The following is a 72,089-nucleotide window of genomic DNA, read 5'->3' on the forward strand; positions in this document are numbered from 1 at the left end:
ATGTAAAAGTAGTATTTTCCTGATCTTCAGGGTAAATCGGAATTTTGAAGAATCCCGAATACCCATCCAAATAGCAAAAGAATTTATGATTGGCTAACCTCTCAAGCATTTGATCTATAAAGGGAAAAGGGAAGTGGTCCTTTTTTGTGGCGATATTTAATCTACGATAATCGATGCACATACGCCACCCTGTTACAGTTCTAGTGGGAATTAATTCATTTTTTTCATTGGTTATCACAGTCATCCCACCTTTCTTTGGCACTACCTGCACAGGACTTATCCATTTGGAGTCAGAAATTGGATAGATAATACCTGCATCAAGTAATTTCATAACCTCCTTCTTGACTACTTCCTGCATGTTGGGATTTAATCTTCGTTGGAGTTGAATGCAGGGCTTGTAATTTTCCTCTAGATGTATCCTGTGCATACAAAAGTCAGGGCTAATACCCTTGAGATCATCAATACTGTACCCAATAGCCTTCTTATGGGTTTTGAGAACCCCTATAAGTTGGGAAGTTTGTAGGTCAGTAAGTGCCTTACTGATGATCACGGGGTGTAGTTCCTGCTCATCCAGAAAAATATATTTTAAATGAGAAGGAAGAGGTTTTAGCTCAGGTTTCTTGACCTCTGCAGGTTTTGATTCCTGAACTAAATTTACTACCTTCAATGTTTCCTTGGGGCTTAACACTTCTAAGGAAAGAGCCTTTTCAATATCTTGTACCTCATTACCCCAAACGCTTGCATTGTCTATAGATAAATTCCCGCAGAGAAATTCCTCTAGGGGATCCTTTGCAAGAACCTGTGGCAAGCTATCATCACAAATATCATCCATTATATCAATTACATCAATATAGCAACAATTTTCCTCTAGCATAGGCCCTTTCAAAACCTTCCCTAAATTAAAAGTAACATTGTTGTCACCTACAGAAAGGGTTAGTTTACCATTTTTAACATCAATAATCGCTCCTGCAGTATGGAGAAAAGGCCTACCTAATATAATGGGTATTTGTGTATCCTCTGCCATGTCTAGAACAATAAAATCAACAGGAATAAAAAATTTACCAACTCTGACAGGTACGTCCTCTAAAATACCTAAGAGGTATTTTACCGAACGATCTGCCATTTGCAAAGTTATATTAGTAACTTTTAATTCTCCCATATTAAGTTTAACGCAGACAGACGATGGCATGACACTGACTCTAGCACCCAAATCACACAAAGCTTTATCAATAAAAACATTCCCAATGTGACAAGGGATAGAAAAACTACCGGGGTCCTTTAATTTAGGAGGGGATTTGTTTTGCAATAGAGCGCTACACTCCTCTGTGAAAGCTACAGTTTCTACTTCATTACAGGCCCTTTTCCTAGTCAGAATGTCTTTCATAAATTTAGCATAAGCAGAAACTTGAGTGATTAAGTCAGTAAAAGGAACTGTTACCTGCAGGTTTTTCACAACCTCTAAAAACTTACCGAATTTTTTATCAAGCTTAATCTTTAGATGTCTATTAGGGAATGGAAGCTTGATAACTGGGCTCTGCACATCTCCTCCCTTGTCCTGCGATTTACCCTGCACAGAAACATTAGTAGGGTTAGTATCTATTTGTAGCTCTGCAGGGCTAGCAGGATTAGCGTTTGGTATAGAGGAATCTAGATCAGGAACTGGTCTATCTTCCTTTGGCATAGGAGGTCCATCATAATGTGAACCACTCCTTAGAGTGATTGCATTGGCATGATCTGTAGGATGGATAGGTTGTGATGGTAGAGCTCCCTGCTGACGGGACTGTAGGGTAGATGAAAGTTGTGCAATTTGATTGTCCATGATTTTATTATGGGCTAGGATAGAATCAATTTGCGCATCCCTACTCTCCATATGCTTTTGCATATTGGTAAGCATTGCTCTAATTTCTGTCATGGCAGGGTCAGAAGGTGATGAGGGTGATGCCTGGCTTTTCTGGCCGGAATTAGGATGATAATATTTTTGCTGTGGTGGGGTTTGCTGTTGTGGTTGTTGTGGAGGTGGAGGATTTTGTACATTGGTGCTCCGGTGCGAAAGATAAGGATGATTTTTATAACCGGCATTGTAGGAATTGGAATAGGGGTTATTCTGCCTATAGGTTTGAAAGGCATTAACTTGTTCCATAGAGCTCCTACAATCTTGCTCCCAATGACCTACAATTCCACAATTTTCACAAAAAGCTTCATTGTTAGCAACAGCAGGAACATTAGCTACAGAGTTAGGAGCAGCAGTAAGATTATCTAATTTTTAACAAATAGACGTTAATTGAGCTTGCAAAAAGGATACGGAATCGACATTATGTTTTCCTTTATTTGCAAACCCTCTCGGATTCCCATATTGGGAATTGCGTATTTCCATGTCTTCGATAACCTGTCCTGCGTCGTCCACATTTAAATTCATGAACCTCCCACTAGCTGCAGAATCTAGCACTGATCTAGAAGAATTTCCAAGTCCATTCACTACAACATAAACGAGCAAAAGCAACGGTCAAATGCAACGGTTAAATCTTACGCAACGATCTAATGCAACGGATAAATCTAATGCAACGAAATATTTTCCTATCATAACGATTTTAAAATAACCTATGCAACGTATTTTCGGCCTATTGCAACGGCTTTATAATGAACGTTTGCATTAGTTACTCCGTATAACTCATTAGCATGTGCCACGTCTTTGTATTCTCTCTCTCCTTTCTCATATCTCCTCTCTCATCTAATCTATCTCCTTCAGTCTTGCCTTCTCTTTCTCACATATAGATCTCTATATCATTCTTTACTATACCGTCGCCGCATCCGCCTCCGCCCCACTCTCTCTTTCCATTCTTCTCTAGATCTTTCTTTAATTTTTTTTAACTCTCTCATCGCAGCAGTACATGGGGAATCTACAACGACAACAATCATCGCTACCCTCCTACAACCAGCATCAATTTGAACTGAGGACAACCATCATCGTCGCCGCCGTATATGTCTTTAATCTACAATAATGAAGTTAGGGTTTCTGGGTGCGTTTAATCGATTCATTTCGATGTGTGTGCGTCTTCAACAACAACAAATTCAAAACTATTTGAACCAAAAATAAGAAATTTGAGGTTAGGTATCTGATTTATTTAGCTTTGCGTCAATTACTTCTAGAATTTTATTGCTTAATTACTTCTAGAATTGGTTAATTTTACACGAGAATCGTTTTTCAATTAATTCAAGTTTTTGTAGGGTTTTGGATTTCACTTTTTGATGGTTAATTTTTTGGTTGTATAATAATAGGTATAAAATTGAATTTTCTGAATAACATGAAGTTGGTATTTGGGAATTTCCATAGAGCTATTTTGATTGAGATTGAAAAATCCTAGAATTTGCACTAGCTACAAGAAATTAGGGTAAAGTTATACTTATGCAGTTTAATTTGTGTTGTATGCTTGAATTTGGATTCTTTTTTGCATGCTAGTATTTTGCTTAACTTTTAATTTTCACGGAATCTGTGTAAGACATTATGATGGGTTTTAAAAGGAATGTGATTGAATCATTGAGTAATTTTAATTTTTAAGGTTTCTATCTTTCAGTTACTTTTCTGATTTTTAAGGTTTTGTGATGGTTTCTAGTTGGGTGTACGTGCTTGAATTTTTTCTTTCAATCTTTAATTGTTTGTGTGCACCATTGTCAAATCTTTATGACGAGTTACTATTTTAGAGACTTAGAGTTAGACAATAGTTAATCTTCCTTGTTCTACATCTGTTTTTTCAAATATCTCTACATATCACGTTGTATTTTTAGTCAAGGGTACGTTGCAACAGCTTACTGGAACCAATTGGCCTAAGTTTATTGGCTTTAAACTTTTCTTATTTCTATTTAATTTAATATTTGTAAGGTGAAAAGAACAGAAATGCTTCTAATTTTATCTAAACTTATCAAAACTTATTTGAACTTATTGTAGTTGTGATTTGAATTTATAGATTTCTTATTTTCATGTTAGCCGACCCCACTTTTGGGATTAAGGCTTTGATTGATTGATTATTTTTTAATAAGGTACTTATTGGAACTAATTAGCCCTTATATAAATTTATTAGTTATTACTTATTAGTGGCTTTGATCTTTTCTTTTTTTAGATTTTTATAAGGTGACTAAACAGAATTGTATGGTTTGATGAGCGATGTTCCATATCCATTCTATTTAATGTACACCTTACATACCTTTCTTTGGCTGGTGTTCATACTTGATGACTTGTTTGGGTTGGAATGAGAATGAACACTAGTAGAAAAATCATGGTTTCATTTTCTTCTTTCTCTAGTGTCAGCAGGTACCTGGCTCTAGAGTATGCTAATTCAATTAAGTTATCCTACAATCTGTCTCCCATTTGGCTCTAGGGAGATTTTTGAGTAATGGAGTGTGTTGGAACAGAAGAATTATTGATATATACTACATACATGGTTTAGTCATATTCTGGAAATTATGGAATTTGTTTGAGCTAAATGGGGGGGGGGGGGCATTATGTAAGCACTGTTAGTAGTTTCTTTCTTTGCTCCACTTTGTAGACTGTTTCATGCATCTTTATGCACCTTGCCTATTCTGTCTTAGTTGTTGTTTTGGATGGTTTGATGAAATTAAATTATGCAAATTTGCTGTTTTTTTTTTTACTCTTTTAATGATCATGCATGCATAATTTTTTTTTCCTGATTTAATAATAGATCTCACATTAAAAATTGGTGATAATGTATTGTAGTATATAGTGATTTGTCCTTTTTGAGTTTTGATTAAAGGTTCACTTTTGTTATAATTGTTGACGTTATTTCTCAAAAAAAAAAAAAATAATAAATTGTGATTTCTATTTTGGTATAGAAGGTCTTTATATTTCTAATTACTTCTTATTTTGTGCTAATACCTTTAGTTGTGATTTTTTTGGTAAAATTTGGTTTCTGGATTTGTTGATCATTTGATATGCTGTCTAATAACTCGTTAACTCATTAAATGTCTCAATGTATGAACTTTTGTACCATGAAATCTTCATCTGAATTCATTTTTTTGGTAGTTTCCGATACTTAAAGTAACATTTGAGTGACATGTATATGCAGCCAAGAAGACTGACACACCAACATTCTCGGCAGGATCAACTACAGATCAACTCAAGCCACGATCCTCCCCTTTGCGAACATCCCAAATTTCCTGTCCCTTAACCAGCAGGAAAGGCAAGCATTTGAGACTATCCAATTCAACTGCTGCAGTTAAAACTAGGTGAACAAGAAGCACACCAATTCATGAGCTCCTCAATATTCTACCTTTCCTTGGGCACGGATGACTACATCAACTTCCTCTTTGGGTACTCATCGTTTTCCTCAAGTTACAATAATGGTGACGTGTTGACCAATGCCTTGAGAAACATGTATGATGTAGTGATGAGGAAGATTGTTACCATGGAAATTTACCCTCATTGATGCTGCTGCTCGTGCTTCTATGTTGCTGTTGGTCAGCTTCGATGCTGCTACTGTTCTGTAATTGAGATGCTCCTACTTTACTCATTGACTCATTGTAATAATGTTTTTTTGGATAAAAATGTAATATAACAAGCATTTATTAATATAAATATCTAAGTTTGTATTTATATATTGGTTTCTTATCAATTTTAGCGAAAAACAACAAATAAAATAATAATAATAATAATGATAATGATGATGCAACGGTTCTATAGGATGTTATGGGTGTTGCACTAGAACTAAAAGACCATTGCATTAGATCTGTTGCAACGGTCTATAGGAGTTTGAAAGAGCCATTGTATTAGGTTACATGGACCGTTGCATTAGGTTCTGATGCAACGGTTCATGGTTGATGGTATAGGACCGTTGCATTAGGTTAAATGAACCGTTGCATTACACCTAGTGCAATGGCTGCAAATGTAACGGTCCTCTAACCGTTGCAGTAGGTCTATTTCAACGGTTTTTGGCCCTATTGTAACGGTTTTTAGGGGTTGCATTTTCTCGTTTATGTAGTAGTGATTATAGAATGCTTGGATTAATTGCCATTGTGCTAGATTGTGGTGGGGGCATTCTCTCTATAGATCCTTGAACCTCTCCCAAGCCTCATATAACGTTTCGTTGGCCTCTTGAGCGAAGTTCTGAATAGCACTCCTTAGGACCGTTGTTCTCTCTTCAGGATAGTATTTATTATAGAAATTCAAAGCAAGAGTTTCCCAGTCAGTAATACCAAGTGCAGTTCTATTCAAGCCATTAAACCATAATTTAGCTTTGCCACATAATGAAAAAGAAAAAAGAATCTCCCTGATTTGGTCTTGCGTGACCCCGGCTTGTCTAATGGTATTACAATATTGACAGAAGTCTGCGATGTGAAGATTAGGATCTTCACCCTTAGCTCCACTGAATTGCTTCCTCTCTATCATAGTGATAAATTGGGGCTTGATCTCAAATTGAACTCCATCTAGAGCCGAAGTGGGAGTAAGGTGCGGGAAATCTGTGAGCTTCGGTTGTGAGTAGTCACTGAGTTTCTTCTGGGCCGTCATCTGAAGGAATATCTGTGTCACTAGAATCAGAGAGAGGATATCTTCGACTGTTGTCCTCAAAACCCGCCAGAATTTGTCTGTAGAGTTTCCTTTGCCTATGAAAAGAGCGCTCGATCTCAGGGTCGAATGGGATGTAACCTGATCTGGAACACCTGGGCATAAACAAAGAACTAAAGACAAATATGAGAATTGCCTCAAAGAACTAACGTTCTCTGAGGCAAAAAAGGGATAATCTAGACTACAAAAATATAATCAAAAAACAAAAATAAAATCGTTTCCCCGGCAACGGCGCCAAATTTTGACAGGAAAAAACGCTCGGACCAATGCCTTGTCGCGCCCGATCGTGCTAGAGGTTTCCCGATCGTGCCCTTGCTTCACTTTGAGGCTCGGACTTTGATTGGGCTTGATTTCTCGGCCCAATTCGGATTTCCTCTTCGGGTCTTGAATACTCGGTCCAAATCCTCGGGATCCCAATTACCGAGCCCTTAATCATCGACTCTCACCGCTCCTGGGCTTCAAAAGTGGTCGTGTCCTTCTAGCTTCCGTAGTTGATCCATAAAGCCCGGGAAAATGCTCCAAGAGTGCACTTTCCTGTAAAATACAACTAAAACTACGAAAACACTAGAAAACACAAATTAGAATAAAAGTGGCCCGAAAGAGCCAAAAACACTACTAATAACGACCAAGAGACGGGGGTAAAACATTATATAAAATGGACATATTATCCTTACTCCATGCTGTCAAATCATTCGCCACCTGCAGCAATTTGTTAGGCATACTTAAGTGACCCGAATCCTCCCAAGCCTTCCTGATGACATCCTCAACTCCATCCGCAAGCATCCAGCAAGTTTCAAATCGAAATCTCTTCTTCTTCCTATGAACATGAAGCCAAACTCATCCTTCCAATACACCACCTAATTTTATAATGGAGAAAGCCATAATCAGAACATATTATTTATTTTAATGCCCACATTAATTATCTTTAATCAAAATATAAAATAGCAAAAATCCTACAAAATCAGAAAAGCATAAGCAAATAAAGTAGCAGATCAAAATCCTCGGATATTGTTTGAAGCCACATGTACCCACACTGGAATTAACCTAAAAAATTAGTGTTGAGACTTGAGAGTAATAAATCATCTTAAAATACTTCTTATTACTACCATTTCCCTTAAAGAAACTCAAGACTAATCACATTTGCTCTTTGTCCTATTCCAGACAGTCACATCACCATGAAGATCACAATGTCAAAGCAATAGAAGATAAAAGCACTCAGTAGTACATTACAAGTATCCTTTAAGCTCTTTAATGATTAAAATCATTTGAAAATCCAGCAGATTATTCATGGAAATGAAGATTATTTCAATCAGCAAAAAGGCCTTTCTACATACTACACACAAAGACCAAGTCTGACCTTCTTGACAACATTCAGTACGCAAGGCCGGAGTTCTTCGGTTCGATAGGCTCCAACACCAAGATTGAGCTTCTTTTCATTCATATTCGCTTTAAAAGTTTCTGAAACACCTAAAATAGGGACTGCAGAAGCCATTGGTATACCATCAAAACGATAAACATTGACAATGGCAACCATGCTAACCCGACTGAAAGACTGCAATAGGAGGACCAAACACATAAAAACAATAAGCATACACTGAAGATTAAAACATTGTTTTAGGTAAAGCTCAACCAATAAAACCTTCCAATCCACCCATCTTCTTCCCCTAACCTAAAATGATTAGATTTATTGTTTATGGTAAAGTTCAGAATCATCCATGAACTTTGGCCATTGCTAACCAGTATCATTACACTCAAAGAAACAATTTCAGCATGAAATTAAGATAACGTGGTCCAATATGCATCATGATTCCCCCCCCCCCCTCTCTCTCTCTCTCTCTCTCTCTCTCCTCCTAAGAATTAAGTAAAGGATTCCCAGTGATTCAAATCCTAATTGTTGTGATAATGAGTCAACACTAACATGCTAAAGCTATATACAGATTACTGACCTCTATTCACACCTGATCAAATTTTTAACACAATGGAAGCCAGAGAAGTATCAAATGAACAAAGTAAACATCCCTTAGCTCATAAATCAGAGAGTAGAAGTCTTTCCACTTTCCTGTACTTATTTAAATTACCCCACTTCATCCTGAATAAAGAACCCTTCTCGTTGTTATTCTCACTACTTATAGTACCTCAATCGATATACAATAACGATTCGATAACTTCACATTCATTCTATTCATATTGAATTGCTCAACGCTTCCCCCAATAATCCCCATGCCTACCACAATTTATGTTGCTCGTCAAGATATTACTGATTAACTAATCTTTATATATACTACTTGCATCACAGTTAAAGAGGAAACATACAAAGTGCATAGATGAGTGATTATCAGAAGAATATTCGATTTCAACTGATCAAATAGAAGCCAAACCTGAAAATATACAAAATAAATCATTTTCACTTATTTGAATAATCTAAAGACCACGTATAATGGTAGAAGATATAGGAGTCTGCAGTATCACACTATCACATGCTCATATTCTTAAGCCTTAATAGTCACTTAGATGAGAACTCTCTAATATCAATTGACCACCAGAGATAAAACAGACAATCAAAACCTACATTTAGAACAATGCACCTAAGGTTCCAATGTAGCTAAATATAAAAAACTAACATCTCATTCAAATCAAGATATCAATCAAGTAAATGTTTCAGCAAAGGCAAAAGAGGATTCGTCCAGCTTGAGTATATTATTAACTAATTACCAAGATAGAGAAGTCATGCCTTGACATAGCTCACCAAGGGGAGAATGGCTAACATTGCTCTTGACAAAGGTCAGTTCTTCCTGTGTGCATCCAAAGACTGATGCTAGGTGATCCTCACTCTCAGACCAAATTCAATAATATCAACTTTGATATTATTCTAGTGTTCATGCTAGGTGATCCTCACAGCATATATTTGTTGGGTGGTCCAGTCTTGCTGAATTTGAGGTCAGTGACGGCAGCATTTTAAGGTTAGCACACGCATTTATAACTCTATGCTAGGTTAGTTTGATAATACTTTCAAATTTCAAATTTTGAAGCAACACAACTATATAAGTTTCCTCAACAGTGTACAAGAATTTGTTTTCTGTAGATTGTATGGTTTAGGGTGTACGTCTGAACTATGAAGTATGAGCAGTGCTGTCTATTTATCAAATGAAAATCAAATCCTATGAATAATTCCAATTAATTAAACTAAATAAAAAAACAATCAATTTAATTGCAAAAAATACAGAAAATCTCACCCATATCCATGCTCATAATAAGGTAAATTAAAGAGAAGGGTTTCAACACCATCGAAAACCCAAGCATCCTTTTCTTCGCCAGAAACATTAGCGGACTTTGCGGATTCCAACTCATCTTCGGAGACAACTTCCAAATTTGAAAAGTAACGGTCACTGGTTAAAAAAAACAACAATAGATTAGAGAATCATCTAAAAAAACACAACAAAAATCTAAAGAGAAAGAACCTAGACAATCGAGTTTCGGGTTATAATGAGAGAAATATACACACACGCTGAATTTTACTATGCAACCCATCAATACATACTGACCCAAGTAGATATGAGGTGGTGGGCGATTGCAAAAGGCCCCGGAATAAACATGGACGCAAGCTCTCCGCTTTCAGTGTTGAAGTCCGAGGAGAGGTTCTGACTCTGCGTGACCCTCTTGCAAATCTGCTCTACCTTGGCAGCAGCTGTTTTTTGTGCCTTCTCATATTCAGCAAATGTATGAGCTTTCTTGATATCTTCTCTGCTATGCCACTGGGCATCTAAACAACCGCATACATACATTAGAGACGTAAAATAGATTAGATATAAGCTGATATTTGGCTAGTCGCAATCCATTAATCAGGTATAGAACAGTTAATTGTAAGTTCTTACCTAAATAATACTTCCTCTATTTCTCAATACATGAATCGTTATGACTTTCATGATTACCAACGAATAACTTTGACTCTTAATACCTAATTTATTTAAAAAAAGATATATATAAAGTTAATATATTAAAATTATACTGAGATTAACCAAAAAGTTATAATAGTTTTATTTATTTTTACTTATTAGTAATAAAATGAGGTCCTATAAGTAGTCTAAAAAATCATCAAGTAATAAAGGAAGTATTGAGATCCTACTTTAAGTTTCATGTCCAAATGAGGAAGGCAAAAGAAAGATAATATAATAATAGGAGAAAATGTGGCAAACCATACCTTCCAATTCATCCTTATCCACAGTTATTTCAAGAGATCTCGCATAAGCAAAGAAGCCTACCATCAACTGGCAGGGCATGCTGCTTGGCCCAACTGGAAAAGGTCAAAAGTTAAAGTTTGTTAAGCTAAGACAAGAAACTGATTGCAGAAATTTATCTGCTATGATCATTAATTCATTACAGACTTACAGTATGACAACAACAACCAAAAAAAAAGTTAAATAGGAGATGACTTTTACTCAAACATCAGAGCTCCAAATGAACTTACCAGGCCATAGCTGAGAACTATGATATACAACTTCTCCTATCTCAATCCTAGTTTCCTCCGATGTTTCTCTTCTCACTGCTTCTTCCAAACTCTCTCCGGGCTAAGACAAATGTATCACAAATGAGGTATGGAGTCATCATATTTCTGCAGAGTACTAACCTCTAAAAAAATAGCTAAACAACTCCACATTCTAGGTACGAATCTCGGCTGTCTGCTTAAAAGTGCACGGTCATTTTCCTTGTCGATCACGAGCATAATGACTACCTGGTAACAGGACACACAACAGGAAGAATTTAATTCCATTTGTTCAAACAGTGCTTCTGCATTGCATAATGAATGAGAGACTGGCATCAACATACTGGATCAACACGAGGATATATCCTCCTTTTGCACAATTCATTTGAGCACTGCACTCTTTTACCAACTTCCCTGGGAGTTGTTTTACTTCCACAATGCCCGCAAAATCGCGATGTTCAATGCCATTCAAGCAATGCTCTAGCCTAACAAACACCAGATGCAGAAAATACAAGACCATAGTTAGACGGAATTTGAACAAGAGAACAAACTAAGAAGCTAAAGAATCAAGACAACTGATTAGAACTAAAGCGTTGAATTCGTCAGTACTGGATAATTGATTTTGAGCTTATGCACTGAATAAAATGAGGAACAATATCAAATACGTAGTATAAAAGCTAAAGAATTAGAATCGCCAACAGTCACACAAAGTAACTGGACAACTATTTTGGCAAAGCAAAGCTGTAGAACTGCCACTACAATAGAAACTCAAGCACAGTTGAAAGGAACAAACTTGGTCATTGAATGTTTAGATAACAGATTCAATCCCAAGTTTCCAACCCCATAATAAAACAGAGTTGAGAAAGATAACCTTGCATATCTATTTACTTTAAGTCTACATAATTACAACTTCTTGTTTAAATATGAAAGTTAAAGAACTGAATAGCTTCCCGTTTTTTAAAATAAAAAATAAATAAATAAATAAATAAAAAAAATAAATGAATAGCTTATTACATCTTCCCATATAATACTCATGAAATTAATACTTCCCAAATGAGATGTCATTAAATAGAAACCAAGATACATATCTAACTTTAAGATTCAAAATCAACAATACAAATGCTTCATACATGTTTCTCTGTCATTTTTGTGTCCCATTCACCACAATCATGTTAACCAAACCCACCTATGGTACCCGCATAAACAAATTTTACATTTTTAAGCCCCTCTTCTTTAACAATCATTAACATTCCTGGCACAAATCAAACTTATTTCTTCCATCTCCGTTTATAAGAAGATGCTCAAGCTCAACTACGTCTGCCATTCTACCACCAAATAAACAAGAAACCCTAATTAAAACAAAAAATTCAAGAATCAAATCAACAAACCTTCTCAAATTCCCGAGTCTTCTGAAAATCAACAACAGAAGGTCCCGCCATAGAAATCGGCTTCGTCACTCCAAGTTGCTTCTTACAAATATAACTAAATTTAAAATGTCTAGATACAAGTTAGGAATACCATGTACACCCTTCAAGCTCAATGGATTTTGGGTAAGGAGATGATTTAAGAGTAAAAACGTTTCATCAGACATCCAGATTCCAACAAAAAGCCCAAGTAAAAGATAATTTGGTTCAGACTTCAAAACAAAGAGTGTGAAAACCATAATTCTATGCTAGGTTAGTTTGATAATACTTTCAGATTTCAAATTCTGAAGCAGCACAACTATATAAGTTTCCCCAACAGTGTACAAGAATTTGTTTTCTGTAGATTGTATAGTTTAGGGTGTACGTCTGAACTATGAAGTATGAGCAGTGTTGTCTATTTATCAAATGAAAATCAAATCCTATGAATAATTCCAATTAATTAAACTAAAATAAAACAAACGATCAATTTAATTGCAAAAAATACAGAAAATCTCACCCATATCCATGCTCATAATAAGGTAAATTAAATAGAAGGGTTTCAACACCATCGAAAACCCAAGCATCCTTTTCTTCGCTGGAAACATTAGTGGACTTCGCAGATTCCAAATCATCTCCGGCGACAACTTCCGAATTCGAAAAGTAACGGTCACTGGTTAAAAAAAACAACAATAAATTAGAGAATCATCTAAAAAACACAACAAAAATCTAAAGAGAAAGAACCTAGACAATCGAGTTTTGGGTTATAATGAGAGAAATATACACACACGCTTAATTTTACTATGCAACCCATCAATACATACTCCCACATGTATAATACCAAGCATTTGATTTCACATGACCAGTAGCTATTTATACAAATACACATGGCCTGAAACTTCAACCCATAAGCTGTACACTTGAAATTAAACAGGAGAAATGTAGTAGCAGACAATAAATTGAAATATATGAGAGGTCTGCAATATCAAAATTCATGGTTTTATCATCCATTGCTGTACAAACATGTAGACCACACGATGCTATCAGCATCACATTGGAAAGAAGAGTCAACAATCTAGTTCTGCTTGTTGGCTAGTTCAAGGCATTCGTTTCAAATTTAAAGTTCGTTATAATCATAAATAAAAATAGTTATCTTCATATTTGGTAAAAAATCAAATTTAATTATGAACAATCAGTTTTCATCAGTAATAATCAACAAAACTCATAAACACAAGAGGAAGGATTGCAAAGTAAAGTGAACACAACCTCAGAAACATTCTAGTTCGATTCAAAATCCATAGAAACTTGGGTTTTCGGGCTAAGAATACACTGTGAGCCTTGCTTGAGCTATCACAAGCCTCGATCTGCAGCAAAAAAGAAAAAAGCAGCACAATGACACACCACACAAACCCACAGAAATCAAATTATATCAATCTAAATGCTACCTGATAAATTATTCTGATCTGAAATCAAACAAATGAGGGAAGGCTACCTGAAGACCAGCTGTAGGAACAGCAAGAAATGTGGGTCTTGCGAATTAGCGACCCACCGAAAACTGAAGGACAACCCGATCCCGATCAATAATTGTCTCTAATATTAGATTAGCACCATTAATTAATCTGAAGAAAATAACAAAAATTAGAAATACTGGATGAAGAATGAACAAGAAACAACTAAAATCAACATGAATTATTTAAAAATTAAGGATTTAAACAAATAAAAAAGCAATTACCTTCCCTAAATCAGCATTCCACCTGGGTTCATCCTCGGTGGGGCTTGCAAGTAAAATCGACTTAGAAAAAACATTATACCTCAGAGAAGTGAAAACTCAAAGTAGGCTTCAATGGAGAACTCAAAGTGCGTTTCAATGGAGAACTCAGAGTGCGCTTCAATGATGGTGGAGAGAGAGAGAAATTTGAGGATGCTTAGGAGAAGAGTGAGGATGAGAGGAGCAAAAGCAGGAGAGAGAAATAGGGAACCCGAAAAGACCAAAATAGCCCTGTCAATCAAGGAAGGGTACTAAGGGCAGGGGAGGGCAGAAATGTCAATTTTTTGTTCATAAGGAACAGTAAAATTGCTACAGCCTTGGTGCTTGGGGCTTTTAGAAGGGTTATAGATAAATGTTATGTTTGGGTAAAAAACAAGCATTTTAAACTTCCGTCGGAAGTTATTAAATTCAACCTAAATTACAATTATACAACTAATCTAAAAACACAAAGTAATCAACTTGTACACTTATACTTTAAAATAAAAATTATAAACAACGGAAAAAAATACGTTATTACAAATGAGCAAGTGAAAAAAAAAACAACGATGATGTATTCGATATGAGCATCCAAAATTCATCTCTTGAAAGGGCTAATATTTATCACTACTAACATCATTAACATTTTAAATAAAAAATACAAACAATTTAGGGCTTGTTTGGCATCGGTTTTGATTTTTAGTTTCCTATTTTTTTTGAAAACCAAAAACCAAAAACAGGAAACAAGAAAAAGGTGTTTCCACTTTTCTGTTGTCAATTTTCAAAATTATTATAATTTTAATAAGTTTATATAATTTTTGATTAATTATGAGATTCATATCATATACTTTTAGAAAACAAAAAACCAAAAAACAGAAAACCACAGCAATGTCAAACGAACCCTTAGTTTTTTTTAATAGGAAAATTAAAAAACGGGTAAACGTATATATTGGGCGGTGTACCCAAGATATAAAGTATTACTAAATAATTTTATAATGAACCCTTTTGAGTTTTTAAAGAGAGTCCCATTAAGAACAATTGCATAACGAGGGGTAAGAGTGTAATTGCACGTAATTTAGTACTTGATTTTAGTGTAGTACTATCGAGTGATCAATAGTATCACTGGGTGATCAAATAGTACCATTGAATATTTCAATGGTACTATATATGCATTCATGGTACTACATATGCATTTAGTGGTACTAACTATGTGCATATATAGTATTACTAAATAACTAATGGTATTATATAAACTTTTAGTGGTACAATTAGAAGTGGTCCTACACATCTTTCTATTTCTTCCTTTCTTTCTTTTTCATATGACTTTTAATATTTTAGTATTTGTTATGCATTTGAAAATTCATAACCAACACTACATTAGTACTTCCTCTTAGAGCTGACAATCTTGACCCGGCCCGAATGACCCGATCCGTGACCTGAAATTGACCCGAAAACATCAAACTGAAATCGACCCAAACATGAAGCTGACCCGACCTGTACCCGACCCGAAGTGGAGTTAACCCGAACTTGACCCGATACCCGAATTGACCCGAACCGAAGTGACCCGATATCTGAATTGACCCGAAGAAACCTGAAATCTGAAAAGACCCGAACTATATCTGAAATGACCTGACTTGAAAATTAAACAGATACTCAATATAACCTAGTTAGCTAATTTAGGGCTTAATTACTTTATCATGATAAACACTTATCGGAAGTTTTTATTGTTATTATTACTATTACTCTTCTTTTTTTTTGGAAAATTTGCAAATTGCTGCCATTTAAAGTTCGTATTTTGCAAATTGCAGGCATTTAAATTTTTTTTTGCAAATTGCAGCCCAAAAGTTCGTATAAATTGTAAATTGTAACCCGATTCAATTTTTTCATCGATTTACATGTTGAAAAATCTTCGGTTAAGGTTTTAGGGGTCATTTTATCTCTTAAGGACCCGAAATTGAGCTCGGAATTAGCAAAAAAATAACGTAAGTGTCTCATATTTACAGTTTCCCACAAATTGATACACTTTTGTTACGCAAAACGAGATACTTGCATTATTTTTTTGCTAATTCTGAGCTCAATTCGGACCCTTAAGAACTAAAATGGCCCTAAAACCTTAATTGAAAATTTTTCAACTTGTAAACCGATGAAAAAGTTGAATCGGGCTGCAATTTACAATTTATATGAACTTTTGGGCTGAAATTTGCAAAAAAAAATTTAAATGGCTGCAATTTGCAAAATACGAACTTTAAATGGCTGCAATTTGCAAAAAAAAAAAAAAAAAAAATTAGTGTTACATTTAAATTCTTTTCCATTTTTTACGTACGCTGTAATCCATGCACGTTATTGGTGTAATACCCCGTATTTTTTTAAAGTATTTAAGTATTAATAAAATGTATCGTTAAAGGCTCAATGTATTTTAATTAAATATTATAAAGGGTTAATGTATTTTAAATATAAGGTTTTATAAAAGTAAAATATATTTTGGGTCAAACGTTTATTAATTATTGGAGAATGTAAATTATTCCTACATACTTTTATTGGAATAACTCATTCCAAAACCCATAACTTAAGCCCTATCCCATAACTTAAGCCCACATTTTTATAAGCCCGAATTTAACCCTACACTCTCTACTCTATAAATGCCCCATGAATCCCCAAAAATTTCCCACACAAAAAGGTTAGTCTTATTTTCTTTCTCCTTTGTTTTATTAATTTGTGTAATTTTAATTATTGATTTATGGGTTTTGATTTTACTGTTTGAAATTAATTTAATTAGTATCAAATTGTATTTTTATGATTAAACTTTATAATTTCAGATTTTATAAATGTCATAATTTTCAGATTTTGTAAATTTTATAACCTAGGGTTTTAATTATTGAAAATTATGATTTTAAGGTTTTTATGAACAATTGATTTAGGACTTTTATAGTTTTGATATTTTGAAATTTTGGTGATTATAACTACTGATTAGTTTAACTTAATTCCAGATTATTTTGAACACGTAAATTCGTATTTTAATATTTAGATTTCCGTTCGTTAATTTTAATCCCGTTTTAATCCCGACCAGGTTCTGAACTCATCCGATTTTGATAAAAAAAATTTAGTGTTTTTCATGTGGAAACAACGTTTTAAGATATAATCACCACCTTGGTAGTGTGTACCACCCTCTCGTGGCCAAATTCAGCCTCTAAATATGATTTTCGGATAGTTTTTTATTTTTAACGAAGTTTTTTTTTTATGCTTTAAATTTTATCCTTGAGTTTAAAAGGGTAAGAGGTAATTTAATGTTTCTATGGATAATTTAAGTACAAAGATATGTATTTTGATGAAGTTTTAAAGGGTTTTTGATTAGTTTGAAATGGTGGAATTTTATTTAAAGTAGTATAATTGTGATTTTAACAAAAGGGTGTGATTACCCATTAAAAAGGAGTTTAATTAGGGGGTTTTAAATAATTTTTAGATTATTATAAGTTATTTAAAGTGAGTTTAAGTTGCTGGAAATTGTGTATACAAGGGTAATTAATATAGTATTATTGTCCCTTTAAGTAAGAGACTTGATTCGGGAATTGTTGTAGTGTAATCGGCTACTTTAAGGGCTTATTTGAGGTACGTTCGCGTACTTAGCATACTTTGGTTTTGTAGTATTATGCTAGGTTTGATTTAAATTAATTACAAGTAGTATCATGCTAAGGTTTATGTTTGGAATTGTGGATTATTGATGTTGGTGATTGAATTATGAAGCATGATTTATTTGTGATGGTTTATGGAATGGAAAATTATCTTTTGGCGTGTTTGTATGAACCACACTTTTATTTATGGCATGTTGAAATGCATATTTAATTAAACTACATGTTTAATTTGACTTGGAATATTGAAAAGGAATTTTATTATGGTTCATATAATTTTTATTGATGCTATAAGCATGGGAAAGGAGCTATATAAGTGTATATGTACACGAAGAATAAATTATATTTTGGTGCCTTAGTGCACTTAAGGTGTTTTTAACACCGAGGGATAGTATTTGTGGCGCTTTATGCGTTTAAGTTGTCTTTGACACTGAGGTAGATTTTAAAAAGGGTTCAATATTAAATATTATGTGGTCACTAATTATACAAGAATTAAATTAGTATGTTTGATTGAATAATTATTGTTGATTGAATTATTATGTTTTGAGAGTCATCACCAAATCTAATAATATGTAAATAACGTAAAGTGAAAGATATTACGCACCAAAACTCTTGGAACGTATATACCTTGAGTATGAACATATGGGGGGAGTTATGTGACTTTATATTTGATCATAACTTCTAATGGAGTACAGGACGCTGTACATTCCTTTTTATTATTATTATGCGCTGGAATTCCGCCACCTATGTGTGGTTTTGTGCTGGCACGGTTAGCTCCCGTGTCAGTTAACCTCAATTTATTTGGGGGAGGTAGAGTTGGAAACTCGTTCGATGCATGATCAACGCTAAATAAATTATTTAGTGTCTAGTTGAAGAGTCATGTTGAATGTTGTGTGTGTTTGTTAGCAGGTGCATTAAGGTAAGTGTGTGTTGATAGGTGAAAGCATGTTAGTGTGTTAAATTACGCTTATATACTCAACTTAGCTGATTGTGTGTGTGTTTGTGTGTTTTGGCCATGTCTTTATCTTGGCCCTATGATGACCTATTTTTAATGGAGAGTAGTGGAAACAAATAGAGATAAGTTTTTCAGGTATTGAAGCATATCATGACAGGGCATGAGTGAAGAGCGAATCATGCTAGTTTTCATTAGTTACGATGTGTTTTATGCTTTAATTATATGAGATTATTTATATGTGGAATTAACATCAAGTTTTGGGTTTCGGTTTGGTTTTAATAAGGGCCTTTAATGGTTTCAAGTTGTAGGTTGATTTTTATTTGACTTTGTTTGCTTTTGGTTTTAACTTTACTTTTGTTTGGTTGACTTTTGAGTTGACTTGTTTTGAACAGTTTTTGATTTTAGTCTTCCGCTATGTATCTTTGATAATTGCCTTAGCCGTTTTCACGGTGGCGATAATATCTTAGATATTCCTAAATCATATTTTAAAGAATAATATAGGTATTTAAAGGAAAGGAATTTCTAGGGTGTTACAATTGGACCTGCACTTATCAGAACTTAATAGACCTTACTGGACATATAGACTTAATTGAACTTATTAAAACTTTTTGAATCTTGTTATTAGACCTATTTCTCCGGTTGGATTAAAAAAAAGGAAAATTGAAATTTCCTTGATTAGAACTTATTAGATCTTGTTTTGACTTATTGGAACTTATTGACTTTATTAGATCTTATAAGCTTATAGTAACTTATATGTACTAATATGAACTTATTTAAAGTCATTAGCTTAGACCTTAAACTTATTTTTATAAGGTGAAGTTGTTAAGAGAACAAGCTCGAACTAATTTGAATTTCTGACTAATTAATCAATGATAGTGATTATATATATGAAACAATAATATTATAATAACTCTCAGCAATAATAACAGTGATGTTACAGAGTAACACATAAATTTATATTTTTTTTATTAAAAACAATAGTAATTATAACAATAACAATAATAAATTTAACTATTTGAGCTTGATGCCCTAACTCAAAGTTTCGACCCAAATATGACCAGACCATAACTTGACTCGACAACTGTATCCGAAGATTGACCGAACATTTGGACCAGAAGATTGACCCGATCCGAAATAACCCAACCCGAAGTGTTGACCTAATACCCAACCCGACCCGAATAATCATTGACCTGAACCTGACTCGAAATCTGAATTGTCCCGACTTAACTTGAAATTCGAATTGATCCGACCCGACCTGAAACCGATTGACACAAAACCGACCCGACCCGAACAACCTGTTTGCCAGGTCTACTTCCACTTGAGTTTGTGCTCTCTTTTATCAATAGCTTGTACTTGGCTCAATACAAGAATCCAACTTAACTAGCTCTGGATTTGAATCCGAAAGCCGGAGTCTTAGCTCACCTATTCAATCGGGCCTAAATTTTTTTTTTTTTCTTTTTTTTGGGAAGGGATCGGGCCTAAATCTAGATATACTATGAAATGCCAAACAACAGCACTGAATAAATCATTATCTCAATTTTGATTAAAGTTAGTTGAATGGAATCTGAATGAGTTAGCCCTACTATAATGCTAGTCATTTATCTCAAAATCAGTAAATGAATGCATTAAACCCACATGCATGCATCGGCGTGCCTTTTGGTGGAGGAAAAATGGAAAGCACAAGGAATACTAATGTTGGATAGTCAGACATTGGACCTACTCTTTTTCTTTGTGACGCTTCCATGTGTAATTCAACACGTGTGAAACTTCCCCATATTTTTGCCTTTTTCTTCAAGTATATATTGGGACGATGTCATTTTTAGCAAACTACAACTAGGATGGCGTAGGACTTTGTTTCCAGCCCAAATGACACACAATAGCTCTGACTCAACAATCGATGGATAGATGTGATATCATATGCATTTTAACAACTTTGAAAACGGTGAATCGATAATTTCAACTAGTAGGGTAGTACAAAGTGAAATAAATAAATAAAACAATCTTATTTATTATCTCCGTTAAATGGTATGTGCTATTTTGAGATATTATTTGTGAGATACAAAATATTTCATAGTTAAACATAACATCTGATGAAGGTAGTATAATAATTCATTAATAATAATTTTTACAACGGGTGTGACTTGTGATCGAGTACAACTGCAGGCGCGTGCAACATCTTGGTACGGGCACAGACCCGAATCCAAATATTGAAATGGTAGTGAAATTGGGGAGCTACAAAGCACGCACAATAGCAGGAGCTGTGCGCGGCAACAAAGGCTTGCGCTGGCATAGGGGTCATGCTATATATGCAATACACATGATAATATGTAGTTTGTTGTTGCAGGGTATTACATTATATGACTTAGTTTAAGGAAGCCATCGTATATCACCTTGATTAAAATAAAAAAATTTAAAAAAAAAAAAAGATGGCAAAATTGTTTATGAATCAATAAAAGTATTCATTTAGATATTTAGTATGACATTTTTGTACTTATGTCAATAATTACGAGACTTATTATATCTATTAAAAGTTATTGATTCATTTAATCACCTCTCAAAAATTTATTTTGATGATCTAATCCCTACTTTATACTTTCTCAGTTTTTTTAATACTTGCAACACTTCTTCTTTGACTACACGCGCTTATCGTAAACATTATTATTTTTCCTCGTATTATCTTAGTTACCCTCGGTTAATAAAATGTCTCAATTTGCGTGTCAGTATATATCGGTGGGGTTACTTCATGGTTAAGGCAGAAGCAAGTGTAATAAAAATAGTAGAGTAAATAGAGAGAGGTGCATAGAAGGAGACTGGTACATTGGCTGGATGAACCAAAGGCAGAGTTGGTGAGTTGCTGTTAGGTGTCAAATGTCAACTGTGTGCTACCTCCATGTGTAGGCGTCCCCTTGGCTTTCTTAGGTGTGCGTTTTTCTGGTCTTTTCCCATTCGCTTGATTGCTATGGTTGGTTTTCATACACGTTTGCCTACTTCTTCGAGATTCCTTTTTAATTATATTTTTTTTCAAAATAATCTTTTATACTACTCCGTTTTTACTAGTTGACACGTTTTAATTTTATATTATTTATACATTTTTTTTTGACCGTTTTATGATTTATGTAGGATTACGTCACGATATATATTTTCAAAATATCAACCTTTTATAATTATTGTTTATCGATAATTAGATATATAAACGGTTGAAAATGTATATTGACAAATATAATTAAAGAAACATGTAAACTAAAAATAACAGAAGAAGTATATTTTAACAAAATTTAGATCTTTTTACTATAAAGTGGCAAGCTACTGCTTTGGTTAAAATAATTAAATTGGGTTATATTCAACTGATTTTAATAGTAAATGTGGGCAAAGGTTGAGTTATGTAGACTATGTAATGATATTATTAATTTATGATATGCTGCGTTAGTGTGCCTACTACATACTCAAATGGATGTGTTTCGAAAATACCGTGTTAAGTTCGTGTGGTTTTTTTTAAGCATAGCCCCCGTGCATGACTTGATGCATTTGTACTGTCATGTCATTTTTGTGTAGTGTTGTTCTAGTAAATCTCCTTCTTTTTATGTACTTAGTAAATTGGTTAAAACAAAAAGGCAACTCGATATATAGAGAAACCCATTGTGTTTGTGTCAAACCAGAATATGTCAACTTTTGAACATTACGTCCATGCACATCACAATATCCACTGGTGTGCCTCAATCTCATGCCATAATGAGGCTAAGTTGTAGCGATCGAGCTCATGTCAGATCAAACCATTTTCATGTCATGCTTAACTAACCCTTATATGTGAGTCAAGATGATAAGATAAAATTTATAACATAGCATTAACCATCATTTATAGCAATTTATAATTTGATACAAACCTAAAATTTTATGTTATTAATACATAACTTTAACCATCAATTATAATTAAATAGGATAAATGTTAAAGTGTTACAAATATATAATAAGAACGGAATAACCGAAAAATACACCGTCTTATCTAAGACTATATTTTCTAGGACGGACCCAAGGCCTAACTATACAAATAGTACAATGGATGGATAGAAATAAACCTATATATAATATTATATAGATTCCTCCGCCGTGTCGAAAACATACTCCCTCGTTGAGGAGTCATTTGGTCACTTGAACCCACCTAATTTGATTATATCATAACATATAGTTTTATTTCATATTATTCCCATTTATATATCATAGTCTGTCCTTGAGGCATCAGCATGCAACTCATTTTTGTGGTCGTGAGTTTGTCACCCGTCACCCCTTAAAACTTTATAATAAAATTAAATCCGAATACTTTAAATAGCAACCTCAACCTCATCACATCTTATTTTTATTTTTATACTTTATGTTATAAATTTTCTCTTATCATCTCTTTTCAGTTTTCACTCACAAATTATATTTTTCCCTCAAAACATGCCAAGTGGCTCACCGTTACCAAACAACACCAACGCTAATTACTCCTTTGAGGAGTTCCTCCGCGGTTGGTGCCACCGCTTGGACCGCCTCTCCGCCGAGATCACCGCCGCTGTCGATACGAAGGATGGCAAAGCGAGCCAGATTGAGGACATGGATGCTAGGCTACTAATAGCGCGAGCTCTCGGTCATTTTGAGGAGTACTATGAGCACAAGTCTCGTGCTGCTCATCTCAATGGATTTGCTCTTTTCTCCCCTAATTTTTGTTCGTCATTTGAATGTGCTTTTCTTTGGGTTGCCGGGTTTCGGCCTCGGGTTCTTTTGCACCTCGTCTCCAACTCCGTTCACGATTTGTCAGCTCAGCAGACTCAAGCGCTTGACAGGTACATACATACTTCCTCCGTTCTTTTTTAATTATCTGGTGACGTGTTCAATGTACTTATATCTATTTATGGTTGACACATGTACCCATGCGCAATTAAATGCATACAGGCACGTGTGTTGAGACTGTGCTGATTTATCGTAGGCCGTGCTGGCTGGTGCAAACTATACCTTCTCTAGGTAGAAAGAAATTGTGAAAAATGGCTATTGAGCAAGAGTGCAAGTGGGATGTTCTCCACACGTGTGTCTAGATATTTATTGTTCTTTCCTTTTGTTGATTTGTTTAATTATTAGGACTAAAGTAGTCAAGATGTAGACTTTTCTAGGCTAAAAGATTTTTACTATACACAAAGGCTTCAAATATAGATATTTGGGCTAATAATTAGTTAAGGTATGGATCGGTTAAGATATTAAAATAAAAAATTTAATATCTGAGATGAAATTTTATTTATATTATTATTGCCCTTTTAAAAATATAATGTATATGAATATTCCAAAATGGAAACTTTTATACCAAGAAAAATGTACATTTTTTTTTTAATAATTTAGAATAGGTGGAGAGTAATTTCAAAATAAATATTTTTTTTTGAAGAGAAATTTCAAAATAATTTAATAATGTACATTTTTTAATAATTTAATAATTTCAAAATAATTTAGAATAGGTGGAGAGAGTAAATGAGATGACCCAATAAATGGAATATTTGGATGGTAAGTATTGATTAAAAGGGTAGTGGGTAGTTGCATCATTTGCATGTAAACATATATAGTCAGTGAGGGTAAAGTGACAGTGTAACACTGAGAACTTGTTTTGAAATTATTTGCAATGTGACAATATGTGCTATAGTGGTCTGCCAAACCATACTTCCGATTTTTCTTTCTTTCTATTTTTAATTTTTTTTTAGCTACAAACATTTTAGGGTAAACTTTTACAATTTTTGACTTTGTATTGATGGATTGCCGGCTTATTTTTACATCTAAAATTCTATATGAGTGCTATTTGATAATGTGTTAAAGGACTAATACTATACTAGATATGTTATCCCTAACAAAAAATTTAGAGTGATATAAGGACTTGTTAGTATCTTTTCATCGTATTTATCGACATAGTAAGAAGATGCCGTTTAAAGAATCAATGTAAATGAAAACATGTGTCAATGTTACACAGCGAGAAACGTGTTTTTTAGTTTATTTGACTAGAAGGTTAGGCCAAGATTGTATTTTATATGCTAGTATGCTGCAAGATACAACCTTTCTTAACTCATTCCACTATAATAAAACATGCATGTAGCTCAATGAAAAAAACTTAATTTAATTCTCATCCAATTTCATTATAATGTGTTAGAAGTCATATATGAATACCCATTTTTACTCTTACTCATTCTTTTCTTATAATCTCTTATACTAGTAACGTCCACCAAATTTGCATATTACCATTTCTTTCCAATCTCAACATTCACTGCTTAATCTTTCACTTTCCTCGATCTAGTGTTGGGTCTTCAACTTGAATGCATGACCATTGCCTTCTAACAACTTCATTGAATCACAACATCAAAGTATCAAACATAATTGTTTTCGAAATTTAAAGTGTGGAAATGAGCAACCTATTCACTTATAAAATTGCACATGAAAATTTGGAAGTTATGTTTCTATTGGATGAATTAATTTGTTGTTACAATCAAATCACAAGTCTAGTGTGAATATGTAATTATTGTGCATTGTTTTTATACTATCCAATTTTATTTTATATATTTGTATTGTGTTACTCGTATTTTATTGGTTATTTGCTGAAATTTTTGAGCAAATGAGCTAATTTATAAAGAGAGGTTTATTTTAAATTTTCCAAGATTTTCAATTTCTTTTACCTCTGATTTTTGAATATTTGTGCAAATGAGAAAATATTAAAGAGCCGAATTTTAAAATCCCAATGTTTTCTCTTTCCTTTTGCACTCTAATTATCCCAAAGTAAATTTGTCAATGTTTATAAAATCATTTTCCTTAATTAGAATGGAATAGGGAGGGGTGATTTAATTAATTAAGGAGTAATAGTGATTTGGCACTTACAATTCCTTAAGAGATCTAAATTCTCAATACAAGTATTTAACACCTCTAAACTAATGGCATCGCTTTTGAACTGTTCCTGAATAATTTTAGATGTCTTTGCATTGTCCTTGGAGGAGCTCCATTGTTGTATAGTCGCGAAAGTGATAAAATTTGATTGGTCATCAAGATAAAAAAATTTGCAAGACGAATCTTCTAAATCTACACCCCTAAACCAACTGACCCACAATTCTACAAAATTGTAAAACGAATCTTCCAAACTTGTATCCCTGGACACACAAAAAACAAACAAACGAACAATACTAATATAGTAACTGACTATAATGACCATATTGTTGGTGATCTTTATTGGCTAAAAGCATCAAATTAATAAAGAATTTGGGGCTTACTATTGATAAAAATCAATGGCAGCCCTAAGTTTTACTATGGTGGCTTGGTTTGAAGTAGCTTGGCCTGGCATAGACGAGAGGTGCGACGACTTAGGGCCCTGGTAGGGGCCATAAATCTCAGATTTTAGTGTTCTATATTTAACAAAATTAACTTTAGTATTTCATACAACTTAATATATATTAACTTTTATATATATATATATATATATATATATATATATTTGAGGGTATGTGTTGGAATTTTCTTAATGAATAAATTATTATTTTTCAATCATTATAATTCATACGTATTGTTGATTAAAGATATTATAGTCAAAGATTTGTATTGGTATATGTGCCCAAAAAAATACTACTTCTAATTTGTATTATATACAACTTTGTTGAACTCCGTATTATTTATGACATATAAAAAATTCAGAAATTGCATATATTATGAACCAGATCAGAGGTAGTAGAACACTTATTAAAAAGAATGGAGAAACTATTATACTAAACTGCCAATTATTTTATCATGAAAGGCCCTAATATCTTACTTTTCCTAGAGCCCATAAAATGTCAATAACGGCCCTGGTACTACTTTGAAGAGAGAAAATAGGTTTTTTTTTTTTTTTTTTTTATTTGATATAAAATCATTTTCCTTGATTTAATAAATTGAGCAAACATGTGAAAATTAGATTTGATCTGAAGGACCAAATATATTTTATTACTCTTCTTAAAGTAGACATCAATGTGATACTTCATGTTTTCTTTTGCAAAAGATAAAAATCAATATATTGTGAACGCTATCGTAAATAAATCTATAATAATAAATAAACTAAAATAACAACCGCTGACATTATTCAAATTGCACACATGTCAAGTTGTGGTTAAAATTTTTTCCGCCTAAATTAGTTGCTGATATTATATATTTATTTTTATTTTTTACCTCTTTTCATGAAGAAATTGTTATTTTTTACCTTAAATTATTACAATAGTTTTTTTTTTTTTTTAAAAAAAAATTATTATATTATATTCCGTATGCTATATTATGATGAATTTATGAGTTAGTATTTGACTTCAAAATATAATTACTCTCGATTAAAGAGTATTTCGTATTGCATAATTTACTTAAATTTATACTCTTCTTCAAAATTAGTTAGATCTAAGTAGTATTACAATAATTGATTATGTTTTTATAATTTATCTCATATGAGGGACATATGTAAAATAAATATTTATTTAAAAAAAAAATTATGACTTGTATCACACGAGGCTTATCTAGTAAATAAAAAAATAAATAAATATCTAAGAAAGGATTGGGTCATGTATAAAACGTATTGCAAATTCTATGTAATGACCCGGACATATTGGCTTTAGCCAAAATACTAGTTCAAGACTAAAAATGTGTATGTGTTTGTTGTGAATTTGGTATCCTAATGGATTGTAAATTTCTTTCTATTGTAGTAGATCAAATAATTGAAATTGTTTTTGGAGAGAAAATTGAGAGTGAGTTTTTTTTCTTCACATCAGTAACATTTCATATAATTAATCCTCCCACATTGAATGAATGGTATAATTGATTTAAGTTCTGTTTGAAATTGTTTTTTATTTTTAAATTTGCATAGTTGAGTTTAAGTTTAGTGAGAGAGTGGCGTATTTTCTCCGTTTTTTAACACTTGCAACACACACTTTTTCGTAGTATCTTTTTTTTTTTTGACACACTTTTTCATAGTATCTAAATAAAATAGGTTTCACGTTATTTAACACATTAAAAACGAAGTTTAGAGAATCTTATGTATATACTTAAGTAAGCCATAAGTTTTAACTAAGGGCAACAGTACCACGTTTATATTAAAACTTTTCGATTATACTTTCTTGTAAATATTACTACCTCTGTTCTTTTTTACTTGACCTGTTTCTTTTATCACGCTTGCCAATGCAAAACTTTAACGGTTAATAACTTTAATTCTCCATAATTAAAAAATATAAAAGTTATATATTATGATAATATTTATTGAGACGAATTCAAAATGATCCAACATAAATATGTTTTTCTTTACATATTATTCACAAAACACAGTCAAAGGAGAGATGGTGAATAGTGTAAAAGTCAAAGCGGGTCAAATAAAAAAGAACGGAGGAAGTATGATATTTTCATATTATAAAAGAGTTACAAGTATTTTTTTTAAAAAAGGGAGGAAGTCTGAGTTATTACGAAAATGTCAAAATTACAAAAATACAACTTACAAAAATGTCTACCTTGCAAGGTACAATGACAATGCATAAGTTAAGATGATTTTACCAATGCTTTTGGCAGACTCTGAAAAAAAAAACCCCCTTTAAAGTTAAAGCTAAAGCTGTCTTTCTATTTCCTCTCTTTGTACTTTGTATTAATTAATCTATTTATTAGTTAACATAAATGTTGATAAGTATTAGGTGACTCGTACTTCGTAGCTTTGTCCGCCCGATCGGGCGGACATTGCCCGGTCTGACCGGGCGGTGGGGGTTGGATACGTTGAAGCATTCGTATGGAGTTTTCTTCTCGCGCCCGATCGGGCAGACCTTGCCCGGTCTGACCGGGCGGAGAAGGAAAAATGCGGAGACGCGGATTTTACGATTTAAAGTTATCTTTTATGTTATCTTTTTGCCCAAGTATCTTTTATTTTAGGGATTAATATAAAACCTCCCTAATATTAGTATAAGGGTGAAGAGAGACAGAGTGAGAGCCGTTCTTGAGAAATACAAGAATCATCTTTGTAATCTTTGCAGTTTATAGTGAAATCATTCGATCTCGGTGCCCGTGGACGTAGCTATCACATCGATAGTGAACCACGTAAATTCTTGGTGTTGTTCTTATTGTTTGCATTGAATTTCTTTATTGTTTTCTTGTTTGTTTTCGACCTTTGCTTCCGCTGTCGCACAACAATTGGTATCAAGAGCTCAGGTTCAATCCTTGGAGAGTTTCTTGAAGATAACAATGGCAGGAGATTCAACAATAAGAATTGAGAAGTTTACCGGGAAAAATAGTTTCGGGCTATGGCAAATTAAGATGAAGGCTCTGTTAAAACAACAGCAGATATGGCGTCCGTTGGCTCCAAAGAGTACTACTTCGGAGTCAGGAGACGGACCGACTGACTCGCAGTTAGAAGTTATGGAAGAGAAGGCACACTCTACCATATTACTTAGTCTTGATGATCAAATCATCACGGAGGTGGCTGATCAGGAAACGGCGGCTGGATTGTGGCTGAAGCTGGAGTCATTGTATATGACTAAGTCGTTGACCAACAAATTATTACTGAAACAGCGGTTGTTTAGCCTCCGGATGCAGTCAGGTACTTCCTTACGGGAACATCTAGAAAAACTTAACTCTATTTTGCTTGATTTACGTAATTTAGATGTTAAAATTGATGATGAGGATGCTGCGTTGATTTTACTTGTATCTCTACCGTCTAGCTTTGAGAATTTTGTAGAGTCTTTTGTTGTTGGTAAGGATTCTATAACCTTAGAAGAAGTGAAGGCAGCACTTCATACTAGGGAACTCAGAATGAAAGCTACGAGTGATAATGGGGATAATGGTAGTGGGTTATTTGTTAAGTCCGGAAAGTCTAAAAAGAATAAGGGGTTTAACAAGGGGAACAATGCTGGGTCGGGTGCTGGAAACGGCAAGGATGGATCTAGTAAAACTACTACTAAAACATGTTATTACTGTAAAGAACCGGGTCACTTTAGGAATAATTGTCCGGTGAGGAAAAACAAGTCCCAGGCTGCTGTAGTTGAAGAGAAACCGAATGAGAGCTATAATTCAGAGGAAGATTTAGCATTAGTCAGTTCTGCTAGGTCTGATGATTTATCTGATAACTGGGTTCTAGATTCGGGGTGTTCGTTCCATATGTGTCCACGTCGAGATTGGTTTGATACATATGAACCTCGCAATGGGGGTATGGTTATAGTCGGTAACAATGCTCCATGTAAGGTCACAGGTATTGGTTCCATGAGGTTGAGGACTGTTGATGGGCGGAGGTTAACTTTGACTAATGTACGGCATGTTCCTGCTTTAGGAAAGAATCTGATTTCATTGGGTACCCTGGATGAATTGGGGTACAATGGTGTGTTTTCAGATGGGGAGTTGTGTATTTTCAGAGGTTCTGAGTTGGTACTTAAGGGTATCAAAAGGAACACCCTCTATGTTTTTGAGGGTGTTACACTGCCTAGTTCTGCGGTTTGCGCATCTGTATCTCACCAGGAGATGACTAAGATTTGGCACATGAGGCTTGGTCATATGGGGGAGAAGGGGATGCAGCTATTGTCCAAGAGGGGTCTTCTATCCGGGGTCAAGGTTGCCAACCTTGAATTTTGTGAGCATTGTGTGTTTGGTAAGAAACACAGGTCAAAGTTCAGCAAGGGTGCTCACATTACTGATGCAGTGCTCGATTACATCCATTCAGATTGCTGGGGTCCATCTAGAGTTGAAGGTATGGGAGGTTACCACTATTTTGTGTCATTTGTTGATGACAAGTCCCGATACACATGGCTTAGGTTGCTTAAGTCAAAGGATGAGGCCTTCAAAGTTTTCAAGCAATGGAAAGCTTTGGTGGAAAATCGACAAGGAAGGAAGATCAAGAAGCTACGAACGGACAATGGGCTAGAGTTTTGCAAAGACGAGTTTAATCAGTTCTGTGCAGATGAGGGTATAGGTCGGCATCATACTGTCAGGAAGACACCACAGCAGAACGGTGTAGCAGAACGGGTTAATCAGACACTGCTAGAGAGAGTTCGATGCATGCTCTCTAATGCAGGGCTTGGGAGGAGGTACTGGAGTGAAGCTGTGTTAACAGCTTGTTATGTCATTAATAGGGGTCCTCATTCTGGAATTGATTCCAAAATTCCGTTTGAGATCTGGAGTGGTAAGTTGCCTAATTTTTCGAATTTGAAGATTTTTGGTTGTGTTGCTTATTATCATGTTATTGAGGGTAAGCTGGATCCACGAGCCAAGAAGGGGTGTTTTGTTGGGTACGGGGATGGTGTGAAGGGGTTTAGAATTTTTTCACCTTCGGAGGGTCGGGTCATTCTTAGTAGGGATGTTACTTTCGATGAAAACACCATGTATTCAATTAAAAATGCAGAGATTTCAGATTTGAGAAGGGAAGGAGACAATTTATTACAGACAGATGGGGTACTTGAGGTACATCAGTCTACCATTGCTGATTTACCTCGGGTACAATATATTGATGATGATGCTGATGTTCCAGTGCCGGGTACTCCTGAACCTGAGATTACTCCTACTCATTCTAACTCTGGGGATGAGGTGGAGCAATCTAATCAGGGGTCATCTAGTCAACCTGACACCATTCTTGAGATGCCTAAACGAGTTATCAAGAAGCCTGTTAGATTGATTGAAGAGATGGAGGGAAGAAATTGCTGTGTTGATGCGATGACAGGTTATGCATTGAGTGTAGCTGATGATGTAGAGTCATTTGAACCTGCCACATATAAACAAGCAATTAGTTGTAGTGAGTCTGCGCAATGGCTTGCCGCAATGGGTGAAGAGATGCAGTCTCTTTACAAGAACAGAGTGTGGGAACTGGTAAAGGTACCGGAAGGGAGGAAGCTTGTGGGTTGTAAATGGATTTACAAGAAGAAAGAAGGGTTGTCGGAAACTGAGCAAATACGTTTTAAGGCTAGGCTAGTTGCTAAGGGGTTCAGTCAGGTAGAAGGGGTTGATTTTGTTGAGATATTCTCACCTGTGGTTCGACATACTTCTATCCGTGTGTTATTGTCAATTGTAGCACATTTTGATCTTGAGCTGGAGCAGTTGGATGTTAAAACGGCTTTCCTTCATGGCGATTTGGAGGAGGAGATTCTGATGAAGCAGCCCGAAGGATTCGAAGTTCCTGGAAAGGAACACTATGCCTGCAGATTGCTAAAGTCATTGTATGGACTTAAGCAATCCCCCCGACAGTGGTACAAAAGGTTTGATTCTTTTATGGTTTCACAAGGTTTTGACAGGAATTCATATGATTGCTGTGTGTATCATAGTAAGCTGGATAATGGTTCCATGATTTATCTTTTGTTATATGTTGATGACATGTTGGTTGCCACAAAGAATAAATCTGATATTGCTAGATTAAAGGAGATGCTTAACTCGGAGTTTGACATGAAAGACTTGGGTGCAGCTAGGAAGATTTTGGGTATGGAGATCTACAGGGATCGGGCTAGAGGTAAGCTTTTCTTGACTCAGAAAAGCTACATTGAAAAGATTTTGTCTCGTTTTGGGATGGAAAAATCGAAGCCTATAAGTACGCCAACTACTGTTAGTTGTAAGTTGTCTTTGTCTATGTCACCTCAATCAGAGGAGGAGTTGTCTTATATGTCTAGAGTTCCATATGCAAATGCGGTTGGTTGTTTGATGTATGCTATGGTCTGTACTAGGCCGGATATTGCGCATGCTGTTAGTGTTGTAAGCAGGTTTATGGCTCGACCTGGGAGGGAACACTGGCAAGGGGTGAAAAGGATTTTTCGCTACCTGAGAGGGACAACTGATATTGGTCTTGTGTACGGGAATGGTAGGGAATGCTTGGTCACTGGGTACAGTGATTCTGATTATGCAGCTGATGTGGATACCAGGAGGTCTGTGACTGGTTATGTGTTCACTTTGGGTGGTTCTGTGGTTAGTTGGAAGTCTACATTGCAGTCATCAGTTACGTTGTCAACTACTGAAGCTGAGTATATGGCTTTAACTTCTGCAGCTAAGGAGTCTATTTGGCTCAAAGGCCTAGTAGGTGAACTGGGTATTGCACAGGATTTTGCTACAGTGTATTGTGATAGTCTAAGTGCGATTTGCTTAGCTAAAGATCAAGTACACCATGATCGGACGAAGCACATTGATGTCAGGTATCATTTCTTGCGTACTGACAAGAGGATTAAGGTGAAGAAGATTGGGACTGCTGACAACCCGGCTGATTTCTTCACTAAGTCTGTTCCGTTTAGCAAGTTTAAACATTGCTTAGACTTGCTAAATATTGATTACTACGTGATGTAGTAGGCCCTGAGGGGCGAAGTTGGGGAGCTCCTGGTGTAGGTGTGTTGGCCTTAAGGTGGAGCTTGCCCGGGGCTTGTGATGCAGGTGGAGCATTATGAGTTGTTATACTTGGAGACGAGTATGTGATGGGTCTTGGTTGAAGACTTATCGGGATGTATGGCTTATGCATGAGTCTTGCATCGGGTTTGGCTTGAGATGTTTTTCCACTATGTCTTGATGGGGTCGTTTGCTGACTACGAGTTCTCGTCAAGGTGGAGATTGTTGATAAGTATTAGGTGACTCGTACTTCGTAGCTTTGTCCGCCCGATCGGGCGGACATTGCCCGGTCTGACCGGGCGGTGGGGGTTGGATACGTTGAAGCATTCGTATGGAGTTTTCTTCTCGCGCCCGATCGGGCAGACCTTGCCCGGTCTGACCGGGCGGAGAAGGAAAAATGCGGAGACGCGGATTTTACGATTTAAAGTTATCTTTTATGTTATCTTTTTGCCCAAGTATCTTTTATTTTAGGGATTAATATAAAACCTCCCTAATATTAGTATAAGGGTGAAGAGAGACAGAGTGAGAGCCGTTCTTGAGAAATACAAGAATCATCTTTGTAATCTTTGCAGTTTATAGTGAAATCATTCGATCTCGGTGCCCGTGGACGTAGCTATCACATCGATAGTGAACCACGTAAATTCTTGGTGTTGTTCTTATTGTTTGCATTGAATTTCTTTATTGTTTTCTTGTTTGTTTTCGACCTTTGCTTCCGCTGTCGCACAACAATAAAATTTCGATTATTAATATTTTTCCTAATCATATTTTTTTTAGTAATACTTCTTCCCATTTTTTTGTTTTCCCATTTCAAATCTTGATACTATTCATTATTAAGAAAATCTTCTACAAAAAAATTACTCTTGGAGCATGTTTGATAAAGGGAGTTTTTTTTTTTGGTTGAAAACGAATTCAATTAAACTGGTATCACTATCAAGTGTTTAATTAGTACATTAAGATGACAATTACCATTATTTAGGGTTATTAGTTAATTTATCTATGGAGTATTATTCTAGAACCTAAGGTAAGAATTGTGAGTAGTCGAGTAATGCCTTATTTGATAAAATATCTACCTCGCTAAAACCTAAGGTAAGAAAAAGAACCAAAATACTTCCTCCATTTCGAATTAGATTACATGTTTTGACTTTTGACACTAATCATTAACTTTGCTTTGGCTAACATGTGTGATTTATAGGTATAAAAAAAACATAATCATGTGAAATCTTGTTAGATTCATTTTAATGAGTACTTAATTAAAATTCAATTTTAAATTTTTTTATAATAATATAATTAAAGAAATATGACAAGCGTGATAAAGAAACATGTCATCTAATTTAGAACGGAGGAAGTAGCAAAATGAGGCGTGGGTCCTAATCCCTTATATTGTGACCTAAAAAGGATCCAATCTTTAGATTGTTGCGCAGGCTCACAGGTTTGTCCACTTCTAGCCAAACATCTGGGATTGTGCACTTCATTAATCTCCCATTCATTCTTCATTGTGAGGCCCTAAATTTGAGGCTTCTATTTAATAAAATTAAACAATTCAATCAAAAGTTATATGAACCTATAAGATGGAAATTCACAATTTGTTTACGTGGAACTTTCTAGAGCAACCAAATAATTTTAATAGGGACAAAATTGCAAATTCCAGGAAAATATAAATTATGTATTTTGTATAGAAATGTGAGTATATTTGTTTTGCTTTTTAAGCAAACTATACATATACTATCAACTTAGGAACACTTTGAGAGTGAGAATCTTTTTTCCTTCTCCTTCATTTTTTGAAGTGTGTAATTCACAAATACCACACAAAAAAAATCGTGATTTTGAGGTTTAATCGAATTTCTTCTCTTTACCTACATTTAGGTATACTTAACTACTTAAGGTATATTATTGTCAAAAAAAAAAAAAAAAAAATACTTAAGGTATATGATACGAAGTAGATTACTACATGGGTGGCCTTGGTGAGATTAGGGATAAAACTTGCACGTGACCTCATTCAGTCGTTGTATCCCTGAAGAGTTGTAGGCTAGGACTCTCCATCTATCTTTGATCTTTGGTGTTTTACACAATTACACTGGTGCAGTCATGCTAGATGTTCTATACCATGGTACTATGATTCTCGATCTCTAGCTAGGCTTTTCCGGCGTAACACTGTCACTATACATCAAATATATGGCCAAAGTTTCATGAGCATCTTCTAGCTAGCGGTTTTCATAGTTCATATATCTGCCTCTTCCATTGGTCTCACAGTTATTTAGCACTAGTTAGGGGCTCCTTCAGTAGCCCTTTGCTCTTGGATTTTTGGTCTATTGTAAATAACCAGTAGTATCTTTATACTTGTATTAGTTAGGGTTTACATGTGTTTTGTTTGATTTTCGTTCAAAGGTTTTACTTTGCAGAGGGTTTTAGGTTATTGGGTCGTATTGACAGGATTAGAACTAGATTATTTTAGAGTTTTCCATTCTAGTGCATGTATATCCTACCTAAAGCACATTTAACCAGAACGTTAAATCTAATAGGAAAAAAAATGATATACCCTGTTCTAAGAAATTATGTACTCATGAATCCATTAGCTTATATTTTGAATTATTTAAATCTATTTCTCCCATGTATAAAATGTAAAAATGTACATCTTGTTCTTTGATTTTTATTGAATGTATTTTCATTCATATGATAGTAACTAGGACAAAAATTGAGTGGTGCCAAAATGAATCAATGGTGTTTGAACTAAAATTGAATATTTTGTCATCAATGCCAAAATTATTTAAGTTTTATGTTATTCAATTCGATGCTCAAACTTTTTGAATAAATCTTGATATCTTCATAAAATTCCTAAATAGGCTGAAAAGAGATACAAGAATAAATGAAAAGGCAGTGGAAGACGAGCTAGCAAGGATACAAGAGACAGCAGCAGCACCACCACTAATTGATGCCATGCGGGAGGCTGCATGGCTATCAGAAGGGCAATCCTTAACAACAACAAATGAGCAAATACAACACTTGAATGCATCGCTTGAAGCTGTCATAGCTAATGCCGACTCCTTGAGGGTGACAACGGGAGCTAAAGCAGCCGAGATTTTGAGGCCAACTCAATGTTTGAGGTTCTTGGTAGCTGCTATGAGACTAATGCAAAGAATGAGGAGTACAGGAATGGAAAGAGATAATCTTGGAGGAGACTTGGATAGAAGTAACATAAATATATATATAGGTTGATGCTTCATTTTCGATTATTTTAAAAAGAAAATAATGCAGCTAATATTGAAATAGATTTAAAAATAATTATAAAATATATATAATTATAGTTTTGTACGAAGTATGTTACTATGATTGTGACTAGCATAGATAAGTTGGATGATAAAAGAAAGCCCAGAAAAACAGAAGAAAAGAAAAAAGAACAAACCTCTTGTGATATTCCAGAGGGGTTTGTCATGGTATAGTAGTACTCCTATATGTCCTATAGTAGGTTGATTGTTGTTTTTAAGCCTTTGAAAAAAAAAAGGTTTGTCTCATATTTTATGGTTGTTTTTGAAAAATTGAAATTTCTTTATGTTAGAGAGATGTATTAGATTATAAGGGTTATGAAATTAAGTACAATGTGGGTATGATGTAATGTTTGTGGTCTATTACTTTGTACGAAACCAATGTACAATTTTTTTTTCTCAAAGGAGGGTATTCTAAGATGTATTTTCATCATGCCTATGTATGTTTATACATGACAAAACTTAATTTAAACCAACAAGATCAAAAGAAATAATAATTATAAAATTGAATTATTTAATATTGAAAAGAACAACATCCAAATTCAGAATGATATATCAATATAAATTACATTTACATGTATAAAATATATACACATGTGCAATTTATGTTCAATTTATGTGCAATTACAAAAGTGTATATACATGTTTTTAAATGATTTAGAATATTGTTTTGGAAAAAAAATGATTTAGAATATTGAATTTATTTACATTTTGATTAAAATTTAATTTAGTTGATTTTTACCTACTAATAAAAATGCTAGCTGCATGTTTCCTATAAAGCGTCCTTTATAGTATATTCACATTCAAAATTTTATCGACTTCATTTTTTTCTTTACCAATTACGTTAAGTATGCTCGCTCAATATCCCTCTTAACAATGCCGATTATTATTGGTAGGCTTGATTTTTATTAATTTATTTTATTTTAACAAAAATCACTCCATAAAAGTATATTACAAATAAGTTGGGGTAATATTACTTTCATTTCATTAACATTACTGGTTTATTAAGAGGGATATTGACTTTTAATCATTCTGTATACTATGCAAATAATACGCATTGGTATGTACTTTCGAATTTGCAACAGTTTGATACATAGGAGCATAATAACATTGCTAAAAACAAGTTTAAAAACTATACTTGATTACATCGTCTTTTAGTATTTTTCCGTGTAGATTGTCTATCCCAACACCTACATTGTGTTTCGTAGAGGTATAACAATGGGATTTCAAACAAACTAAGGTACATAAGCATATCATATGAAGCGCTTTATTGGTTCACCAAGCAGTGACATCCTAAGCTAGCTCACTAGTCCTCCTTTCTTGGGTATGCGAGGATAAATCTGGAGCCTGAAATGCACATAGTAAAATAGAGGGGGAAAAAAAAGGATGTCAAACCAAAGTTTACACAGAAGAATGAGATAAGCAACACAGTTTTATTTTTTTTTAGCAAAATAATGTATGAATTTTGCTGAATTTTGCTGCAAGGATCGTGATAAATTAGCAGCCTGCATTTACAAAGTTAATAAATTTGAATGTGGTATACAAGGTGTGGGTGCAAAGCCTCACAAATGAAGGTGAATGTATGAGCTTGGACACACCATTAAAATACAAGAGTATTTATTTGCAAAAAACACAGGCTGACGTAATAGGATGATCAAAAAACAATCATGCCTGTGAAGGAGGGAATGGAAAGAGGCCAATCTCAGCAGAATACACAGAATACACCACACCATGGGGTTCAAAACAACTGCTAAGTTAATACATCTCCTGTTAAAACACAAATCAATCTATAACTGCTTCTTGCACAAATACAGAAAACCAGTATATTCTCAATTAAATAGGTGTTAATTATAGTAGGCAACCACCAATCAAACACCGCCCAAATCAAGAGGAGCTACTACACCTCTACGGCTGTATGCCTGTACATATTCAAATTTTGCTTTGTTAAGTGTTTAGTGAGCTTGGAGTTCCTCTAGACTTTGATTCTATCTTTACATTTACAACAGAACTTAGAGCACATTTCAGGCACTAATTAAATTAATAAGGTAACAGGCTCAAGCTAGGCTCTTTAAAACTAGTATAGTTGTGTGCCTATTGAAAGGATTTGATATTTTGGCTTGCCCAGTTTTTGTACATCCAAGAACATTCTGTTTTCCTTTCGGAAAAAAAAAAAAAAAAAACATTCTGTTTTTACACTCACTTTGAAAAGAGGTATACATAGATCTAGCCCTTTTTGTTGAAGCTGCAACAAAGGAAACATGAGATCACCAATATCATTTTGCTTATGGTACCCACTTTAGCTCCACCAACTGAAAGCGCGTACTGGGTATGGGGATCTAACTATCCTCCAATGTGGTTGAACTTTCTCAATACAAGATTCCTAATGCATTTTATTTTATTTTATTTTGTTTTTTTTTTTTAACATCGGAAAAAGCATTATATTAATCATAAAACAAATTACACACTAAAACACTAGGGGTAGGACCATACAATCTTTAACATCGGAAAAAGCATTATATTAATCATAAACCAAAAGCTTTCGAAGGAACAGGATGCTCTTCTTTTAGAGCCACTCATCCTGCAAAATAAGGAGTTAGTAATACTGGAGAGTTTTATTTCTTTGACAACAAATGATTTTCCTTCTAACTCTGGAGCGGTGAGAAGAGGCAAATATCTTATTTTTGGGGTTCGTAGTAGACTTCAAGTGGGACTGGTGCATCTGGGTAGAACATTAACATACTTTCACATGATGACGCATGGGTGGCTATACCTATAGTCGGATCTTCTTGCGTCAATATTGGAGTTTTTTCACATCTATCATGCCCTTCAAAAGGGGGGTGACTAATCTCTATTGGTGTAGAAACTTCTTGAGTTTAAACAGTATCCTTCTTCTTAGGAGGATCAAGTACTCGAATGCTAATAAAATTCTTCCGGGAAGAACAATAGTAGAGTAGTGTTCGTCCCTTGAAAACCGCCCCATACATTGTCGGGGTGAGATAAAAATAGGAATCAATTCATTTTCGGTTCGAAAACCAATAACTTGACCCTGTAAGATTTGACTTCAGAACAGAAATGTTATCAATAACGTTGGGCCTTTCATCTTGATCGGACGTTGCCTTCCAAATCCAAAGATTTGCCTACAACATTCTTTTCCACTATGGTGTCATCTTTAACACCAATACATCTACGAGCACACCCATTTTCATGACCATCTCCTTCTTTCCTTTTCCCCTCCTTTCCCAACTTTCTTTCTTTTTCTTCCTTCCCTAACTGAACAAAGTCTCTAAACCTCTCATCCTCTGTTGCAACCACAAGTGCATCATCAACAAAATTTTGAGACCAACCCAATCTAGAGGTCATCTCCTTAGTTTTTGTTTAAACTCTTTGTTGTTGGGATAAATCCTAATTGCTTGCGAAAGATCCATGAAAGCTAGTCGGGTTTGTTCGGCTCTAAAGTTGCTACCGCTCTTCTAAAGTAAGCTTTCACATTTGAGTTATCATAACACAACACCGCCAAGCACAACTAGCCAACTTTGCCAAAGTTCCTCTCTTTGACTAAACATGCCAGAGCAGATTAAGAGACACAACAAGGCTTGAAAAAACTGATTTATCATCATCATTACAAACTAGAACAAAGGACAAGTTCTTGAGTGCAAAAGAGCATTTTGCAATGGCTAAAACCATATTACTCTCCTTGTACCAACTGGTTACCATCTTTTAAACTCCTAACAAATTTCAGAATACCAAAAGGAATCTCCAATTCCCCAACTATTTTCTCTAACTTATGAAAAGAGAAATCCTCCTCTTCAAACCGAGCAAAACAAAAATTCCCCCTAAGTTCCTCAAATACATCCATAGTACTTGAAATAAGAATAGAAAAACAAAGAGCAACACTGGTAGCTAGAAATTTAATGCCATAAAGAGCAAATAATATGCTTCCATAAACTGAACAAAATAAGGGAACACAAGTCCACAAACCTTGAACCGAAGAAATTAACAACACCAAACACTTCCCACGAGGCTAACAAGCCAAAGATCCTTCTATACTTGACCAAAAAATAAAAAAAGATACTTGCCAGAGAAACGAGGTTAAAGCTTAATGGAGGTGGAGGTCGTCGGTGTAAGGTCGACTTGGCTCCGCTTCCTCTTCATCGCCGGTGGAACCGCAAGAGACTTAAATAGGTGGGGAGCTCGACCACGACAAGGGACGAGAATATGAAACAGGGGAGATTAGCCCACAAAATAAAGGAAAATTACGGGGGTGCTTGCCGGAGAACCGATTGCGGCGCCGGAACCCCAACGAGACCCTAGGTTTCCGGCAGTGGCTTTGTTTTGGAGGAGGAGAGAGAACAGAGGATTTGGAGGAGAGCAAGTTTTTAACTTTTTTAACAAACATGAATCTTAATGCATTTTATTACAACATTATATAATTGACAATCTACCCGGAGTTATTTCTAACACTGGACAAATTTAGCTTAGTGCTATTATTCCTCTTCCCATTTTAAGCAGTAAAATAGAAAAATATGTTGGATAAAAGTTCAAGCGACATAAGCAAGCCTTCTTATAAACAAACTAAACAAACAACACAAGGACTCGAATTCCAACATAACAGTTCCAGTCCACTTCTTGATCAACAACTCTGCAAAAAGCACGTATTTCCAGCATAAATGGCCTTTCATCAAGTGTTGTATTACTTGTATTAGTTGTATATACTTCATCCCTTATTTAATACTAGCAACATAGAACTTTCACAATCTCCAAGACACATCTTTGATTTTTAAAGTATTCAATATATGTTGAAAAAAAAATTATGTAAATTAAATTCAAGAATATTATTTGAAAAGAATCTAACAAGATCCCAAATGATACATTACATATGTTAATTTAAAAACGATGGTCAAAGTTTAACTTTGACATAGAAAAGCCAATTGCTAAACGCATCAGAGTGTAGCAGATTTTTTTTAAAAATCAAGTCATCTCGAACTTTGCATACATCACATGCCATTGGCCATAGCCATGTTGTATTTTCATACTTTCTGATTTTTTAGTTCTTTACATCTCTTGTTGAATAACAAAATATAGACATTAAGTTTGATTGGAAGCCAAACTTGTCTCTATTTTTATCTAAAATTCCTCTTGGTTTGAAGACTTTAACAAAGCAGCAAAAATAGCAAGAGCAGAGCATATACGTAAAGCAGAAAACAAATCAAAGAAGAAAAGAGAAATGTTTACATGCACTATAAGCGGCTCCTTGCAGCAGGTTTGAAGCTGGGAATACCAGTGACTTCCCTTGCTGTCACCAATGAATTGATGTCATATGTTCCTTCATATGTGTAGATGGGCTCAAGGTCACAGAATGCCTGGAAATTGCAATGTCGGAAATAATAAGATACAGGAAAGACTGCCTAGTGAAACACAAGATAAAGAACTGTCGCAAGGATATGGTAGACCTATCATAACAAAATATCCAAAAGTTGATTTTGAACTCAGGAATAATATGTCCAATGGGTTTGGATGTAAAAGACAGGTACTTGACAATTCGATTGACAAATCAGTCCAGCAGACACAGGGACTAAGTCACAAAACAGAAAGTAATTTATAGGTCTCATGCTTCAAAATCATCAAAGGATCTCTCTTGATCTATTAGTTTCTCTCTCTGAATCATTTATCAGTTAGCTTGCCAAGATCAAAAGTCTGAACAACTCTATCATACTCCCTTCTCGTCATTTCCAGAGTTTTTGGTCTACATATTACCAGTACTCATCTTTAAAGCACAGAAAGCTATCCGCCTATCCAGTTTCATGTTGCTTACTAATGGCAAGGGATCTGACAAGTACAGATGATATAATTAATCTGACAATACTGCAACATCCTTCTTAATAATAAGCAAGTCATCTATATCACTTGAAATTCCAGAACTATTAGATTGCATTACAGCATGATCCAAGACAGGATAACAAATTTCGCATTTCTATTTATAACATATGGAGAGAATCCTTTATATTTGGTTGCAAATAAAACCATCTGACATAAATCACAAGACAAAATTGTTCAGGGGGAAACCACATACCTAATGGTAAACTTTCTGTCAAAAAAAAAAAAAAAAAAAAAAAAAAAAAAAAACACTAATGGTAAAATTGGAAAGACAATAAGAAAGAGAGCCAGCCCCTGGGAAAAGAATTGGCCAGCAAGTTTCTCAGAATTTCGTGGAGATGGGATCTGATTTGACTAACAATTTGACAACCATGGGAGGCCAATATCAGACAAAAATCAATACTCTTGTGAGAAGTAGTACCCCTCAATTTTTTTTCAGGATCATTTAACAATTGAGTTACAGCATTGCACTAAAAAAACATCACTAAGAAACCTGAAAATGTTTTACTACAATCAGAACCAAGGAACAACTCGAACAAGGAGACAAGACAACAAATTAACCACTTACATCATTAGAAATATCATAAGCTACATTTATCCTCAATAAAATGATTAAAGCAAGGCTTATATTCATTTGCTAAGCAGATCAGGTCCTTTCAACCAAAAAGTAAAAGCAGCAGCTAGCGCGCATGATTTCATAAAGACAAGCACATCAGATTAAGACATACAATACAATATAGAAATATATATACTCTTTTCTGCCAATTGACTAACTATTGGGAAAGCTTAAATCTATAGAAGAGTCAGCTGACATGTTCTGTTAAGTAAGAATAAAAAATTAACATTTTTTACATCTTTAGCAACAAAAGAGTTGACATTTAGTTCATATATATAATGAAACTCCAATGTAAATTATTTTCCCCACAATCTTCAAAAAGCATATGATAGACAGTAAATAGGCAAGACAGCGCAAAGTATTGAAATTAGGACGAGTACAAGACCTTTGCAACAAGAAAATCAGCAAGGATTCCATTGCCTCCTAGTAATTCGCGACCAAGAGCCACTGTCTCCCTTGCCTTGACAGAAATCCATGACTGATATATTCACAGAGGAATTTGTCATTAGAACAGCTGTTACAAGACTTTAGATAATCATAGCTTGTGAGCTAAATTCACCTTTCCCAAGCTTGCATGACCAGGGGTCATTTTTCCACTCTCGTACAATTTACAAAGGCGCCAACCAACAAGAAACATTGCCTGAACATTTCCCAACATCTGCACAAGCTTTTGCTGGTTTATTTGGAATGCTGCCAATGGTGCACCAAATTGTTTCCTCTCTTTTAAGTACCTTCAGGAGCAGTATTCAGTCCAAGTAATGTTAGCATATTAGGGAACTACCATTTCATACCTTAATATCAGTAAACCATCATAATACCTGAGACACATGTCATAAACACCCATGGAAATGCCAATAGGTTGCCAAGCAACCATGACCCGTGAAACTGCAAGTACCTGCTCACACCAAGAGAGCTGTGTCACATAATGCACAAATAATTTGACAATTTGTCAGCAGCTTTACAGAATAACTAAGTACCAAAGGCATTTTCCTACTGCTATTGAGCTTGTTTGATAAACCCTACTTCAGGTCACAGGTCAAGTTGCCTTCCGTGACCTCACTCTGCCCTCCTTTCATCCTTATTTATTAGCCAGTCCATCAAAGATATCACATTAGGCAGCCAACAGCCATTGCTAAATAGGCAAGGAGTTCTAAAGCATATTTGGATACTAGTTAAAAGGTAAATGGATAGATCTTAAATCCAAGTGTCTATTAAAAACATCGGCACCTTATCTTGTAAACATATTTCAGTCAAGTTTCATGTTTTCAATGTCAAATTCTTAAATACATAACTAAGTTTGACACTCATCAATATTTAAGCATCACCTACACTCCCTCCTTCCACCATAGTACCACACCCTCCCAAATGCACCTTAGCTTTAAATAGTGCATCTGAGGTACAAAGCAACAAAAGGCACTATGGTCACATCAGAGAGCATTGAGGCACAGTGAACTTCAAACAGTGAAGCTGGTTGCCTCGCCTCCACAGATGCCCAAGATGAGGCTACTCAGCCAGCTATGAACACTGTATACTGAAATACGAATGCAATTAAATGGAAGAATGTTAAGATACTTATTTTTTTTAAAAAAAAAAAACATAGATTATCACTCAAATAGATTACCCCATGTGTTGAATTATTTAATTAGGTTGTTTACAAAGGATAGTCATTATTCTTTATTTGGGAAATGTGTAGGCATATTTTTATCGGAGGAATCCTTCATCAGTTGTTGTAAATTACTTGTTTTTTTTCAATCTTTTCGGTCTTGGTTCCGTAGGAGCATGTCATCTGACTGTCAAGACCATAGGGCATCCCTCTCAAAACCAATATTTTCTTAGTTTTGGAACTTGGAAGGACTAAAAAAATGATGTCATAAGTAATTAAGGCGGGAAAATTTTCATAAGAAGCTGACACATGTCAATCAATAATGTCAGCAGCGGCTTGTTTTAGTAATAATTATAGCAGTGATGCATGAAATACAAATTCTTAGGTGTTCTAGGGTACATTATTTACTCATTTGCTCATTTGGATGGCTCTAGATGAGTGTAAATTGCATCCCAAAACGAGCAACAATAGCCTTGGGTAGAGAAAACTACCAGAGTATCCAAGAACATAATGAACTGTATGTGCATCAGGCTTACCCTCTCCCCTCCTCCCCACTTCTTAACTCTGCTCTTAGCTCTTTATTATTCAAGCAAGAGAAAACCTCAGTGGCTAGATATCCTAACAAATGCCTGGCGAACAATCCACCAATCATTTCAAATCATTAATTTGAGTAGAACAGGAAAATCAGCAAAACAACCAAAAGCTGAAAATAATCAAGTTCTTTACTCTGGCTTTAATAATTTGATTCAGGCTTTATATTCGGACATAACTTTGACATATAAACATACATATATAGCTAGAGAGTCAGCAGCAAAAGCTCTCTCAAAATTAGAAACATAATGAGCCCGCATTAATTCTCCCACACATTAATTTTCTTAACTTGCAAGACCCTAATCAGAACAAGAAACACAATACAAAACAAGAGTAAGGACTTTCAGCAACTGAAGTTATGTATCCCTCCATTACCTTATTTGTGTCTTGGAAAGAATTGACACCAGGTAGCCTATCCTCATCAGGGACAAAAACCTTCTTTAGGACTATATCACCATTCTGAACAATCCGCAAGCCTATCTTGTTCTCAATTTTTGTAGCAGTGAGCCCAGGCGAATCCTTTTTAACAATGAATCTGTAGAGTGTGGACTGTTGATCAAGAAAACAGGGGAAAGAGGACAAATAGTATGGAATCAATTAATTAAAACAGCAGTGTGTCCAAGTGTCCAACATCAAGCTCTTGTTGCACCAAACACTCGAGATTTAAATCAGACTAAGACTGATACATCATACACGAGCTTTTTAAAGTTACCAAAAGGCAACTTTGCGATGATGTTCAACCATACACAATGCCAACATTGTTTTATTCTGAACTCCGAGCCAATCAAAGGTATGGCTTCTTACATCTTGACCTCCTAAACCATTCAAGTTGGTGATCAGGTGATGTATCAACAACAGGTAAATTAACCACATCCAATGACTCTAAAAAGTATACCCCCTATCATGTGGAAAAGAAGAGAATTTATAACCTTTGATGGAAACATTGCGCACAAAGTTGAGCATACTCTGATATTATATACTGCCTTTTACAGATAACTGTAAGACAATTGATTCAGTGAACAATATCATTTCCTTCATTTTTTTCTCCCTCACTACGCACAAATGGGCCAAGATTTGAGGGTCATACTTAAAGACTAATTGAATTGTGTTTCTATATTTTAAAGGGAACATGACATCTAAGTTTAATGGGAAATGCATTTAAGATAACCACGCATGTAAAGGTTGTAGAGGATCCCAGAGCACTGATCAAATATCACAAACCTAGAAGTATCTTGTTTTAATTATCAAAATCATTATACATTTGCCTGTAACTTCCTTATGTAGATCATACTGCATTTCAAATTTTCTCCACTTGTGTTTCCCTCCTTCCCACAAGTTACAACAGTGACAGCTTCAGCAACAGAATTCCCAAGTCCAAAGTCCTCGATGATACTGCATTTCAAATTTTCTCCACTTGTGTTTCCCTCCTTCCCACAAGTTACAACAGTGATAGCTTCAGCAACAGAATTCCCAAGTCCAAAGTCCTCGATGAAAAGTGTTATGGAATCATAAACCACTTTCAGACATTCAAACCTCTGGCAAACAGAGAGAATAGTAGAGCTTTGAAGAAAACAAGTCTACAAAATACCGTCAAGGCGTCAATCATTTAACTGGTAGCCAGGGGCCTTAGTGACAATTTAGACACATAAAGCTTAGGTTGAAGACTCGATGTTCTGCTAACTTTATACATTTACATCAATGTAATCATAGCCCAAAACCTTTGATTAGAGGTAAGGAAGATTGGGTATCACATTTGATTAACTACGAAACGACTGCATGCTACTTCACAAAACTTTAATAGGTATACACCATTTAATAAGCCATTTTAGTTTAGTCCATTGTCATCTAAAAGTCAGAAAATAGAAATCCACAATGGACAGGCTATTGCCTAATGTGGTACTTCCAAACTATCAGGCAAGAGTAGAGCAAGATGTTGCAGCAGCAATAAGGGAAGGCATCAAAGACAGAGAAGGGGCATTCTCCAAGCATATCTTCAGTATTAATAGAGATATTTGATAGAAAGTAAATGCGTCACTCCATCAACCATACTCAGATTCAGTAGGATTGTTCAATTGCAACAGATAATCAATTGTTCACACTTGGATGCCACGTAGCATAATCGCATGAATCAAACACTTTATTTACTTATCCCTAAGACCATAATCGAAAACATAAAAGCAAATTCTTACAAATTCTTCAGAAATTGTCTAAATGCAAACTTTCGGCAAAAGTTCTACTCCATATAATTTTTTTTTCAGCTCTTCTACATTAATAAATAAATTTTTCTTTCAAGGATGCTGTCAAAGGGCTAGATTTACTCAATATTTTAGAGGATTTTCACACTTACCCATTTATCTGATTTGTTGCAGTGTTCCTAGCAAATATGATGAGTAAGTCTGCAAATGTGCTATTACCTATCCATCGCTTTTGACCTTCCAATATCCAGCCTCCAGCAACCTATAAATAGCTATAATAAGATACGCCTCTTGAGAAAGGAATGGGAAATGCATGGAGAAAAAAGGGATTTTAATTTTTAAACCTTTGTAGCAGTTGTTTGCAGACCACTTGCATCACTTCCATTGTCAGGCTCAGTCAATGCCTAACAGACAAAGAAAATGAGGAAGATTATAAGCATAAATTACAAAAGCCAGCCAAATTAATGAATGGCAGCAAAGGGGAACCTTACCCAACATGCTATAGTTTTTAACTGTGCCAAAGAAGGCAAATACTTCATTTTTTGATCTTCTGAGCCACACAATGCTATCTCAACAGACACCACAATATTGCCAAAAGTAAATTATTAATCAGATATTGCCTTCCAATAAAACTAGATAACAGACATATATATACTGAAATTGCAAGTTTATTATCAGACAGGGAAAAATGAGTTCATATATACAAGAAGTTGAGGAGGTCACCAATTGTGAGCATCGCCAGAGAAGAATGGACCAATATGAATGTCGAACAACTAGCATCAACCCTAGCAACCTCAGCCGTGGCAATAGCATTTCCTGTAATGGAAAGACCGGGGCAACCATAACCCTAATCACTGAAACTTGTTAATATCTCATTTAAGGTGGTCACAACAAAAGAAGTCAAACCCAATTTATATTAATTACCTTAATACTCCCACCAGCAATTTGCAAGGCCCCCAACTTTGGAATAATCTGGAATGGAAACTCAGCTCTTTCCCAGTACTGCAATTAACAAAACTTGTTACAATCTCTTGCTTAATTTGGCAACTAAAGATGATACAAAGATGACTTAGAATTATTTATTACATAATGATAAATAAGAAGGCATGATGGTAGCAATCAAAGTTACTAAGTAGAGGTAACCACCTCTGCCATGATAGGAGCTACTTCTTTTTCCATACACTCTCTAACTTTAGCACGAATAGCCCTCTCCTCATCATTCAGCAGATCATCAAATTGATAATAGTCGGATGCTGCAGTCCAAAGGAGGCACAGGAAAGAATATATAAATAAACATCTAGAATGAAACTAATTTAGTGAACATTAATTGATCCAGCCAGTAAAAACCTGTAATATCCACAATTGCCTCCTTTATGAACATTTTTGTGCATGTTTTAAGCCTCATGTGTCACAACTCACAAAAGAGATAAGTAGATTACATATAGTTTTTTTGAGGAACACTACTAATTAGATTGAGACTTATGTAACTTGTTCAAAAGCATACTGAAATGATACTTTGAAGCTTTACAATTATCAAAATCCAATACGTAAGAGAAAAATTGAGGCAAGACTTGGATAATATGGAAAAGCAAAAAGAGTTTTAAACCAAAAACAGGTATTGGAATTCAAAATAAAAATAAGAAACTCATGCATCTGAAGAAGCTCATCCAAATTTTATCAACTATGAAACCATGATTTCATAAATTGCATTAGGATACTTAGCCAACTTTGTAAATTCTAAGTTTTGACTTTCCAACTCTTTTCTATTACAATTGGTCGATTGTCCTAAGGGGAAAATAAGGACATGAAATTCAACAAAAAAAACTCTAATTTTCTCATTCAATTCATGCATTATCACTTTATCAGTATATTACTAGTAGTTTAAATTGATTGTGAAATTAGCAACTGTGATAATTTACATTATTATATTAATTATTCATTTCAAAATAAATGTCACATATATAAGGACATATGGGATACCTAAGGCATCAAAAAGATCAGCATAACTTAAACTTTATCAGAACTTTACACGAATAAAGAATAAAAATCTCACCACAAGGAGGAAATATCGATGCAGGTTTTGCTTGGGGGAATGCTTCTGATATATCAAGCGGTGGTAGATTGAAATATGAACTCCTCGCATCCTTGAGTGAGTCACCTAGTAGCCAAACAACACAACATTTGATCAACAATCAAAGTGATTATAAATTTATAATCACTAGACTACCCAAAACTTTTTTTTTTTTCCTGAACTTATTTTATCGGAGCTAAGATAAGATATGTTAAAATAAGATGAAATAAACAGGCCGTAAGGTAAGTTTATAGGGATCATTAGAAACATCACATACACTTAAAGCAGAATGATCCAATTAATTAGGCTACTTCAATTTAGCTTATTTAAGCAAAGGTTTGCTGGTTTCAATAATGATCGAATCAGGCGAGATCAGATCAAACTTGATCCTTTTATTTGTGTTTGCTCAATACTAAATATCTAGCTCCGTAACTAAAAAAAAATATGAAAATTTCATATTTGAAAAGTATACCATAATACAAATTTAATGACATCTCATTTTATAATATATTATCTAGTTTACAAATAAATTAAAGTTTAGCCAAATCTGAAAATCAAATCGAACCAGATTTAATCATATTAGAAAAATTCAGATAAGGTGAATTGAACATAGCCTTAGCCTTAATCATCAAAACATTCAAAGTCAATAATCCATTAAAATCAATAATAGTATTAACATTCAAAGTCAAAATCATATTCCAAACGAAACCAAGTAATTGCTGTTTGCCAAAGCCAAGCAAAATTAATTAGCATTTATTTACAAAAAGAGAAATTAAACAACAAAAATAATTTTAAAGCCAATAAAACAGTATTTTTTTTTAATTAAGAAAAATACGAAGTATATATTATTATCTCCTCCCCATTTAAAAAAAAATAAATTAAATCCAACAAAATTGGAAGAATTTAAATATCAAAAGGTGAATAGATTGGTGTATAAGTCAGCTAAACAGAATTCCATTTCACATACATAAAGCGAAAATATACCACAAAAAATCGAATTCATTACAAAGCGAGAAATGGTAGACGATTATGATATCAAATTTAATGCCAAAACATATCGTAAATTTCATGATCTTAAGAATTAAAATTCATGCAATATAATACATTCACCAAACTTTAATTATAAAAAAAAAATTAAAAAAAAAAAAAGAAAAATTCATGATCTTAGAATCAAAACTAACCTTTATTTGTAGAGGATATTGTCATTTTGCAAATTCAGGAAAAGAAATTGGAGCTGAAAAAGAAAATTAAGAGAGAGAAAAAAGAGACTTAAATGGCACGGAGTTCAAAGAGGACGAAATTGGGAAATGAAAATTGAAGACTGTCTTATTAATAAAGAATCGTGATTATCTGAAATTGAAAACAAAACCGTGAATGACGCGGCAAAGGCCAGAGGGTACACCCAAAACTTTAAAAAATAAAATAAAAATAAAGATTTATATGGAGATGCGGGGTATCGATCCCCGTACCTCTCGCATGCTAAGCGAGCGCTCTACCATCTGAGCTACATCCCCAATTCGTGATGGTTAAGGTTTTTTTAATCATTTTCGATTAGTTGTTATTATGATTTTATTATTATTATTTGTTTGTTTGTCAAAAAAAGCCAGCAGAGAATGGGGAGCTCATTCAAGTTTTAAGGTGATTTGCTTATGGTGTTTTTAACTAGAATCATTTTGGAGTATCATAACATTCTTTATATCTTATTTATTTATTGACAATTTAACTTAATATTTGATTGACACAGGTACGAGAAGGATCAATTTTACAAAACCCACCATGACTACTTTTCTGATTCTGTAAGTTGAGTCTTCTTATGACAAGAACTATCTATTGCACATGCTTGTCTTTTTTGTTGATATTTTTTTGTTTAACTTCTGTGTGATTTCAGTTTAATGTGAAGCGAGGTGGTCAAAGAGTTGCAACAATGTTTATGTACTTAAGTGACAATGTTGAAGGGGGTGAAACATATTTTCCTATAGTAAGCCTGAGTAGATTATTGCACAATAGTTAGGTGCTTTGATGATTTGATCTCTTTAATTTTGGGAAATTCTCAATGGTAGCCATACACGATTACGCATTTTCATTGGTAGCAAATTTTTAAGAGGATTCTCTTAAATTTAGAAATTGGATTAATAAGTTTTCTCTAACCTAGCCATATTATAGAAAATTAAACATAATTGACCTTTAATATGGTTATACCCTCACCACCAGTACCACATTCACCACCCTCCTTTCCACCTCCTACCACCGAAAACACCTAACTACCCTTCTTCCTCGCAGAAAACACTCAGCCGCCCCTCTCCCTCCCCTTGCCTCCCCTTCCACCACTAATGAAACACTCTATCGCCCTTACCTTTCCCCCCAAACCGCCAACACACCTTCCCTCCCCCCCCCCACCTACCCCGTGGAATCAATTGACAAAAAATCAAGAGGACGTGAAGTCATGAATCACAAGTATAGAGGAAGAACCTAAATATCGATGTTGTTGTTATGACTGCAGAGGTTGATTTTAGTAACGTTGAGTTCAAGGTGGCCTGTATCAGTAAACTCGAATTCATAGATGGGTATTTTGGGCCGTTTATCGAAATTGATCATGGTGGGAGAGGTGAGAGAAAATAGGGTTATAAGGAAGAAGAGGGTTAGGGTGGTGGTGCAGTGGTGCGCCATGGATAATGTCGAGGAAAGGGGGAGGTGATTTAGGGTTTGTGGGGTGAGGGAGATTTGCCTGGGTGGTTAAAGGGTAAAAGGTGGGGCAGCAAGGGGAGGGGAGAGGGGCGGCTCGGTATTTACGGTGATGAGGTTGAGGAGGAATTTGAGGATGGTGGTGTAGTGTTTGAAAAAGCGCGCCTAGGCGTTGAGGCGCAAGGCGATAGGGGGTAAGCGCTTAATTTGGTCTAGTAAGTTAGGTACATGAGGCACAAAAAAAAGCGCACAAGATGCACTTGAGCAAACTTCAGCCAAAATTTTTGTACTGTTGATGTAAGGCGCACTGGCGCGCCTAGGCGCAGCATAACCCCTCTCGCTTCAGCGCTCCTTGAGCTTTTTTATACATTGTGCTGGTTTATTATTAAACTATGTTTAATCTATTTTAGCTTAATTTAATTGAGAGGTTGATGTATCCATTTTATATAGTATTTTACCCCCCGTCCCTTGGTCATAATTAGTAGTGTTTTTGGCTCTTTAGAGCCACTTTTATTACTAATTGGTGTTTTCTAGTGTTTTCATAGATTTGGTTGACTTTTGCAGGGATTTATACTTTTGGAGTATTTTCCCGAGATATTTTAGAGCAATCACGAACATTGGAGAAGCACGACCAGATTTTATAGCCCAGGGCTGGTTAGAGCCATCGAACCGGTGATTAAGGGCTTGGTATGTATGATACCGGGGCATTTGGATCGAGTATTCAAGACCCGAAGAGGAACCCCAGATTGGCCCGAAGAATTGGAGCCCAATCGTAGTCCAAATAGTGGCCCTAGTGAGTCGCCCGGCCAAAGAGATTGGCGCCCGGAGGCGCGCCCGGCCGGGCGGGAGAAGCTAAGGCTAGCGCCCGGTGACGCGCCCGGCCGGGCGAGAGATTAGTATTATGGATAAAAAGGCGCGCCCGATCGGGCGGTGCCTCGCCCGATCGAGCGCGTGTATTTATTAGTTGACGATTAGCGTCGTTTTAGTTTGTTTTAGTTTAGGATTTGTACGGAGTATAAATACTCCTCCGTAATACAATTTTAGGACGATCTTTATCTCTTTCCTCTCTCTCTTTTTACTCTTTGTTTACTCTCTTAATTGTTCTCTTAGATTTCTTTCTCCTAAACCTTTGTTCTTAATCTACTCTTAATTCCAGATTTATTTTGGTAACGATTTCTCTTCTCTTAATCTTAGTTATTTATTTTATTCCTTTAATCATGTTTTACTTTATTGCTTTGATTAGTCTAGTTTTTACCATGTGTGAGTAGTTCTATTTCTAGGGTTTATGGGGATTCTTAAATAATATGAAGGGGTAATTTATTGTTGTTAATTATCAATGCTAGATTAATTTCCTATTGATTGATTTAATGCTCTGTGACTAGATTAGGCCTGATATTTTATGCATGAGTGTGACAACATTGATTCGAGATTCGACAGATGAGAGTTGATGTTTAGGTCTAGTTTCAATAGGCAGATTAATTTATAAATGGTTAAGTCGAGATTTGAGAGATGAGATTTAATACCGGTAAATTAATTGTGTGATTGTAATACGTAGCGAAATCCCTTTACAATCTGGTTAATTGATGCATTGATGATTGACTATTATTGATTCTTGGTATTGCATGATAATTTCTTATTGAATTGTTTTAACGTTTTACAATTACGGCTTGTAAAAGTATAACAATATTGAATTGATGAATCGAGCAGATGTTAATTTGATATTAAAGGTTATTTTCAATAAGAACTTAGATCTAGTAAATTGCGAGAGCCTGTTAGATCTATGTTGATTAATAAATTGCGAGAGCTTGTTAATCATGTTATTTATGCAATGTCAATGATTGATTATTGTGTTTTACCCTGGAGTATTATTTATTGGTGAACCTATGCCCTAGATCCTTTTATACTTCCTCTGTTCTGTTAATATTGCAACAAGGAGGAAATTACGCATCCCAAAACACATTTTATATGCTAAATATCTATAATTGTGTAAGAGTAAAAATTATAAAAAGTTGATATTGTGAAAGTATTATATGAGACGAATCCAACAAGTTCCCACTTGGCTATATTTTGCTTAACATATAACTCATATTATATGGTCAAACAAGAGTGATGAATAGTGCAAAAAGTCCATTGTTGCAATATTAATAGAACGGAGGAAGTATATTGTTTTCTCCCTATTCTCATTATTTGTAGTTTAGTTTCATACTCAAATATAAATATTGGTTACTTCATAATCTAGATTATTTTAGTTAATTAGGAATAGAAAGACTTGTTTCCCTGTGGAGATCGACCCTACTTCCCTATCTACATTAGTTAGAGGATTTAGGTATTACTTTTGATTAGGGGATACGACTTTACCCTGTCAAAATTTGGCGTCGTTGCTGGGGAAACGGTTTTATTTTTATTTCTAATTATTTTTGTAGTCTAGATTATTTTCTTCTTGTCTTAGAGAACATTATTTCTCTGAGGCAAATCTCATACTTTCTTCTAGTATTTGTTTATGCCTAGGTGTTCCAGATCAGGTTACATCCCATTCGATCCTGAGATCGAACGTTCCTTCCATAGACAGAAAAATCTCTACAAGCAAATCCTGGCGGATTCTGGTGATAACAATAATAATAACCGAGACCCTCCAACTGATTCTAGCGATTCAGAGGTACCATCAGATCCAGAATCAGAGATGACGGCTCCAAAGAAGCTTAGTGATTATTCACAACCAAAGTTTACGGATTTTCCACATCTCACCCCCACTCCGGCTCTTGATGGCGTTCAATTTGAAATTAAACCTCAATTTATAACGATGATAGAGAGGAAGCATGTCAGTGGAGCCAAGGGTGAAGACCCGAATCTTCACATTGCCGACTATTGTCAATATTGTAACACCATCAGGCAAGCCAGAGTCACTCAAGACCAAATCAGGGAGATTCTCTTTCCCTTCTCTTTAACTGGAAAATCTAAATTGTGGTTTAATGGCTTAAATAGAACTGCACTTGGTATAACTGACTGGGAAACTCTTGTTTTGAACTTTTATAACAAGTATTATCCTGTAGAGAAAACAGCCGTACTACGGAGTGTGTAGACACCCATTTGTGTCTCCCCAAAACCAAACCCAGTGATGAGTGCCTTTCACGTCGAATCATAATCGAATGAAACGAAAGTGTGGAAAGGTCTAGTGTTGCGGAAAGTTTTATTTCTTTTCTTTTCTTTTCTCTTCTCTCTGTTTTTGAAAACTTTATTTTAAGAAAACAGCCAATCCAGTTTGGTTGGTCCATGATATGGGTCAATTAGTGGTGTAGTTGGATGGGGCTTGCAAAGACCTTTCCAACGATATATTATAAGCCCAATTCCGATGAATATTGAGGAAGTTATGGCCAATTTACTAAACTGGGCCCGGTTTGAGCTTTAAGTACGGCCCAATGATCTAAGGGAGGGTCTAATATGATTTATCATTCCTAATGCAATTAGGAATGGTTTTAGTCTTCTAGAATATTCTAGAAGGTTCTCATCATTTCTAATTCAATTAGGACTCTTCAGAGTTTTAATTAGATCAAATAGCATTTTCGATTGAAATTATATTATTTTATCTTCCAGTACAGTAAATTTATCAGATTTTCAAAAACGTGTTAAAATCCGGTTTGGCGTCCAACCCCAGGCCTTGGCGCCTAGAATCAGGATTGGCGCCAGACGCCAGCCATTGGCGCCTGGCGCTAGCCACTGGTCCTGGCGCCAAGTTGGTTTTTCGATCTTCAGACTCTGTTTTGATAAATTATCTTTTTTGGATGTTTTTTCTCTATAAATATCGTATCAAAAACTCCGTTTTCGTCATCAATTATCATTCATTAATTCTCTCCAATCATCATCTACATCTATCATTCACCAATTCTTTCTTTTCTTAAGTTTTAATAAACTCCGTTTTCATTCGTCATTCACAATCATCAATCGTCAACAATTACTTTATGAATTATTAATCTTTTAGCATTCTTTCTAAACTTTTCTCTTTAATACAAAATTCCGCATTCACAAGATCTTGATACATCTAGCCATATTCGAAGTTGCCTTCGCCCTAGACGTGAAAGGTTTTAATTTCTGAGGGTTTGGTCCCAAATCTCTATTTCAATTATTTAATTTAATTGCTTTGTTTATTATTTTCCTTGAAGTTACTAACGTGTGTATTTTGTAATTAGAAAGAGGTACGAGGCATCCAAGTAAGTACTTTAATTGGTTTAATTGATTTATGATGTAGAAATCATGTTTAGATCGTTATTTATGATTCCTAGTATCATGTCTAGGGTATCTTTAATATTAAGTATGATTTAAAGTATGATGCTTCCTATGTTCTTTCTAATGTTTATGATTATTATGATTATTTATTATGTTGCTTGATATGCATATTATTTTATATTGTTATTGCTTGATCACCTTTATTGCAGGTTAAAGGGAATTGGTATTTGCAATCACGCTTAATAAGATAATTAATAATCTTGTTAGTTTAATTGTGATTATAATTCAAGTGATCGCCAATAATAGTTTATTTGTGCATTAATGTTCAACCAACATAGATAAACAAGTTTAGGGTTAATCCTATTGATTGTATGTTAGTCAAAAAGCGCACATGAATACGAGAAGAATAAAGTAGAGGCCTATTATTAGGACAGGTTCAATCTCTTTTAGGTTGGATTTGTACCATCATCCCCGAACCCTTATTTGGTTCATGACCTTATGGAGTTGACGATCTCTTGGATCGTTAAGGGGTGTAACCTTCACCTCGTGAACGGTTTACAAGTTCCTTAAAAACTTGTTGGCGACTCTTTTGCTCTATCTTCTTCCCTTTTGGACGCCACCGTACTTTAGTGTATGATCACAGTGGGGTTCAAGCTAGTGGGATTTTTAAAGGCTTGAAAATATTCCCTACAGAGTGCGATTCACAACTTTGCCCAAGAAGCCGATGAATCTTTATATGAGGCTTGGGAGAGGTTCAAGGACCTACAAAGAGAATGCCCTCACCATAATTTAGCGCAATGGCAGTTAATCCAAGCCTTTTATACACTACAAGAAAACAGCGAAATTGCGACGGAAAAAGTTCGTCGTAACATATGTCAATTCTGTCGGAAAGTAGGGTTCCGACGGAATTCCGTCGTAACGGGTCGTCGAAAAACCCTTTGTAGGAAAATGGCCATATTCCGACGGAATTTCCGTCGTAAACCTTCCTTTTGACGGAATTTACGACGGAAATATTATCGTCGGACTTGAATTTCCTTTATTGATGATGCGTTGCAAGATTCCGACGGAAACATATATGTCGTAAACTAAAACTTCCGACGGAATTTTCTGTCGCAAACTATAATTTACGACGGAAAAATGTGTCGCAAACTATAATTTACGACGGAAAAAAGCGTCGTAACCTATAATTTACGACGGAATTTTCTGTCGTAATTTATAATTTGCGACGGAAAATTCTGTCGTAAATATATAAGTTACGACGCTTTTTTCTGTCGTAAATTATAGTTTGCGACAGAAAATTCCGTCGCAACTTATACATTTTCGACAGAATTTTCCGTCGCAAATTATAAATTACGACAGAATATTCCGTCGTAAATTTTTGGTTGCGACGCTTTTCTCGTCGTAAATTTTAGTTCCAGCCCAAAACAAATTTTTATAAAAATATGCATTTTTAAACCTGAATTTTTTTTATGATAAATCGACAAAAAAAAGAACTAAACATTGAGACCTGAAATTGTTGTTTTAAAAAAATTAATTATCGACCTACGAAATTTTATATATTTAAATATATATATATAATAATTATGTCCTAGTACAAAAGATAGTCCACATTTTGGTATCTATACCAAACAAAAGCTAGGTTAGAGTGATTCTATGCTAGACTAAAGCTAAGCTACGCAATCTCCTGGAAACCCTGGCCTGCTCCACCACTACCCGGGTCGTCCCTTGGGTCTCGATGCTGAGGATGAATGGTGGAACATGAGTCGTTGTTGGTGAAACGACTCATCATCTCATCCATACTCTCCTTGTATCTCCTGTCCATTTCAGCCATTCCGGAGTCAATTCGCCTTTCCATCTCGGCTTCCATTTGAGTTTGGAGAGCTTGCACCCTGTGTTCCATCTGGTCTTGCATTTGAGAAATGACAGACGGCGTGTATTGCTGTGAAGAACGGGAACCTCGACCCATCTGTTTGCCATAGTAGAGCTCTGCACTTTGGCCAAGTCCCTTCACACGCCCCTTCTTATTGCGCCCACCCACCGCCTCCCAGTACAACTCATTGGGACTCTTCTGAATCCCCTGACTCCTTGTTTCTTCGAGCTTCTTCTGGTAGGTCTCCTACAAAATATTGAAGATAATAAAAAATAATGTTAAAAAAACAACCAACAATATAAGGTAAGGTTTCTTTCTTCTAACATTCCAATATCACATACTTTTAGGTGCCCAAGGATAGAAATAAAGAAAATTAAGCACATAAGTCAAATATCGATCCTAACTCATCCAAAAATATCCAAATTTGGCCTATATGGCTAAAACCATGCCTATTTTCTATGTTTTCAAGCAAATGTAAGGTTTCTTTCTTCTAAAATTCCAATATCAATTGCTTTTAGGTTCCTAAGGATAGAAATTAAGAGAAATAAGCACATATGTCAAATATCGACCCTAACTCATCCAAAATCATCCAAATTTGGCCTATATAGCTAAAACCATGCCTATTTTCTATGTTTTCAATCAAATGGAAGGGTTCTTTCTTTTAACATTCCAATATCACATACTTTTATGTGCTTAAAGATAGAAATTAAGAGAAATAGTCAAATATCGACCCTAACTCATCCAAAATCATTCAAATTTGGCCTATATGGCTAAAACCATGCCTATTTTCTATGTTTTCAATCAAATGGAAGGTTTCTTTCTTCTAAAAATCCAATATCACATACTTGTAGGTGCCTAAGGATAGAAATAAAGAAAAATAAGTACATAAGTCAATTTTCGACCCTAACTCATCCAAAATCATCCAAATTTGGCCTATATGGCTAAAACCATGTATATTTTCTATGTTTTCAAGCAAATGGACTCGTTCTTTCTTCTAACATTCCAATATCAATTGCTTTTAAGTTCCTAAGGATAGAAATTAAGAGAAATAAGCACATATGTCAAATATCGACCCTAACTCATCCAAAATCATCCAAATTTGGCCTATATGGCTAAAACCATGCCTATTTTCTATGTTTTTAATCAAATGGAAGGTTTCTTTCTTCTAACATTCCAATATCACATACTTGTAGGTTCCTAAGGATATAAATAAATAAAAATAAGCACATAAGTCAATTTTCGACCCTAACTCATCCAAAATCATCCAAATTTGGCCTATATGGCTAAAACCATGCCTATTTTCTATGTTTTCGAGCAAATGGACTCGTTATTTCTTCTAACATTCCAATATCAATTTCTTTTAAGTGCCTAAGGATAGAAATTAAGAGAAATAAGCATATATGTCAAATATCGACCCTAACTAACATTGTTTTTTTTTTAAAGAGAAGCAATTAATTAATTATAAGATTTATTTAAAAATATATATACTTAACTAACATACATAATATTAAACAAATATATCAAGATTAAACTAAAAAAGAGAAACATATCATAACACCATACTATTAATATAAACCAAATCAAACCAAACCAAAGTAAACTAATATATCATATTAAACTAAACCAAACCAAACTACCGTTTTATATATTAAATTAAACTAACATATTTCTAAAAAAACTAAACTAAATTAAGATACTTTATATTAAAATAAATTAAACTAAAACACATTATATTAACATAAACTTAACTAAACTACATTATGTTAAACTCAACTAAACCAAACTAACATTATATTGTTTTTTTAAAGAGAAGGGAGCAATTAATTATTTATAAGAGATGACCAATGTCACTAAATTAACCAAACTAAAAGTTATTGAATACATTCTAATTATAATCCAACACACTATCTAATAACCAAAGTAACATACACACATACATTATATTAGGGTTTGTAATGTAACTAAGCTAACCTTTAGATCTGCACTTCTTTTTAACAATTAAACCAACAAAATTGTACAAATCCTACAAAAAAAAATTAAAAAAAATAAAATAATTAAGGGTTTATAAGTAAACAAAACTAAATTGAAAAAAAAGGGGGAAAGTAAAGGCAACTTACTGAATTTTCAGGGGATGGAGGTGTGGCGTCGCCGGAAACAACCACGGCCAGGTGGTTCAGTCACGGCTAGGGGACGAAGGTGCTGCGTTGTGGTGGTTAAATGTTAGGCGGTGGTGGTTTTTTTGAAAAATTAAAAAAAAAAATTACCAATTGCACACACTTACCTAGACGCGGCGGCGTCGCCGGCAACCACCAGGGCCGTTCTTTCTTCCTTGACAGCTCTCCCTTCCTCCTTATCTTTCTCTTTCTCGTTCTCTTTCTCCTCTATCTTTCTTTCACCCTTCTTTCTCTCTTTCGTTCTCGGCGGCGGGTGTGCGTCGACGGCAGGCGTCGCCGGCGTAAATGTTAAGCGTCGCCGCGTCTTTCTTTTATCTCCTTCTCTTTCTCTCTCTCCTCTCGCTCCTTCTCTTTCTCTCTCTGCGTCTTTCCCCATTTTTTTAGGTCAAGGAACGAATTTTAATTTTCAAAATAAACAAAGAACTTCCACGGAAATAAATTCCGTCGTAATAATATCTTCCGACGGAATATTCCGTCGCAAATCACTTTACGACGGAATATTCCGTCGGAAGTTTATTATTACAACGGAATATTCCGTCGGAAGTTTATTATTACGACGGAATTAAATTCCATCGGAACATTTACGAGGGAAAATGCATCGTAATTAAAATTTTCCGTCGCTAAATTGCGACGAAACGTTTTGCGTCGAAAATATTCACCTTTACGACGGAAAAACAGTCGCAAGTATTCCGTCGCAATTTAGCCTATTTCTAGTAGTGTATAACGGCATTGGAAATTCCTCTAGAATAATTTTAGATTCTGCAGCTAGTGGGAGATTTATGAATCTTAATGTTGATGATGCAGGTCAAGTTATTGAAGATATGGCGATACACAATTCCCAATATGGGAATCCTAGAGGATTTGCTAACAAGGGGAAACATAGTGTTGACTCTGTATCCTTTTTACAAGCTCAGCTGACCTCTATTTGCCAAAAATTAGATAATCTTAGCTCTGCTAATGTAGCTAATGTTTTTGCGATTAATAATAATTCTAATGAGGCTTTCTGTGAAAATTGTGGTATTGTAGGTCATTGGGAGCAAGATTGCAGGAGTTCCGTGGAGCAAGTTAATGCCTTTCAAGCTTATAGGCAGAATAACCCATACTCCAACACCTACAATCCTGGGTATCGGAATCATCCGTACCTTTCCTACCAGAGCACTAATGTTCAAAATCCACCACCACAAGAACCACAGGCGCCACAGCAACAGAAATATTATCATCCCAATGCTAGCCAGAAGAACCAACCACAACAACCCTCCTCATCTTCTGACCCTTCTCTGGTGGAAATTAGAGCAATGTTGGTAAATATGTAAAAGCACATGGAGAGTAGAGATGCGACAATTGATCAAATTCTAGCACATAATAAAATTGTAGATAATCAAATTGCGCAACTCTCCGCTACTCTACAAGCCCGCCAATAGGGAGCTCTGCCGGCACAGCCAACCCGGCCTACGGATCAAGCATTTGCAATTACTCTAAGGAGTGGTTCAAACCATTAAGGGCCCTCTATGCCCGGAGTTGATGAACCTGTTTTATTAAATAATGCTAATCTTGATTCCGTTAAACCAAGCAATGTAGTTGATAGCCCTGCAGGGCTAAAGGATAATACTAACATATCTAATTCTACATTGCAGGGTACAACTCCAGAGAAGGTGGCTATTCCAGATAAGAGCAATAATGCTCCAAAGCCAATTATTAAACTTCCATTCCCCAATCGTCAATTGAAGACAAACCTGGATAAGCAGTTTGGTAAGTTCCTGGAGGTGGTAAAAGATTTGAAGGTAACGGTTCCCTTCACTGAATTAATCACACAAATCCCCTCGTATGCTAAATTTATGAAAGAAATATTGATGAGGAAAAGGTCTATTGGTGAGGTAGAGACAGTAGCTTTCACTGTAGAGTGTAGTGTCGTACTTCAAAATAAGTCTCCACCTAAATTAAAAGATCCGGGTAGTTTTTCTATCCTTTGTCATATTGGCAATCTCTTGATTAATAATGCATTATGTGATTTGGGTGCTAGTGTTAGCGTCATGCCATTATCTGTGTGTTCCAAGTTGAATATGGGTAAATTAAAAGCTACCAATATAACTCTACAAATGGTCGACCGTTCTTTCAAATACCCCTTAGGTGTTTTGAAGGATGTCCCCGTTAGAGTAGGTAAATTTTATATACCTGTAGATTTTGTTGTTCTTGATATGGCTGAGGATATGCAAACCCCGATTATTTTTGGTAGACCATTCCTTAACACTGCAGGAGCAGTCATAAATGTAAGAAGTGGTAAGTTGACACTATCATTAGGGGACGATAAAGTTATTTTCAATCTTAATAATACCCCTAAAATCTCAATGACTGAGGAAAAATGTTTAAATGTTAATGTGGTTGAGAATTATTCTAACAAGCCCCAAGCTCTTGAAAAAGTCCCTTGGAGGTGGTATCTTGTGTTGCATCCTTTTCAGTTGAGATAGACAAATGGCAGAAGGAAGTCGATGCAATAGAAAGAGCACTCTACAATGTTGGTCTTGGTTTTGAGGATGAACAGGTGGAACCGATCAAGCAAGTTGTGCGATTTGAGCCTACGATAAGTGTTCCGCCAGATCGAGTTGCAAGTGTTGCATGCAAGGACAATTTGAAGCAATCCTCGATCAAAGAAGGATCTTTAGTGCGTAGCATTGAAGATCCACCATTCCAAGTCAAGGAGGATCCACCAGATAAGGTGATTTGGCGTCCCACAAGGTGAAGCCGCATCGCAGCCTAAACACCGCTAGACCGGGTGAGAAACCACCCGATCAAGCGTTAGGCCAAGGGTCCTAGTTATTGTACTTGGTAAGAAGGTCGTGCGTGACCTAGATAAACCAGCGCTTTGCGGGAGGCAACCCGTATTTTTAATGCTTTTTAGACTAGTTTTTCTTTCCTTTTTCTTATGAGAGGAGAGATGAGGGAATTTAACGAGTTTTATGAGTGTTTGTACAGGTTTGAAGGAAAAGAGTTAGCCAAATTTTGGAGAAAAGAAGAAAAATAATATTTCGCCGATTTAGTCTCGGGCCCGACCGGGCAAAACTCGCCCGATCGGGCGCGAGAGCAAGGGTCCAAAAATACGTATTTTCGCCCGACCGGGCGCGAAATATGTCGTATACGGACTAAATTGTCCACCCGATGGGGCGACTCTCGCCCGACCGGGCACGAGAAGATGTGAAATTTTGATCGATAGATCGCCCGACCGGGCGCGAGAGTATAAAAAATCTGGTACATCAGATCGCCCGATCGGGCGAACGGCGCCCGACCGGGCGCGAGAGCTTAGCAAAATCTAAAGACCAGATCGCCCGACCGGGCCACCCACCGCCCGACCGGGCGCGAATGGCATCCGCGTCTTCTTCTCCTTTCTTTTCTTCTTTCTTTCTTCATTTCTTCTTTCCTCCATTACTTTCTCTCTCTAAAACTCAAATTCTCTCTACCTTCTCTCTAAGATTTCTCCTTCATCCCTTAACCAAATTCAAAGCTTTTTACATATTTGTGATCCTCTCCTCATCCTCTACACTTCCATATAAAAAATTTTCAGATTTAATTCAATAAATTTTCAAACCCATTTACTATTATGGCTTCAAAGAGGGCTAGGTCCATTTTCGGTAGGAGCTCCATTTCGAGGGAGGAATACGACCCAGATTTGCAACTTCCATACTGGCCGACAATCCGTATTGCTAGTCGAGAGCAAAAGGAGCGGCTAGAACATTTGATCGGTCGTGAGGTAATTCCTTCTCGGTGGTTATACCGCCCTACTCTAGAATCATTTGGTTTGTTTGATTTTGTAAAACGATTTTTAAATGACATTGGCATGAGAAAATTTGTTAATATGCACTATCCTACATTCCGAGAACTTACTTGTGAATTCTTGTCTTCTTTACATGTTGTTAGTAGTAGAAATGGGCCAAATTTATTTTTCAGGTTGAACAATAGAAATATTAATTTAACTTTTGTAAAATTTTTGAATTAAATTCTAAACTATCTCACCAATGGCATGCGGACTATAAAATGGGTGACATATATAATGCTTTGACTGGTTTGCCTACCCCGACCCCCAACATGCTAGTACCAAACCTATTCACCACCCTGTCCCAAAAATCTGGCAAAGATTTGCGGGTTTGTGTTTTTTAGGTAGGGCCGAGCCCCATAATGCCCAATCTAACGAACTAGCTGTCATAGGACACTATGTGTACGGGTACGGGAAATTGAACATAGGCAGGTTTATAGTCCACCATTTGAGTAGGCATACCACGGCCAACACCACATCCAAGACCCCTATCCGTTTAGGTGGCCTTATCACTCGAATAGCAGTGAAAAAGGCCGGTTTTGTAGTGGACGGACCCTACCATCTGACCAACTGTGGATCAAATACCTATATGACTGCTAGGTATTTTGAGGAGTTGGGGTGGGTTAGACCGGATAGCGAGCAGACACCCTTTTGATGTATTCGGACTGGGAGCAAGCAACCTTTGCCCATTTTTCCCCTACCTAGTCCTGACTTGACCGCCTTTCCCCCAGGGCAACCTTCTTACACTTATGATGTTTTAGTTGCCAACGCTAGGGGGAAGACACCACCACCACCAGTTCCACCACCCCAGCCTCAGCCCGAGGTGGCATTCTCTCCACCTCGTATGTCTCACTCCGTCCCTCATGTTGACTCTGACCCAGTTTGGGATCTTCAAAGTATAGGTCAGGCCTTAGGACGTATCGAGCATTCCCATACTGACCTTAGGAGGATGGTAGGCTCCTTAGACCAAGGTTAGGGTACCTAGAGAGGAACCAAGGTAAAGCTCTCTACCCTATGTATGATGACTATGCTCGTCGGGGCAACATTCCCGACGACGCTATTCACCCTGACTGGTTTCAGCCTCCACCCCAGGGATACGATAGGGATCCCACTGCCCGTGGTATTTACACTGACTATTCTTCCTTCTACGGGTACGGCCAGGACATTCCTTTCGGGGGACCGGCGGGGGGGGGGGGGGGGGAGTTTTCACGCTGATTATTTTGGTGGTAGCTCTTTTGGTGCAGGTGGCAGTGGAGGTGCGGGTTTTGGCTCGATGGATGAGGATGATCAGGACTAGCTATGCTGGGCTAGTTCCCGAGCCAATGAGGACATTGTCTGATTCTGGCTTGGGGGAGATTTTGGTTTTGGTATCTTTCTTTTTCTCTTTTCTTTTATTTTTGGTGTGTTTTCTTAGGTTAGATTTCTTGCTTTCTAGGTTAGTTTTATTGCTTTCTTTTATATGAAAAAATACAAAAAAAAATTGGAAAATAAAAAATCCAAAAATACGTTCCAATGAATTGTAAATTATGCTTCCCTGTGCCCCTTAATTGAGAAAATTGTTTTGATTCCTGGTATTTGATGATAAACATTATGGATTAGTTGATCATGATTTGATGTTTGATTGCCTTGAAACCTTGACATGCGTCAATTTTGTCCAACTACTTGTGAATATAGTGCTTGACTAGTTGATTTGGTTAGGAATGTGTGATAGTTCCATATTTACTGGTATGTCAATGAATTTGAGTATTGGTTTGCAACTATTAGTAATATTCAGATGATTCATTATTATGCACATTGAGGAGGACGAAGGCATTTGTTCTTTTAGGTAGCCTTCGGATATTGTAGATACATTTGTTCCCTTCTTGCTACCCATGTTGTTGCCTTGACTTTTTGTTGTTTATTAGCCACATTACAAGCCTATTTTTCCCCATTGGTTACTAGTCCCAAGCTTGTCTTGGGGGAGCTATTAGTGAGTGAGGTGAGGGAGTTTGTAGTGTGCTTATTATTTGCACAATTTGGGTAGGTTTTGAGAAGTTGTTTTGTTGTTGATCATGTTTATTTTTGATGAGTTTGAGAGTTATATTTTCTTGAAAAAATAAAGCATGATATTATGAAAAAAAAAGAGAAGTTCAAAGAAAAAAAATGTGAAAAAAATAATAAGTGAACTTCGGAAAAAATGTTCAAATGTTCTAGTTGGAGATTGATCAAAAGAAAAATAATAGAGCTTCAATGAAAAAAATATTCAAGTTTGAAAATAAAGTTTGTTTATTCACTCCACTTCTTCATTATTATATCTTATGAGTGATATGTAAGAGTTGGGATTGTTTATTATGATTGGAGTATGTTTGGTTGATGTTAGAGTTGGTTATGTAGGAGATGTATGATCATTATTTATTTTGATCATGGGTTTTATTAGGATATGGCTCCTTTAAGCATAGTTTTTCTCTCACTTATTCCCAAATTTATCCTACCCTTTACCCTAGCCTTACGTTACAAGCTTTAAAGACCTTCCGACCTTTGTGCATAGAATTGTATGAATGTGAAAGTGTTGTTTATCAATGCAAGTTATGATTTGGCATATTTCGAGTCGACTAGTAGGATTGAGCGTTTATTGTTTTATACACACGAGAGTGTGAGTTGGGTGGGCATTGTTCACAATTAAAGGGGTTGGTTGGAGAGCGATCGAGTACATCTTTTACTCGCCACATAAATGAGAGTTGAGTGTGTGAACACTAGTCTTGAATTCTATATGCTCTTGTGGTTTGCTCTACTTGACAATTGTTGGGGAGGAAGGGTGATTAGATGAATAAGATTGATTGATGTTGAAGCGTGTTCATTAGATTTGCCTTGAATCGTTGGTACTTGATTTGATTATTGGGTTGAAGTATGTTTTATATGTTCATTGATGAGCTCTTTGCTTAGGGACAAGCAAAGGTTTGGCTTGGGGGAGTTTGATGTATCCATTTTATATAGTATTTTACCCCCCGTCCCTTGGTCATAATTAGTAGTGTTTTTTGGCTCTTTAGAGCCACTTTTATTACTAATTGGTGTTTTCTAGTGTTTTCGTAGATTTGGTTGACTTTTGCAGGGATTTATACTTTTGGAGTATTTTCCCGAGATATTTTGGAGCAATCACGAACATTGGAGAAGCACGACCAGATTTTATAGCCCAGGGCCGGTTAGAGCCATCGAACCGGTGATTAAGGGTTTGGTATGTGTGATACCGGGGCATTTGGACCGAGTATTCAAGACCCGAAGAGGAACCCCAGATTGGCCCGAAGAATTGGAGCCCAATCGTAGTCCAAATAGTGGCCCAAGCGAGCCGCCCGGCCAAAGAGATTGGCGCCCGGAGGCGCGCCCGGCCGGGCGGGAGAAGCTAAGGCTGGCGCCCGGTGACGCGCCCGGCCGGGCGAGAGATTAGTATTATGGATAAAAAGGCGCGCCCGATCGGGCGGTGCCTCGCCCGATCGGGCGCGTGTATTTATTAGTTGACAATTAGCGTCGTTTTAGTTTGTTTTAGTTTAGGATTTGTACGGAGTATAAATACTCCTCCGTAATACGATTTTAGGACGATCTTTATCTCTTTCCTCTCTCTCTTTTTACTCTTTCTTTACTCTCTTAATTGTTCTCTTAGATTTCTTTCTCCTAAACCTTTGTTCTTAATCTACTCTTAATTCCAGATTTATTTTGGTAACGATTTCTCTTCTCTTAATCTTAGTTGTTTATTTTATTCCTTTAATCATGTTTTACTTTATTGCTTTGATTAGTCTAGTTTTTACCATGTGTGAGTAGTTCTATTTCTAGGGTTTATGGGGATCCTTAAATAATATGAAGGGGTAATTTATTGTTGTTAATTATCAATGCTAGATTAATTTCCTATTGATTGATTTAATGCTCTGTGACTAGATTAGGCCTGATATTTTATGCATGAGTGTGACAACATTGATTTGAGATTCGACAGATGAGAGTTGATGTTTAGGTCTAGTTTCAATAAGGAGATTAATTTATAAATGGCTAAGTCGAGATTCGAGAGATGAGATTTAATACCGGTAAATTAATTGTGTGATTGTAATACGTAGCGATACCCTTTACAATTTGGTTAATTGATGCATTGATGATTGACTATTATTGATTCTTGGTATTGCATGATAATTTCTTATTGAATTATTTTAAGGTTTTACAATTACGGCTTGTAAAAGTATAGCAATATTGAATTGATGAATCGAGCAGATGTTAATTTGATATTAAAGGCTATTTTCAATAAGAACTTAGATCTAGTAAATTGCGAGAGCCTGTTAGATCTATGTTAATTAATAAATTGCGAGAGCTTGTTAATCATGTTATTTATGCAATGTCAATGATTGATTATTATGTTTTACCCTGGAGTATTATTTATTGGTGAACCTATGCCCTAGATCCTTTTATATATTGTTTTCTCCCTATTCTCATTCTTTGTATTTTAGTTTCATACTCAAATATAAATATTGGTTACTTCATAATCTAGATTATTTTAGTTAATTAGGAATAGAAAGACTTGTTTCCCTGTGGAGATCGACCCTACTTCCCTATCTACATTAGTTAGAGGATTTAGGTATTACTTTTGATTAGGGGATACGACTTTACCCTGTCAGAGGTACCAAAATATAGCTGGTTCAGAGAAAAATTATAAATCCAATCCTATTTAAGAGATTTTTGAAAATGTTTTGCTACCAAAGAGAATGTGCAGTTTTATGTAGCTATCATTGAAAATTTCCCTATAATTTTGATATTGCTCTCTTACAAATGCTTTGCTATCACTATCCTATTTCATTGCATGTCACACTTCTAGAGCTGTTTTTTGACTGGTTTTGCCGGCAATCACAAGAAAACAACCTATGAGAGTACTACCATTTATTTTACATTTAGCAGGTCAGGGGCTCTATCTGATCCTGATCAGAAAGAAAGTGGTGTTTCAGATGATTTCAATCTTATCCTGATCAAAAGGATCAATCATGTGGTTGAAAACAATGATAAAAGAATGATTTTTCTGTGAATGACTATATTTTAAGGAATTTTGCTTTGTGTCATCATGTGTTCTACTTCTCCTTTCTCAATTATTCTTTATGCTTGTATGCTATTTGTTAGGTTCCCTGATGACTTGCGGTTTAAAAAGTGGTTCATATAGAAAATCTGAGAGCCTTTATGGTTCTGGGATATTTAATACAAATATTATCTTTTTGGTGCCTGCAAAGTTTTATAGAAGTAAATTAGAGTTCTTTTTGCCTAGGAAAGTAGTGTCAGAGCACTGTTGTTTATATCTTAAGATTAGGAAATAGTAATATCCTGATGTATACAAGATCCATCTTAACTAAGTTGAAAAGGCAATTTCTGAAAGACTTGTGTTGAAAGCAGTTTCCATAAATAAGTTGAGTATTTTCTAAAGGTGGTGCTGGTAGGGGGGGAGTAGTAGTAATGTATTTTTTATGACAAGTTTTATTCATTACAATGCTTAGGATAATCATGGGTTATTTAGAGTGCGTAGGATAATCATTGCCTTTTCTTTTATGATGAGTATCTATGCCTCATAGCCCAATATATCTCCTCGTCTTATTATCTATGTCATCATCTCCTCCATCCATGTCCACCTCATGCAAGTGCAATGAGTTGCTAAATTTATGTTCAGCTCGTTGCGTATCAGCATTAGATGCATGTCTCATATAAGTTTATCTTTAAATTCCACTTGACTGCATATGCTTGCAACTGAAGATCTATACAAGTATGTTTTCTTAAGAAACAAGGGGTAAAAAGAACAAAGATGATTAGGACAGTCGTCTCTCAACAGTGAAAATATGTTGCTGCATAATGAATTCCTAACAGTCATCTCTAAGTGGCTAAAAATTGCTGGAAATGATACCTTCATGCTACCTTCTTTACCAGGATAAAGATATGATAGAGAAATAAACCCCCGATTGGTTCTTGAGAATATACCTGTTTGTTTTGTCAGAATGGTTCTGGTGAATGCAGCTGTGGTGGGAAGATGGTTTCAGGAATGTCTGTAAAACCACTCAAAGGAGATGCCATTCTTTTTTGGAATATGGTAAGTTAGCATTACAAAGTATCTCAGGTTTAAAGACATGCAATGTTATTCAAACCTTGAATTTGGTGAATTGATTTATTCCTTAAATTCGTTGCAGGGTCTTGATGGACAACCTGATCCACGTAGTGTACATGGTGGATGTGAAGTGCTTTTTGGCGAGAAATGGTCGGCTACCAAATGGATGAGGCAGAGAGCCATAGCTTAGCACCCAACATATGGCTGATACGAAAATCCTTTCCTTTCATTCTTGAAAGCAAGACTCTCAAATGTGTTCCCTCATTTTTTAGTCTGATACATAGAGGATAACTGTTATGTGACATCGCCTGGATTTAGATATAAGAGAGATAGAGTAGGTTAGTTAGAAGACTTGTACAGCGAACCACATAGTTTTGCTTCTCAACTGAACTCTTAGAGATCTCCATATATACATATCATGTAATTATAGGAAACGCCATTTATCTGCCTCCACAACCCTTTTATTGGGTGCTATACTCAGCTTAGATTGTTCTCGAGAACATCCTGGCTTCTGTCCAGGTTGATTTTGGCATAATACCATCTGGTTGCATCAACTTGTTGAGTTCCATTGCTATAAATTGTTCAGGATTTTATTTTTCCTCGAACTAATTTACAACTCATATGCCTAGAAAGGAAATTAAAGCGACAATAAATGTGAAGTAAGATTCTTTTGCTGGTAGCAAATGTCAAATTTTTCTTTATTTTTTGAAACAATTATAATCAATCAATGTCAAAGATGCTCTTAGGTTGTATTGTTATAATTTGCCAATAAAACCTAAGAGCAATCAATGTCAAAGACGCTCTTAGGTTGTATTGTTTTTATTTGTCAATCAATCAATCAATGTTCAAAATTACTTTGAACATCAATACAAAGTATACAAACACTTCCGTAAAATAAATAAATAAATAAATACAAGCACTTGCTAAAAAATATAGCCTAAACCAATTATTAAAAATGTACTTTGGTAATAATTACAACAAATAATTCACACATTGTACTATCACACGCAACGCCCACGATAAGACTACTAGTAAACATAAACACAAACATTACATCACGTGTCTAAAAACCAAAACCTTTCAAAGGAATACAAAATAGAAACCTTTCAAAGGTAGCATGTCTAATGTAACACAAGTAGGAACTCAAGCCATTATGGTAGCATGATTGTTAAACATCATCATATTGTATTACAAAGGAACACAAGCAAATAACTCCAAACAAATTACAAACTTTCTTCAACACATAAATTATAACAAAATATAGGCAGGTTTATGTTGTTGGTATTTATTGAGAGAACCGAAGCTAGATAAATGAGATAAGGGATCCAAGAAAATCCATGGTCTTGTAAAGCTTTTTCGCACATTCGTTCCTACTTGATACTCCTCTTGACAAACCACATTAAAGGAGCACATACTTTAGCTAACGCTAAAATATTATGCGTTGATGGCTTCACTTGTGGGGATTTCCATAGACGATTTTCCATAGGATTAAGGATGTGAATTGTACGATAATGAGCACATGAAAAGGGCAATGAATCAATAGTACATGACTCAATAGTACCTGTCACAAGCTTCTGCACCAAATAATTAATTAATGCAACATCAACATATAGTACATACAAACCTATAATGTAAATCTAACGGTTATTTCACCATATACCCTTAAATTTTTTGTTTATTCACCATATATACCCTTAAAAAATTTCAAATTCACCATATACCCTTGAGTCGTTATAAAAATTCACCATATACCCTAATAACAAGATGAGTGAAATTTGGTTAATTATGCATCAAAACCACCTTAGAACTCTCCCCATATCCCCAAAACCACTCCATTCCTTTTTCAACCCCCGAAACCTCTCCAAATCTCCATAACCATATCCGTATGATTGGTTTCAAGGATGGAAAAAAGAAATTTAGGGTGGTTTTAAGGGTGGAAAA

The 72,089-nt window shown here is 35.4% G+C and overlaps 3 protein-coding genes, 1 non-coding gene and 1 pseudogene across 5 annotated transcripts; 1 reads left to right on the top strand and 4 right to left on the bottom strand.

Moving 5' to 3' along the window:
* Window positions 1-6,720: 6,720 nt before the first annotated feature.
* Window positions 6,721-16,533, bottom strand: LOC110710832 (annotated as a pseudogene).
* Window positions 7,297-8,796, bottom strand: LOC110710831 (aspartate aminotransferase P2, mitochondrial-like). The gene is made up of 3 exons (XM_021889174.1): window positions 8,710-8,796; window positions 7,932-8,126; window positions 7,297-7,431 (listed from the first exon to the last, which is right to left on the bottom strand). The coding sequence occupies exons 1-3, from the start codon at window positions 8,794-8,796 to the stop codon at window positions 7,297-7,299; spliced, it is 417 nt and encodes a 138-aa protein (XP_021744866.1).
* A 6,394-nt stretch (window positions 16,534-22,927) lies between the features above and the next one.
* On the top strand, window positions 22,928-36,925 carry LOC110710860 (transcription factor TGA9-like). Its single transcript, XM_021889200.1, has 2 exons — window positions 22,928-23,596; window positions 35,936-36,925. Exons 1-2 carry the CDS (start codon window positions 23,214-23,216, stop codon window positions 36,306-36,308), a joined length of 756 nt encoding a protein of 251 aa, XP_021744892.1. The 5' UTR covers window positions 22,928-23,213; the 3' UTR covers window positions 36,309-36,925.
* A 493-nt stretch (window positions 36,926-37,418) lies between these two features.
* On the bottom strand, window positions 37,419-50,615 carry LOC110710870 (acyl-coenzyme A oxidase 4, peroxisomal). Of its 2 annotated transcripts, none has more exons than XM_021889211.1 (14): window positions 50,487-50,615; window positions 49,288-49,392; window positions 48,381-48,487; window positions 48,159-48,236; window positions 47,958-48,081; window positions 47,726-47,799; window positions 47,579-47,638; window positions 47,387-47,496; window positions 45,415-45,574; window positions 43,664-43,740; window positions 43,405-43,576; window positions 43,231-43,323; window positions 41,588-41,715; window positions 37,419-37,702 (listed from the first exon to the last, which is right to left on the bottom strand). In XM_021889211.1, exons 1-13 carry the CDS (start codon window positions 50,509-50,511, stop codon window positions 41,593-41,595), a joined length of 1,308 nt encoding a protein of 435 aa, XP_021744903.1. In that variant the 5' UTR covers window positions 50,512-50,615; the 3' UTR covers window positions 37,419-37,702; window positions 41,588-41,592. The 2 variants fall into 2 exon arrangements, with proteins under 2 accessions (XP_021744903.1, XP_021744904.1); XM_021889212.1 differs by lacking the exon at window positions 37,419-37,702 and adding an exon at window positions 38,777-40,994.
* A 131-nt stretch (window positions 50,616-50,746) lies between these two features.
* Window positions 50,747-50,819, bottom strand: TRNAA-AGC. Its single transcript has one exon. It is a non-coding gene; the product is annotated as a tRNA-Ala (tRNA).
* Window positions 50,820-72,089: the final 21,270 nt, after the last annotated feature.

Source organism: Chenopodium quinoa, unplaced genomic scaffold (assembly GCF_001683475.1).
Source record: "Chenopodium quinoa cultivar QQ74 unplaced genomic scaffold, ASM168347v1, whole genome shotgun sequence".
Classification (NCBI taxonomy): Eukaryota; Viridiplantae; Streptophyta; class Magnoliopsida; order Caryophyllales; family Amaranthaceae; genus Chenopodium; species Chenopodium quinoa.

Coding starts and splice junctions, on each gene's coding strand:
- LOC110710831 (XM_021889174.1), bottom strand. CDS start 8,796: ATGGGGATTATTGGGGGAAGCGTTGAGCAATTCAATATGAATAGAATG. Junction 8,127..8,709: donor GTTATTGTATATCGATTGAG/GTACTATAAGTA, acceptor CTCCTATTGCAG/TCTTTCAGTCGGGTTAGCAT. Junction 7,432..7,931: donor TACTGAATGTTGTCAAGAAG/GTCAGACTTGGT, acceptor TTATAAAATTAG/GTGGTGTATTGGAAGGATGA.
- LOC110710860 (XM_021889200.1), top strand. CDS start 23,214: ATGCCAAGTGGCTCACCGTTACCAAACAACACCAACGCTAATTACTCC. Junction 23,597..35,935: donor CAGACTCAAGCGCTTGACAG/GTACATACATAC, acceptor ATTCCTAAATAG/GCTGAAAAGAGATACAAGAA.
- LOC110710870 (XM_021889211.1), bottom strand. CDS start 50,511: ATGACAATATCCTCTACAAATAAAG. Junction 48,082..48,158: donor TTGCTGGTGGGAGTATTAAG/GTAATTAATATA, acceptor TTCAGTGATTAG/GGTTATGGTTGCCCCGGTCT. Junction 47,497..47,578: donor TGCAAACAACTGCTACAAAG/GTTTAAAAATTA, acceptor AGCTATTTATAG/GTTGCTGGAGGCTGGATATT.